Source organism: Lynx rufus, unplaced genomic scaffold (genome assembly GCF_022079265.1).
Source record: "Lynx rufus isolate CCGP_SWC_20201006 ecotype Redwood Valley unplaced genomic scaffold, mLynRuf1.p SCAF_16, whole genome shotgun sequence".
NCBI classification, from domain to species: domain Eukaryota; kingdom Metazoa; phylum Chordata; class Mammalia; order Carnivora; family Felidae; genus Lynx; species Lynx rufus.
In genome coordinates this window covers 1,041,203-1,113,291 of record NW_025814830.1, presented here as the reverse complement: position 1 = coordinate 1,113,291, position 72,089 = coordinate 1,041,203, and the positions used below count along the sequence as shown (strand labels likewise).

At 38.9% G+C, this 72,089-nt stretch overlaps 3 protein-coding genes across 3 annotated transcripts; all 3 read left to right on the top strand.

The window, feature by feature from the left end:
* Nucleotides 1–42,189: 42,189 nt before the first annotated feature.
* On the top strand, nucleotides 42,190–49,675 carry LOC124511664 (KRAB domain-containing protein 5-like). The gene is made up of 3 exons (XM_047079055.1): nucleotides 42,190–42,204; nucleotides 48,951–49,077; nucleotides 49,569–49,675. Exons 1-3 carry the CDS (start codon nucleotides 42,190–42,192, stop codon nucleotides 49,673–49,675), a joined length of 249 nt encoding a protein of 82 aa, XP_046935011.1.
* Nucleotides 49,676–49,689: 14 nt separating this feature from the next.
* On the top strand, nucleotides 49,690–57,737 carry LOC124511663 (zinc finger protein 239-like). Its single transcript, XM_047079054.1, is given in 5 exon segments — nucleotides 49,690–49,702; nucleotides 54,017–54,892; nucleotides 54,895–54,939; nucleotides 54,942–54,965; nucleotides 57,697–57,737. Coding segments are annotated over 5 exon segments (999 nt in total).
* Nucleotides 57,738–57,767: 30 nt separating this feature from the next.
* On the top strand, nucleotides 57,768–60,261 carry LOC124511662 (KRAB domain-containing protein 5-like). The gene is made up of 3 exons (XM_047079052.1): nucleotides 57,768–57,782; nucleotides 59,103–59,229; nucleotides 60,155–60,261. Exons 1-3 carry the CDS (start codon nucleotides 57,768–57,770, stop codon nucleotides 60,259–60,261), a joined length of 249 nt encoding a protein of 82 aa, XP_046935008.1.
* The last annotated feature ends 11,828 nt before the right edge of the window (nucleotides 60,262–72,089 follow it).

Below are 72,089 nucleotides of genomic sequence, written 5' to 3'. Positions count from 1 at the left end.
TTTCCATTCTACAAATTTCATTGCCAGACACATGAGTATAGTCAAGTCATAGGTCATGGGTCTCTAAAGGAGTCTTGCCAACAGTGACAGCTTTTGGTGAAAAGATTTTTGCCATGAGTTTTGATGTACACTTCTTTGGTATGTTTACAGAGTGGTAGGGTGTGTCTGTTGTGTTGCAGTGTATGTCTTGGGTATCTTCCAGTCCACTCACATTAGTCCTAATGGACAGTGGTTGGAAGAATTTTAAAATAAAACCTTCTGAGTACATTGAGATTTTAATTTTCTTCTGTATGTCCCTGCCCAATGAGAAGCCAAAACATCATGAAGAGAAATGTATTTTGGGTACTGTTGTGGATATCACAGCAAAATCATACATTTGTTATATACGGCATTGGTGTTATCACTTGAAATCATGTCATGAGCTCATAATCAAGTTCCTTCAGTTCGCATCCAGTACAGGCACAAGCAGTAGACCAAGTTAATTCATAGGAGCAGTGTTTCCTTCATATTTTCCCCTTAGTTCAGAGCCACCCAAAATATTTTTCTCCTTGTGACCACCTCTGTTTCACTTGACATAATCACCTCCATCTTTTATGCCTATGTTGCTCTTTTTAATATTCCCCTTGATGGCTTGTGACCACCTCTGCCCTAATTCTCTGCCCAACTGTCATTTGTTTCCAAATTTTCAGACTTTTTGTTGTAATGAGCCACAATTCCACCATATGGAGGACCTGCATTGTCTGGGAAAAGCGTACAAAATCCTCTCATCAGACACATGTAAATTGTCTGCTTTTGCAGAAATGTTTCTGTACCCATCTACCTTAGAAACCTCACTATAGAAATTTAAAGTATACCCTCATGGATATTGGGATTTCTTTACCTGGTTGAATGCAAGACCCATGGAGAAATTGCAGCAGTGGATATTACAGGTCACCTGATGCTACTCTACTATACCCTGATGATCATAGCCTTATAAAATGTTTCATGACCTAAATTGAACAGATTTTATCCCACATCCTGTGTCAGAGTAATGACTATTTGAAGAGGTGGTTTACACATGGAAAAATTAGTCAGGCGTCAAGCTGGGGCCAAACTGAGTGATGGATATTGTTGTGAGAAGACTCTCTGTGTTTCAGTTTCTCCATGTGTTATGGATAGAGACATAGAAAGTTTTTATTCTAATCGTGTTTCCATTAATATTTGTGTATAAAAACCTTTGGAATATTGTGATAGTATCTTGCTCCTGGTTAAAGAACAGATGTGTTTATTGGATAAGAAAACAGAGATGTCTCCACCAATGGCAAAGGTTTGGGAAGATATCCTGGATGTTCCTTTAAGATATCAGGTTTCCTATGCTCGGAGTCTCATAGATGTGATGTAAACCCACTGCATGTGCAGCATCTCTCTGTATGAATTATGGGTATGGAACTGGCAAGTGAAATTAGTGTGATCAAGATGTTTATGGTGTTTTCTGTGTCATGAGCCATAAGATCCTTGGACTTTGATCTGGGAGTCTCCTGTCTTCTGTCAGGATTGGAAAATTGTTACAGGTTAACTTGTTACATTATAAAACGTGTAATCTTGGAATTTTTATAGTTCTTGAGATTGTATTCAAAACAAAATAGGTATTTCTAGGTGTGTTTCTGCTTTTGCTCATTCATTTGTTTTGTTGTTCAGATTTTACATGTAAATGAATTCATATGGTATTTGTCTTTCTTTGACTGATTTCACACAGCATAATTTCCTTCTGCATCTATCCACGTTGCCCCAAATGGCAAGAAACAACATAAAAAACAAACAGGCCCATAAATTCAGTGAACAACCTGCTGTTTACCAGAAATAAATGAGGTGGGAGGATAGGCAAAATAGGTAAAGGGGAATGGGAAGTATAGGCATCCAGAAATGGAATTAATAAGTCTGGGGATAAAAGATACAGCATAGGCAATACACTCAATGATGTGATAGCACTGTATGGTGACAGATAGTAGCCACACTTGTGGTGAGCATGGTAGAACCTACAGAGTTGTTGATCACTATATTGTACACCCAAACTAATATAGCATTGTATGTCAAGTATACTTTAATAGAAAAGAGAGACTACAAAATAGATACAATATGCATATACATGTATAGGTTCAACTACTGTCTTAAGAAGTTGCCTGTAAAGAAAGCTAACCTACTCTCCAAATCAAGGTCATCCTAGGTATTTATAGTAGGATATAGATTGAGGAAAATAAATTTCTCTGTAACACAGTGGAATAAACTTGCTGGAGAAAGGAGAGAGTATGGGAGGAAGGAGAGTGTGCCCAGCAGGGTAGAGAAGTGAATAGGAGAACAGAGTCTGGAGCCCTCACAGGTTGAGCAGCCCAGAGGATACATGGAACAGCAGTAATTTCTGTGAGAACTTCTTAAATTGTTTTTCCTGCAGTGTGCTCCCATCACCATTAAAGTGTATGTAATAATGGCCACATGTCTCATGAAAGCTTTCTGTTGACGTGGATTCTTCTGGGAAAACCTGGAGATCAGAGTTCCCCAGTTCTTGTACATGAGTTAACCTCCCATGGCAGGGACACTGTACCAAGTCTTTGTGATCGGGCTGATGAAAATGCAAAGAGGAGCCCATGAAGCTTCTGATCACATGCAAAAGACAAAGACGGAATGCACTGATACAGCTTACAGGGCATGGGCACTTTATTTGAATAACACAGATATTTTCATGTTTACATGTAGATTATGATTTACTTACTCTGCTCTGGACATGTATTTCACAGCAGTTATTCTGTGTCCTTTGGAGAACATTAGGCACCTGACACCAATGTGCTTTATCTCCTCTGTGCTTTCTGTCACACCCTTCCACTAAATGGTAATATATTTTCTCATTCATCAAAAAGTACATTGGGAGGATTTATTGAAAGATGGCATCAATTACCTCATTTAATGTACTAAGTCCCTTCTTGGTTCATGTTGTTTGTAGTTTGCTTTGGAAAATAAAGGCTCTGTCCTGTGTTCGCTGGAGATACTGGTGTTTGAAGTGGAGATTGTAAGTCATTCAGGCCTTGGTCCTACAAGTTTCCATTTTATTCTGCACTCCTGTCACAGACATGCTCTTTCTTATCACCTCTCTGTTGCTGCAGAGAAAGAAAACATACACCATATATGTTCCACTGCCTTGCAATTGTAAAGTATAACTCAGTACAAAAGATGAACGAATGGGTGCCTGGGTGGCTCAGTCGGTTAAGCAGCCAACGTCAGCTCAGGTAATGATCTCATGGTTCGTGAGTTTGAGTCCCGTGTCGGGCCCTGTGCTGAAAGCTCAGAGCCTGGAACCTGCTTCAGATTCTGTGTCTCCCTCTCTCTCTGCCCCTCCCCAGCTGGCACTCTGTGTCTCTTTCTCTCAAAAATAAAAAAAAAAAAAAGGTGAATGATACAGAAACTTTCAGTGATAGAGGAGACTCCCAAACAAGAGCTATTTATTTATATCATTGTGTGTGTCTATGTGGTGTGCTGATAAGACAAAAACTTCATCCACAAGTAGATACAGAAATTTTATGCCACTGAAAACATTTATTTTCAATGATAACAAAAAGATTACCTTATCATATTTATACTTTTAAACTTAATTTCTAATATTTGTGTTTTGTGTTTTATCCTCAATTACATCTTTTAGTTGATCAGCTCTGTGGTTTAATCATGTTCTATTATGATTATCACTTTGAAACCTCCTCTGAAGCTTCTTTTAGGGTTGCCTGTGGATAGTCGTCTGTGTGTTCCTCTTAGACGAATTCAAAGACACTCTACGGGGGAAAATCACACTATACTATTACTGAAGTTTTTCAAACATATTGTTTGACTTTTTTTTATATATTTTTTAAAATTTAGTTTTGAGAGAGACACAGCATGAAAGGGAGAGGGGCAGAGAGAGAGGGAGACACAGAATCTGAAACAGGCTCCAGGCTCTGAGCTGTCAGCACAGAGCCCAACACTGGGCTCGAACTCACAGATCGTGAGATCATTACCTGAGCCGAAGTCGGACGCTCAACCGACTGAGCCACCCAGGTGCCCCTGTAGATTCATGTTTTTAAAGAATGACCTCAGGCCTCAAAATTATGGAAATCACCATTCCCACATCATTATATCAACAAATACTTTTTGACCTTTTTTTCTGTATTTTGAACAATGATAATAGAGTAGATTTCAAATGGATAACTTAGTCTATGTGTGAACTTAATACGTTTTAATTAAAAAAATTGTTTTTTAAAGTGTTAACACAGATGTATACAGAAGGATGTGTTATCCCACTACCAATGCGACCTATCTCATTTTATTAAAGGTTGTAGGAAAAGGATGGTATCCATCACCTGTTTTCTAAAGGAGTAGAACAATATACTTAGTGTATACCTTAAAGTTCAAATAATCTGTGATTATTTTTCCCCCAGTTTATTTATTGTATCATCCTTGGGAATAGTGGGATATTACAATGGATATATTACAGATTATATAGGGGTATTATTGACCCGTTAGCTCAAGGACTCCATGATGGTGATACGTGGCATCTATTTTTTGTAGCCAGTAGTTTTGAAAGGACCTTGAACTGACACCAGCCCTTCTCACTAGTGCATTCCCTAGACAGCACCATGCAGAGTCACAAGTTAATATAAATTATTATTTTTTAAATATCTTTTAATGTTTATTTTTGAGACAGCAAGAGAGCATGAGCAGGGGAGCGGCAGAGAGAGAGAGAGAGGGAGACACAGAATTCCAAGCAGTCTCCAGGCTCTCAGCTGTCAGCACAGAGCCCTGTGTGGGTGGGGCTCAAACTTCCTGTGAGACCATCACCTGAGCTGAAATCGTATGCTTAAACGACTGAGCCACCCAGTGCCCCGGTTAATACAACTTCTGAAATGACATACCCAATCCATCCTTGTAATCAACCTTCTTCCCTGGTTCCCATGACTTTCCCCTCATGCATCCCTTACAGAAGACTCGCACAGAACTTACCTAAACCAGTTTTAGTTTGAATGGCCCAATCTGGACTTAGCCCAGGGACTCTAAAGCACTCCACCATGGCCCCTAATAAAGGTATGTGCCCCCAGTAATCACTGGGGGTGTCCTTTAGATCTTTTCTATGGAGTGACCATGCACATGTGACAGTGCTGGTGGTGGAATAGATACCCCATCAATAGGAGAAACATTCCAGTAGGAGTGATATTGTAGCCCCTGGGAAGACCTAGAAACAGGATGAAGAATTGGCATGAATTCTGCATGTGGAGCAAGACATACTTGTCCCAGGTTATAGAACTGACTCTGTAGAGCTAGAAAAATAACTTCTACTTGTTTTAATTCCTAGTTCTCTCCAGATCTCCAGTTCTATTTTTCCTCATTTTTGATTCCAGCTACATAGGCATCACAGACCTCTTTGCCTGTGTTGTGGGATGGAAATATAAGTAAAACATGCTGATGGCAATGTCCTCAGAAAGATGAAAGATGAGACCTATTAAAGAAAATGTGAAGAGGTCTTCTGGCCCTGACTGAAGGAAGGAAGGTCCCTCACAGCAGTGCCTCATTCCCTGAAACGCCACTCATCTCCAATGGATCGAACCTATGGTGGGGTTATATTCCTGGGATACCAATGCCTAATGGAACCACAGCACATGCCTTGCTGATTCTGCCTATTACTGTGTCCAGAAGGTTTCTTCATCTCCAATATCTACCATAACATATGACATTTTGAAGCTGTGCCCACAATGATTGCATCATCCAATATGCCCTCCTCCATAACTGCCACTGATCAAGGCCTGGGCAATCACTGTAATCATCCAGTGACATCTTGTCCTCAGTAACACACAGGAATTCAATTAAATCATGAAGAAGAAATGGGACTTCCCTAATCCTTAGAAACCCCAAATATTTGCCAATTCCTTATCTCCATGGCACTTATTCATTATCTGATGCCACCAAGAGCTGCTTGTGATGGAGCTAGGAAAGGGAGGCACCTCGGGTCCCCTCCCTACATTCCAAAGAGTTCTTCACATTTTCTTCCTTTCCATCTCGTTCCTACAACCCAAAATAAAATGAGGTAGGTTATCACTGGTGGTAGGATAACACTTCATTCTGTACACATCCATGTTAACACATTAAGAACCATTATGGTTTATTAATTAAAATGCATTGTGTTCACACATAGATTAAGTTATGCATTTCAAATCACTCTATTATTGTTCAAAATACAGAATACAAGCCTTCCAAAATGATTTATTTGTCTGTTGATAGCATGATATGAGAATACGGATTTCCATAACTTTCAGGCCTGACATCATTCTTTAACAATGTGTACAGGGGCACCTGGGTGGCTCAGTCGGTTGAGCGTTCTGACTTCAGCTCAGGTCATGATCTCCTGGTTCATGAGTTTGAGCCTCTCATTGGGCTCTTTGCTGACAGCTCTGAGCCTGAAACCTGCTTCTGATTCTGTGGCTCCCTCTCTCTCTGCCCCTTCCCCACTTGCACTTTGTCTTTCTCTCTCTCTCAAAAATAAATAAACATTAAAAAAAATTTTTTAACGTGTATATACAATTTTACCCCATTTGGGGGAAGAGTTAGTTATCCTCTTTCTGATATCTGTGAGGATTTCTTCATTTCAACCACATCAACTGGCATTTTCTCCTTCTAACTATTGCTATAATGAAGACACACCAGTATGTTTTACTGCACTGCGACCTTTTTCCTTAAAGACCAGTTGGCAAATTATTTTATAAATAATATTCAAGAAGATTTTTAGTTTTGTTTTTTTTTTAACGTTTATTTATTTTGGGGACAGAGAGAGACAGAGCATGAACGGGGGAGGGGCAGAGAGAGAGGGAGACACAGAATCCGAAACAGGCTCCAGGCTCTGAGCCATCAGCCCAGAGCCTGACGCGGGGCTCGAACTCACGGACCGCGAGATCATGACCTGGCTGAAGTCGGACGCTTAACCGACTGCACCACCCAGGCGCCCCAAGAAGATTTTTAGTTTTAATACAGGGAGAAGAATGATGTTTGGAACACCTATTTCATGATAACTCACATCAATGTTATAACCACAAACAGCATCTGCATTTAGATTTTCTTTATATATTGTGCGTAGTGTTTTCCTTCATCTTCCACGGAAAATTACGCATGAGTCCCACCTAAAGAAGAAAGACATGTCATATCTTTAATGCAGCAACAATCAGCCACATGATTTTCCAAACCCACTAGAAATGAATGAATTTTGAAAGTAAACTGAGAGTAGAAATGCATCAATATTTGCTAGCCACAAGTGTCAGATAGTGTCGATGAGAGAAAAAGAAAAACACATATTGAAATTATATCCATGCAAAAATTGATTCACTTAATCTTCTGAAGCATGATCACATATACATTTTGTAAGTATTTAGCTTGGTATTATTCCTTACAATGAGTATTTGATGTAATGTCTGAATAGAGTGAATGACATACTGCTTTCTACTGTGAAATCTGTGACATTTATTGACATCTGATGTTCAATTAAATACTTTTATAAATATTTATAACTTTCAAGCTACTTTTTTTTTGTATGTCCTCTCTGGCATTTGCTAAAGTGTTCATTTAACATAAAGGACTTTCCTCATTCATTATGTTTGTAGGGTTTACATCTCTTGTGCACTTTGGGATATTTATTAAGGATCCAATTCCACTTAAAAGCATGACAACTTCTCTCCTGTAACACAGCTATGATATTGAGCAAGTTGTGAGTTCCAGCTACAGGCTTGCTACATTCTTTATGTTTGTAATGTTTCTCATCAGTATAACTCTGTGCTGTGCTGAGTAAGGTTGATTACTTCTAAAAGTTTTACCATATTCTTTCTTTTGTAAGTTTTTTTGTCCAGTATGAATTTTGTGATAGGGTGAATGAAGAGAAGAGTGACAGAGTAGAATGAAGCTTGACGTCTGAATTAAGGGCTTGCCAAATTCTTTATATTTGCAGAATCCTCCTGATTAAACCATCTCTGATCAGGAATCAGGGTTTAGCATTGCTTAAAGGCCTTGCCACAGTCTTTAGAATTCAATGATCATTCTCCAGTATAAATTTTCAGCTATGAAGTAAGGGGTGAGCAGTCCAAAAAGGTTTCTTACATTCCTTAAATATGTAATGTTTGCTCCAGTATGGATTCTATGATACTGAGTAAAAATTGAACAGTGATTAAACACCTTGTCACATTCTTTCCATTGGTAAGGTTTCTCTCCAGTATGAATTCTGTGATGTTGAGTAAGAGTTGAGTGCTGGGTAAATGCCATCCCACATTTTTTACATTTGTATTTTTTCTCTCCAGGATGAATTCACCTGTGTCCATATCATGATGAGCCATACTTAAAGATTTACCCCTTTCTTCACATTTGTAAGGTTTTCTTCTGGTATGCATTCACTGATGTTGAATTAGTCTTGAGTGACAGTTAAAGGATTTGACACTTTTCTGACAAATGTACCTTTTTCTCCAGTACCAGTGTTGTATTTATATTTAGTCTTGATGTCTGACTAAACATGTTCTCAGGTTCATTACATGTGAATGGGTTTTTTCCCACATGAATCCTCTGATAATTACCAACATTGGAGGATGGGTTAAGAATTGTCCCACATCCATTTATATTTATTAGGATTCTCTCCCATATGTATACTCTTCTGTATAACAAGGTTGGAGCTTTGATAAAAGACTTCCCTATATTTATTACATTCATAATGGTTCTCTGGAAAATGAGTCCTCAGATGTTTGTTAACATTTGAACCCTGGTTAATTTTTTTTTTTTTTTTTCAGATTCACTGCATTGAGCAATTGTGTTTTCATTGAAAATGCTGTGGTTATCTTGGAAGGTCAACTGCTCAGTGAAGGACCCCTCAAATGGATGGGGACCCCACTTACCACTATTTTCTTCATTTTTAAATCTCTGATTTTCAGAAATATTTCAAAGGTCAATGCAATCCTATTGTCCAAATGTTACAAGTAATTATTTTCAGCATGGACTAGGTCACTTTCCAGATTTTCCAAATTTTTGTTCTGCAAATGTGTATGTTGACCATTTGATTTGAGCCTTTCCTAATAAAAATACACTGTTTTGCAGAAGTTATGGACTTAAAAGGGGGGGGTGGTTCCAAAATGTTTTATATCCTTCACAATTATGGGCAGCGAGATTCTTATTATGGGTGGTTGTCTCTGTTTGGATATGTGATTTATGATATCTTTGATGCCCTCATTCTATCCCAACATTGTTCCAGTCTATCATTAAGTATAAGCTCTCAGGGGTACTATGTTTATATCTACCCACTGACATTCTTTGGAAAGAAGTTTCTATGCACATCTTTGGAAGGAGGCTCTGGATGCCATTTGAAGATAGAACTGAAAGATAACAAGAGAAAAGCAAACTAATTCCACTTTTTTACTGTCAGATAAATATTAAAATTTCTTTTTTTTTTTAAATTTTTTTTTTCAACGTTTATTTATTTTTGGGACAGAGAGAGACAGAGCATGAACGGGGGAGGGGCAGAGAGAGAGGGAGACACAGAATCGGAAACAGGCTCCAGGCTCTGAGCCATCAGCCCAGAGCCTGACGCGGGGCTCGAACTCACGGACCGCGAGATCGTGACCTGGCTGAAATCGGACGCTTAACCGACTGCGCCACCCAGGCGCCCCAATATTAAAATTTCTTATACACAAAACTGAAATCAGAGAACTTCAGCAATATGGCTGAGAAATAATCAAGAGGATATCATTCCTCCATGGACACATAAACTTGCACACAATGTACTGACCTCATGGCCCAATAGACAGCTTTGTAATGTTGTCATGCTCTAGCACACATGACTTTCCTGTACCTCACAAAATCAGGAAAAGTACCATGTGAGCCCAAAATTAGCAGAAGGAAAGAATAGTAACATAAAATAGAAATCCACAAAGTAGGATACAGCAGAAACAGGAGAATATCAACAATAGGAAGAGTTGGTTTTCAGAAAAGATCAACAAAACTTATGTTTAAATCAAGTAAGAATGAAAGAAGAGCAACTGAAAACAGAAGTGAAGAAGTGAACGCAGACACAGTATAACTAATACCCTAGAAAGAAAATAATTATAAGAGGTGACAATGGATAATTTTATGCCTACAAATAGTTATCAAAGGGAGTATATAAGTTTCCAAAAAGGTATAACCTACCTGACTCAATCATGGAGAAATTAGAGAAAAAAATTTCAAATGATCTACAACTACTAAGTAATTGTAGTAATAAAATTGTAGTAATTGTAGTGAAAAAGTAATAAATGAACTCCCAACACAGAAAGTCCTGTGCTAGATGAATTCACTGAATAATTCAAAAAACATTTAATGGGAAAGTATTTCACATCTCCTCAGACATTTCCAAGGAGTGAAGAGAAGAGAAATTATCAAACATTCTCCGGGACATCAGCATTACCCGGTTGGCAAAGCCAAAGGAAGACATTAAAAGCAAAGGTGAGTACAGACTACTACCTGTGACGAATAGTATACAAAGTTCACAGGAATATAAAGCAAACAATTAAAAGTACATTTTATTATTTTACAACATAATCAAGTGGGAATTTTTCCTGGAATTCAAGGGTGTTTCAACATATAGAAATCTATAAATTTAAGATGGCATATGAACAGAATGAAAAACGAACATGACATTATTGTATTAATAAGTGCGGAACAAGAATTGAGCATATTGGACATCGTTTCCTGATTAAAAACACTCAATAGGGGCACCTAGGTGCCTCAGTTTCTTAAGCTTCTGACTCTATGTCAGCTCAGGTCACAGTCTTGTGGTTTGTGAATTTGAGCCCTGCATCAGAGCCTGCTTGGGGTTCTCTCTCTCTCTCTCTCTCTGCCCCTTGTATTTCTTCTTCTTCTCTATAAATAAATAAACTGAAAACAATTATATATATATATATATATATATGTGTGTGTGTGTGTGTGTGTGTGTGTGTATATATATATATATATATATATATATATATATATATATTGAATAATAGGAAGAAAAGGAAACTACCTCAACCTAGTAAAGGCCATATATGTAGGAAAAGCTGAAATTAAACAAATTCAATAGCAAAAGACTGAAAGCTTCTCCTGTATGATCAGAAATAAAGTAATGAAAGGACTTCATCACTTCCATTCAAAATAATACTGGATATTCCACTCAGAACAGTTATGCAAGAAAAAATACATAAAAGGAATCCAATAGAAAATGTAAAACTATCTCTGTTCACAGATGATGTAGTTTATAGAAAACCATAAAGAATCATTATTTTTATTTTTATGCTGTTTTAATTTTTGGTCATCACTTGTATTGTTTATTTTTGCTATTTTTCCCTACTGGACTTTCCATTTTCCAGTTTTTTTATGCTCTAAAACCTTGAGTTAAGAAAAAGAAAGTTAAAATTATACCACAAGTCACTAGGAAATGAAGAATCATAGCAGAAATTTAGTAGAGGAGGAAAATAAAAAAGAAAAATCAGAAATAAATAATATAGAGATCAGAATAAACAATAACATAACATTGAAAGCAATACATCTCTATCAAATTCCCAATGCTGTGCTCGGTAGAAAGATCAAAACCCATTCTAACATTCATATGGATGTCACAGGATAACACATAACTAGAGTAATCTTGGAAATGAAGAGTATATTGGTGGTACCACACGTCCTGATTTAAAGCATACTATGAAGCCATATAACAAGATAATGTACTACAGACATAAAGACAGGCATAGGGTTATGGAAAAGAGATGTTGAGCTGGATGTGTACTTCTCCAGTTATGACAAAGAACTGAAGATTTTGTTAAAATTCATATTCTAATTTTAATAAGCAGAACAGTCTGAGTTTCTACATTTCTCCAAAGCTTGTACTAGATACCATTCTTTGGTTTAAGAGCCACACTTTTTTTTTTCAATATATGAAGTTTATTGTCAAATTGGTTTCCATACAACACCCAGTGCTCATCCCAAAAGGTGCCCTCCTCAATACCCATCACCCACCCTCCCCTCCCTCCCACCCCCCATCAACCCTCAGTTTGTTCTCAGTTTTTAACAGTCTCTTATGCTTTGGCTCTCTCCCACTCTAACCTCTTTTTTTTTTCTTCCCCTCCCCCATGGGTTTCTGTTAAGTTTCTCAGGATCCACATAAGAGTGAAACCATATGGTATCTGTCTTTCTCTGTATGGCTTATTTCACTTAGCATCACACTCTCCAGTTCCATCCACGTTGCTACAAAGGGCCATATTTTGTTCTTTCTCATTGCCACGTAGTACTCCATTGTGTATATAAACCACAATTTCTTTATCCATTCATCAGTTGATGGACATTTAGGCTCTTTCCATAATTTGGCTATTGTTGAGAGTGCTGCTATAAACATTGGGGCACAAGTGCCCCTATGCATCAGCACTCCTGTATCCCTTGGGTAGATTCCTAGCAGTGCTATTGCTGGGTCATAGGGTAGGTCTATTTTTAATTTTCTGAGGAACCTCCGCACTGCTTTCCAGAGTGGCTGCACCAGTTTGCATTCCCACCAACAGTGCAAGAGGGTTCCCCTTTCTCCACATCCTCATCACATCTATAGTCTCCTGATTTGTTCATTTTGGCCACTCTGGCGTGAGGTGATATCTGACTGTGGTTTTGATTTGTATTTCCCTGATAAGGAGCGACGTTGAGCATCTTTTCATGTGTCTGTTGGCCATCCAGATGTCTTCTTTAGAGAAGTGTCTATTCATGTTTTCTGCCCATTTCTTCACTGGGTTATTTGTTTTTCGGGGGTGGAGTTTGGTGAGCTCTTTATAGATTTTGGATACTAGCCCTTTGTCTGATATGTCATTTGCAAATATCTTTTCCCATTCCGTTGGTTGCCTTTTCGTTTTGTTGGTTGTTTCCTTTGCTGTGCAGAAGCTTTTTATCTTCATAAGGTCCCAGTAGTTCATTTTTGCTTTTAATTCCCTTGCCTTTGGGGATGTGTTGAGTAAGAGATTGCTACAGCTGAGGTCAGAGAGGTCTTTTCCTGCTTTCTCCTCTAGGGTTTTGATGGTTTCCTGTCTCACATTCAGGTTCTTTATCCATTTTGAGTTTATTTTTGTGAATGGTGTGAGAAAGTGGTCTAGTTTCAACCTTCTGCATGTTGCTGTCCAGTTCTCCCAGCACCATTTGTTAAAGAGACTGTCTTTTTTCCATTGGATGTTCTTTCCTGCTTTGTCAAAGATGAGTTGGCCATATGTTTGTGGGTCTAGTTCTGGGGTTTCTATTCTATTCCATTGGTCTATGTGTCTGTTTTTGTGCCAATACCATGCTGTCTTGATGATGACAGCTTTGTAGTAGAGGCTGAAGTCTGGGATTGTGATGCCTCCTGCTTTGGTCTTCTTCTTCAAAATTACTTTGGCTATTCAGGGCCTTTTGTGGTTCCATATGAATTTTAGGATTGCTTGTTCTAGTTTCGAGAAGAATGCTGGTGCAATTTTGATTGGGATTGCATTGAATGTGTAGATACCTTTGGGTAGTATTGACATTTTGACAATATTTATTCTTCCAATCCATGAGCAGGGAATGTCTTTCTATTTCTTTATATCTTCTTCAATTACCTTCATAAGCTTTCTATAGTTTTCAGCATATAGATCTTTTACATCTTTGGTTAGATTTATTCCTGGGTATTTTATGCTTCTTGGTGCAATTGTGAATGGGATCAGTTTCTTTATTTGTCTTTCTGTTGCTTCATTGTTAGTGTATAAGAATGCAACTGATTTCTGTACATTGATTTTGTATCCTGCAACTTTGCTGAATTCATGTATCAGTTCTAGCAGACTTTTGGTGGAGTCTATCGGATTTTCCATGTATAATGTCATGTCATCTGCAAAAAGCGAAAGCTTGACTTCATCTTTGCCAATTTTGATGCCTTTGATTTCCTTTTGTTGTCTGATTGCTGACGCTAGAACTTCCAACACTATGTTAAACAACAGCGGTGAGAGTGGGCATCCCTGTCATGTTCCTGATCTCAGGGATAAAGCTCTCAGTTTTCCCCCATTGAGAATGATGTTAGCTGTGGGCTTTTCATAAATGGCTTTTATGATCTTTAAGTATGTTCCTTCTATCCCGACTTTCTCAAGGGTTTTTATTAAGAAAGGGTGCTGAATTTTGTCAAAGGCCTTTTCTGCATCGATTGACAGGATCATATGGTTCTTATCTTTTCTTTTATTAATGTGATGTATCACGTTGATTGATTTGTGAATGTTGAACCAGCCCTGCATCCCAGGAATGAGTCCCACTTGATCATGGTGAATAATTCTTTTTATATGCTGTTGAATTCTATTTGCTAGTATCTTATTGAGAATTTTTGCATCCATATTCATCAGGGATATTGGCCTGTAGTTCTCTTTTTTTACTGGGTCTCTGTCTGGTTTAGGAATCAAAGTAATACTGGCTTCATAGAAGGAGTCTGGAAGTTTTCCTTCCCTTTCTATTTCTTGGAATAGCTTGAGAAGGATAGGTATTATCTCTGCTTTAAACGTCTGGTAGAACTCCCCTGGGAAGCCATCTGGTCCTGGACTCTTATTTGTTGGGAGATTTTTGATAACCGATTCAATTTCTTCGCTGGTTATGGGTCTGTTCAAGCTTTCTATTTCCTCCTGATTGAGTTCTGGAAGAGTATGGGTGTTTAGGAATTTGTCCATTTCTTCCAGGTTATCCAATTTATTGGCATATAATTTTTCATAGTATTCCCTGATAATTGTTTGTATCTCTGAGGGATTGGTTGTAATAATTTCATTTTCATTCATGATTTTATCTATTTGGGTCATCTCCCTTTTCTTTTTAAGAAGCCTGGTTAGAGGTTTGTCAATTATTTTATTTTTTCAAAAACCAACTCTTGGTTTCGTTGATCTGCTCTACAGTTTTTTTAGATTCTATATTGTTTATTTCTGCTCTGATCTTTATTATTTCTCTTCTTCTGCTGGGTTTAGGCTGCCTTTGCTGTTCTGCTTCTATTTCCTTTAGGTGTGCTGTTAGATTTTGTATTTGGGATTTTTCTTGTTTCTTGAGATAGGCCTGGATTGCAATGTATTTTCCTCTCAGGACTGCCTTTGCTGCGTCCCAAAGCGTTTGGATTATTGTATTTTCATTTTCGTTTGTTTCCATATATTTTTTAATTTCTTCTCTAATTGCCTGGTTGACCCACTCATTCTTTAGTAGGGTGTTCTTTAAAAAGCCACAATTTTAAGTTCCAAAAATAAAAAAAAAATGAAATGGCAGAAATCATGGATGACTATGAATTTAAAGAATATTGTGGAAATTATAACCTCTAACACCAAGAAAAGAAATAATTCTTCTTGAACATTTACTAACTACTATATACCATTCTAACTATTTTCAAATTCATCCATAAATGCCCAGTAACCTATGAGAACCATAGAACTGTTCTCTCTTTCAAAAATATCTTGGCAAAACTTCAGTAAGAGTATAGTGTGATTTTTTTTCCAGATTTCCAGACTTGGAATTCATCTAAGAGGAACACACAGAGTATAATCCTAAAAGAAGGCCCAGAGCAGGTTTTAAAGTGACAATGTTAATAGAACATGATTAAACCACAGAACTGATCAACTGAAAGATGTAAGTGAAGGTAAACACAAAACACAAAAGTTACACATTAAATTAGAAAAGAATAAAAATGAGACAGTAACTTTTTTTTTATCATTGAAAATAAGAAATGTGTTCAGTGGCATAAAATTTCTATATCTGCTTGCAGATAAAGGTTTTTTGTGTCTTGTAGCATACCACAGACACAAACACACTCAGTGATGTAACCAAAATAGCTATTGTTTGTGGTCTCCTCTACCACTCAATTTTTTTTTTGTCTCACTTAACTTTTGAGCTGAGTTATATTTTACAATTTTAAGGGAGTGGAACATATATATGCACGTTTTCTCTCTCTGCAGCAACAGAGAGCTGATAAGGAAGAGTATGCAGATTAAAATGGCAACTTGCAGGACTGAGCCCTGACTTACAATCTCCACTTCAAATACCAATATCTCTGGCAAACACAGGACAGAGCCTTTATTTTCCAAAGCAGACTATGAACAACATGGACCAGAGGAGGGACTTACCACATTCAATGAGATGATTAATGCACATCTTTCAGTAAATCCTCCTAAGGTACTTAATGATAAATGAGAAAGTATGTTAACGTTATAGTGGAAGGATGTGGAAGAGAGTACAGAGGAGATGAAGGAGGTGGACCTATAATGGTGCACATTGGGGTAAGGTGCCTAACGTTCTTCAAAGGACTCATAACAACTGCTGTGGAATTAATGTCCAGACCAGAGGAAGTAAATCAATATCTACATGTAAACAGGAACACATCCGTGTTATTCAAATACCAAGCCAAATAAAGCGCCATACTCTGTAATCAGAGTTTTACAGTAGGAACCACAAGTGGAAACAAGGTGAAATAATGACCCTTCAACATATTTTCTGTGCTTTGTCTCTCGTGGCACTTTAGCTGAGGGTAGTGGTACTGATCATTTATTCCTATTGGATCAGCTACCATCCTCTTAATGAGGAAAATGTTCACCTGTTATTGGCACAATCCACAGTGCACCTACCATCCAGATTCAAACAGATCCCCCCAAATCTGTGTCTAGACTTAATCACTATCCTAAAAAAAAAAAAAAAAAGGTTTCTAAACAAAGAAACTCTTCAGCGCACTTGCTTATAGTAGAGGATTACAAGGCTAAGTGCCTCCTTATGCTCTAACGCTTTCCCTGTAATGCCTGCATTTTAGCTGTGAGAAAACCTGATGTCTGAGGAGGGTGGTTTGTCCAGAAAGTCTGAGCAATAGATAACAGAGAGTTCCCAACCCTCATTCTCTAGCGAAATCCATTCCCACTGAAACCAAAGGTTTTGGTGAAATTAACCTATGCAATGCATTTCTAAGTATTCCGGTTGAGGAGGAAAGCCAGCATCATTTTGGTTTTACCTGGAAGGAATGGCAGTACACCTGGTCAGTAATCTTCAGGGTTACACAGAGTGTCCGTCCTATGTGTCACAAAACTTAAAGACTGATTTGAATGACATAAAGTTTTCTGTAGGTTCTTTGTTACAATGTGTAGATGATATTCTTCTCTGCTCCCTTCTCAAGCTTCTTCAGATGAAGACATCAGCTATCTGTTAAAACTTTTGCCATTGGGGCACCTGGCATCTGACTTTGAGCATCCGCCTTTGGCTCGGGTCATGATCTCACAGTTTGTGAGTTTCAGCCCCATATAGGGCTTTTTTCTGTCAGCACAGAGCCTGCTTCAGATCCTCTGTCCCCCTTTATCTCTGCCCTTCCTTCACTCAAGCTCCCTCTCTCAAATAAATAAATAAATAAATAAATAAATAAATAAATAAATAAAATAATTGCCCTTAAAGAGACAAAGTCTCAAAAAAATTTGCAATTTGTTCATGCTCAGGTTGGATATTTAGGGTACCTGCTTTCAAAGCAAGGACTAGATTTGCATCCATGTAGACATCAAGCCATCCTTAATGTCTCCAAACCTAAGCCTAGCACCCATGGTGAGGATTTCTTAGACTCTGCTGGTTATTGCCAAAATTGAATTCCAAACTTCTCTTTTAGGTCTCAGCCTGTATATGCTTTACTAAAATGGACAAACCTAACCCTATTATTTGGAAAGGAGAGGATGACATAGCCTTTGAGACTTCAAAGTAAAGTAAAAAAATGCTTCTACCCTTGGACATCCCAATTGTCAACTCCCCTTTATCCTCATTGTATATGATAGGGAAGGGAATGTCCTTGGAGTGCTCAACCAAAAACATGGGGCTGACATTGCCCCATAGGGCATTGTAGCCATCAACTGGACCCTGTGGCTTCTTGGGACCCCCTGGTCCAGAGCCATTCCTTCCACTGCCCTCTGGTTAAAGCTATTGAAGAAATAATCATGGGGTCTTGTTGAATAACCTTGTGCTCCCAAACTCCAGGGAATAGACTTGACGTGACACTTCTAAAGAAAACACCAAAGCCTAACTGGGCCTGCACACCATCTGGTGATCTGAAGGGGTGGATTTCCTGGAATTGTAACAGACAACATCTGGGAAGACAGCTTTCCCAAGATGTATGGACAGGGCCTGTATATCTTTTCTCCCAGTTGCCTCTTCTGTCCCTTGTGTGGAAAGAAAATGGCTTTGACCTGCACTTCCCAATCTCTTGCAAAAGTGGGAACCCTCTTTGGATTATGACCTTTTAAGAAAAAGTCTCATGATGATTTAGTATGCATTATTGAATGATTAGATGTCATAGAAATCAAACTGTTTTCTTTTACTGAAACTATTAACTAACTATAGATTTTTATCCCAATGCATGGTTTGTAAATGTAAAACTTTTCAGAGTATTATGGACAACACATGTGATTCAACACAGTTATTTTGAGATAACAATTCCATGTTAAAATGTCTTTGAACGTTTACCAATCCTGCAAAATTTTTTCTCTGTCAATACCAATGTTATTATTATAATAATTCTTATTCAATATTTTTTTTGTGCCAGGTACTATATAAATAATATCTATAAGTTAACAGCAATTCAGCACAATTTTTTTTCTTGATGCAGACTCTGAGACTAAAATGTTAAGTATCAAAGCAAAGCTATACCTCAAGCTGAGTTCCAATTGGCATAATGCCCAAAATTTCTATTTTACCCAATAACCAACAAACTTTCTTTCTTTCTTTCTTTCTTTCTTTCTTTCTTTCTTTCTTTCTTTCTTCCTTCCTTCCTTCCTTCCTTCCTTCCTTCCTTCCTTCCTTCCTTTTTCTTTCTTTCTTCCTTCCTTTTTCTTTCTTTCTTCCTTCCTTTTTCTTTCTTTCTTTCTTCCTTTCTTTTTCTTTCTTCCTTTCTTTCTTTCTTTCCTTCTTTCTTTCTTTCCTTCTTTCTTTCTTTCCTTCTTTCTTTCTTTTTTTAATTTTCTTTTTTTAATTTACATCCAAATTAGTTAGCATATAGTGCAACAATGATTTCAGGAGTAGATTTCTTAATGCCCCTTACCCATTTAGCCCATCCCTCCTCCCACAACCCCTCCAGTCACCCTTTGTTCCCCTATTTATGATGTACTTCTGTTTTGTCCCCCTCCCTGTTTTTATATTATTTTTGCTTCCCTTCCCTTACTTTCATCTGTTCTGTGTCTTAAAGTCCTCATACGAGTGAAGTCATATTTGTCTTTCTCTGACTAATTTCGCTTAGCACAATATCCTTTAGTTCCATCCATGTAGTTGCAAATGGCAAGATTTCATTATTTTTGATTGCTGAGTAATACACTGTTGTATACGTATACCACATCTTCTTTATCCATTCATCCATCAATGGACATTTGGGCTCTTTCCATACTTTGGCTACTGTTGGTATTGCTGCTATAAACATTAGGGTGCATGTATCCCTTCAAAACAGCACACCTGTATCCCTTGGATAAATATCTAGTAGTGCAATTTCTGGGTCTTAGGGTAGTCCTATTTTAGTTTTTTGAGGAACCTCCATACTGTTTTCCAGAGTGGCTGCACCAGCTTGCATTCCCACCAACAATGCAAAAGAGATCCTGTCTCTCCACATCCTTGCCAACATCTCTTGTTGCCCGAGTTGTTCATGTTAGCCATTCTCACAGGTGTGAGCTGGTATCTCATTGTGGTTTTGATTTGTATTTCTCTGATGATGAGTGATGTTGAGCATCTTTTCATGATGTTGGTTGGCCATCTGGATGTCTTCTATGGAGAAGTGTCTATTCATGTCTTTTGCCCATTTCTTCACTGGATTATTTGTTTTTTGGGTGTAGAGTTTGATAAGTTCTTTATAGATTTTGGATACTAACCCTTTATTTGATATGTCGTTTGCAAAAATCTTCTCCGCTTTTTGTTTTGATGAGGTCTCAGTAGTTCATTTTTGTTTTTGTTTCCCTTGCCTCCAAAGGCGTGTTGAGTAAGAAGTTGCTGCGGTCAAGATCAAAGCTTTTTTTGCCTGTTTTCTCCTCAAGGATTTTGATGGCTTCCTGTCTTACATTTAGGTTTTTCATCCATTTTGAGTTTATTTTTGTGTATGGTGTGAGAAAGTGGTCCAGGTTCATTCTTCTGCATGTCACTGTCCAGTTTTCCCAGCACCACTTGCTGAAGAGACTGTCTTTATTCCATTGGATGTTCTTTCCTGCTTTGTCAAAGATTAGTTGATCATACGTTTGTGGGTCCATTTCTGGGTTCTTTATTCTGTTCCATTGATCTGAATGTCTGTTCTTGTGCCAGTACCATACTGTCTTGATTACAGCTTTGTAGTATAGCTTGAAGTCTGGGATTGTGATGCCTCCTGCTTTGGTTTTCTTTTTCTAGATTGCTTTGGCTATTCAGCATCTTTTCTGATTCCATACAAATTTTAGGATTATTTGTTCTAGCTCTGAGAAGAATTCTGGTGTTATTTTGATAGGGATTACATTGAATATGTAAATTGCTTTGGGTAGTATCGACATTTTAACAATATTTGTTCTTCCAATCCAGGTGCATGGACTATTTTCCCATTTTTTTTGTGTGTCGTCTTCAATTTTTTCCATAAGCTTTCTATAGATTTAAGTGTATAGATTTTTTTTACCTCTTTGGTTAGATTTATTCCTAGGTATTTTATGGGTCTTGGTCCAATTGTAAATGGGATCAATTCCTTGATTTCTGTTTCTGTTGCTTCACCGTTGGTGTATAGGAATGCAACCAATTTCTGTGCATTGATTTTATATCCTGCAACTTTGCTGAATTCATGAATCAGTTTTGGCAGGTTTGTTTTTTTTTTTTTGTGGAATCTTTAGGGTTTTCCATATAGAGTATCATGTCATTTGCGAAGAGTGAAAGTTTGACCTCCTCCTGGCCAATTTGGATGCCTTTTACTTTTTTGTGTTGTCTGATTGCAGAGGCTAAGACTTCCAATACTATGTTGAGTAACAGTGGTGAGAGTGGACATCCCTGTGTTGTTCTTGGTCTTAAGGAGAAAGCTCTCAGTTTTTCCCCATTGAGGATGATATTAGCATTGGGTCTTTCATATGGCTTTTATGATCTTGAGGTATGATCTTTCTATCCCTACTTTCTTGAGGGGTTTTTATCAAGAAATGATGCTGTATTTTGTCAAATGCTTTTTCTGCAGTTATTGGGAGGATCATATTGTTCTTGTCCTTTCTTTTATTGATGTGATGAATCACATTGATTGTTTTGTGGATATTGAACCAGCCCTGCCTCCCAGGTATAAATCTCACTTGGTCGTGGTGAATAATTTTTTTTAATGTATTGTTGGATCTAAGTGGCTAATATCTTGTTAAGGATTTCTGCATCCATGTTCATCAGGGAAATTGGTCTGTAGTTCTCATTTTTAGTGGGGTCTCTGGTTTTGGAATCAAGGCAATGCTGGCTTCATAGGAAGAGTCTGGAAGTTTTCCTTCCATTTCTATTTTTTTGGAACAGCTTCGAGAGAATGGGTGTTAACTCTTTCTTAAATGTTTGGTAGAATTCCCCCTGGAAAGCCATCGGACCCTGGACTCTTGTTTTTTGGCAGATTTTTTATTACTAATTCGATTTCTTTACTGGCTATGGGTCTGTTCAAATTTTCTATTTCTTCCTGTTTCAGTTTTGGTAGTGTATGTTTCTGGGAATTTGTCCATTTCTTCCATATTGCCCATTTCATTGGCAAATAATTGCTCATAATATTCTCTTATTATTGTTTTTATTTTTGTTGTGTTGGTTGCTATCTCTCCTCTTTCATTCTTGATTTTATTTATCCGGGTCCTTTCCTTTTCTTTGTGGTCAAACTGGCTAGTGGTTTATCAGTTTTGTTAATTCTTTCAAAGAACCAGCTTCTGGTTTCATTGATCTGTTCTGGTTTTTTTTGTTTCAATAGCATTAATTTCTGCTCTAATCTTTATTATTTCCTGTCTTCTGCTGGTTTGGGGTTTTATTTGATGTTCTTTTCCCAGCTCTTTAAAGCTTAAGGTTAGGTTGTGTATCTGAGATCTTTCTTCCTTCTTTAGGAAAGCCTGGATTGCTATATACTTTCCTCTTATGACCACCTTTGCTGCATCCCAGAGGTTTTGGGTTGTGGTGTTATCATTTTCATTGGCTTCCATGAAGTTTTTTAATTTCCTTTTAACCTCTTGGTTAGCCCATTCATTCTTTAGTAGGATGTTCTTCAGTCTCCAAGTATTTGTTACCTTTCCAAATTTTTTCTTGTGGTTGATTTCGAGTTTCATAGTATTGTGGTCTGAAAATATGCACGGTGTGATCTCAGTCTTTTTGTACTTGTTGAGGACTGAGTCCCAGTATGTGGTCTACTCTGGAGAATGTTCCATGTGCAATCCTGCAAATTTTCATTAACTGGTGCTTCATGTTTATATATGTATTATATGTTCCCAAATATGCTAAATTGTTCAGTTCAGTGCTTCACATAATATTACACTATTTTGCCTCATAAGAAGTTTAAAAGGTTATTTTCAGGAGGCATACTATTCTTGCCTTCATAGAAAGAAATGTTTCTTCCCTAAGTCCAGATAAGTGCTAATAAATATTTTCAGATGGCTACTTTCAGACCCAAGGTCCTGGTTTATATCCAACATACAGTTGCAAATTGTCATTTGTTTTTGATCTGTAATTGCTGTTAATCAATCTTTTACAAGAAAGATGTGTTGCATTAGTTGATGCTGGTTAAATACTCAGTCTTGAGAAGATACAAACTTCAGACGGGAGCACTGGAGAGTTTTTCCCTTCTAACCCTCCCTATCACTCATGTGTGGCTTCAGTGGTTTCCAGCTGCTGAGTACTTTCCCTGTGACCTGAGACATGACAACCAGGAAAGGTCCTTCCTGGCCCTGAGGAACAAAACCATGAAACATAAAGAACCTGACTGTTGATAAGTGATCCTTTCAAGGAAAGATCTTGATCAAAAAGGGGAATGTGAAACTTAGTAATGGGAAACCTCACCAAAATCGATTTGGGTGGTTTTGGCAAGGGGATGTCTTAAGGCCTCCCACTCGGGGTTAATTGTATACCCAGAAATAAAAAATGGACTTGACCTGAAATGGACTAAACCTTGTGCCCAGATACTACTCTGCTTCTCCAGTCAGAAAGAGACTCTCTCCTCATCATCCTGGGCAATAGAACAAACAATGAAGCCACCACACGTCAAACTACCAGGTTACTCCAAAGGACTTTTAGTTCATTACAACCTTCACAACATACTCTGTTTATCCTTTCTTTTTCTTTTCTTTTCTTTTTTTTAAATTTTGTCTCTTCTTTGTTCCCCAGGCATAAGTAGGGTTTGCTGTAGCTTTTTTGTACAGGATCACAGTTCTGATTTATTCCTGAATAACCCCATATTTTGCTGATAAAATGACTGTCAGTGTCTATTTTTAAGGTTAACATCACCAACACTTGTCTCTCGAGTACTGTCTTTTTAACATGGAGCAACTGAACTCAGGTTTGAGTGACATTATTGCCTTCTTTACCATTTGGTAACTTTCAATCGACCAGCAAGGAATGTGATGTTTCAGGACTGGGAACCAAGAGTGCTTGTGTGGAGACAAGAATCTGAGTGCCTGGGCTCAGGTGTGCTGGGTCTTTTTTCTGTCACTTAGTGCTACTGATTCTGGGTCTATGTGGTGCGACACTAGGACTAGCATGGAACTTCTAGGATGCTACTTCTTGGCTCCCACCCCAAACTTGCAACATAATTTCCTAGTGGATTTCTGGAATACATAATTTCTATGCACACTAAAGCTCAAGGAGCCTTAGTTACTTGATTCGGAGCTCAGTCTTTCCATTAGAATAACATGGTGTTTTAAATATAATCATCACTGGTAACCTTGCCCACAGATTCTGCCAATAGGTCTCCATAGGAGCCTCAGGGTTCTTTTAATTAAGTGCTCCAGGTGATTCTAAGCGAGGCTATGGTAAAGCATGAGGGCCCCTCAGAAACTTATTAGAGTTGAGTGCTGGCTTTGCTCCTTAACACAGAGACAGGGACATAACACTGTCTTCTCTACATGAGTTTGGAGGGGTCAGGTCCACACAGCACAGATTTCCTATGCTGTAGTAGATTGTGTGGATGTCGGCTGGAGAGGAGGCTATATGAAGACAGGAAAGAGAAACTGGGAGAATTGATCTTGTTGTAGGAGCTCATAGTTTTTGAATAGCTCCTGACACAGAAAAGAGTAGGAAGCTGGGCCTTTTTAGTATTTCAATGTCCTGACGGTAGATGAGTAGTTAACAGGTGAAGAGACTTTACCTTAAAGGCAAATGCTCACGTTCCGGCCGTGACTTCCCCACAAGTATCTCCTGAGAAAGAAACCTAGGGCACAGGAGGAAGAAGATGAAATGGCTGGTTCTCCGGTAAGCCTTGCCTCCCAGGTTAGAGGCTATGTGTCATTTTTTCCTCCTGAAGTTCTATGCATTCAAAAATTGCAAAAATTTGTTTCTCTAGTTCTGATATTACTGTCTTATGAGTCTTTTCACCTACTTTTAAAACATGATATTGAATGTTATCTCTTTTGAGCATTTCTTTGCTTTATTCTAGAGCCTTCTCGCCATTCTTTCCAAACTGGCTTCCAATAGGACATGAAAACTGTCATTTTGAATTACTGTCCTGCAACTTTTAAAAATGTTCCTTTTGGGAGAGGTCTGTGGGGGAGGGCATTGAATCTGAGACTCCTACAGTAGATGGGCTTGTGTTTTGGTGTATCAGTTAAGGAGAACAGAACATATTTAAGTCACATTAGGATGCTTTATCAGCTCTTTGTGGACTAGGATTAGGCAAATGCACAAATAAACAAGATGGACATGTGGCCCAAAATAACCTTGAAAGTTCTGGAAATGAAACAGCTTTGCTCTCAGGATGCAAGGGGAAAAAGAAAAAAAAGATGCTGTATTTACAACACGCTCAACATTAAGGGGGCATTGGCGCTATTTGTGGCTTGCGAGTTTTATAAACCCACTGTTTTTTCTCAATTAGATTCCTATTCTGATTTACTTTTGGGTGGCCACAAGAACACGGGCGTGATAATGCGTCCTTCCATCTGCCTCAGGCACTGATAACAATTGGCTTCATTAAAGCGAATGTTAACTTCTTTTACTTGGCTTGGTGCTCTCTGCCACATTCCTCTTATATAACGTGAATATGTCTCTTAGTCATTCCTATGGATTGTATGGATTTACTAAGACATGTGCAGAAGCCATCACATTCAAACTGGAGACTCCTTTCTTCTGAGTTTCTCTTTGCTTGTAGTTTCCACTGGAAAGTGAAGGCTTCCTCTCTCTCTCTCTCTCTCTCTCTCTCTCTCTCTTGTGTACTGGAGATACTGACTTCTGGGAGAGGTGGTTCTGTGTAAGGGAGGTTCCAAATTGTAAGTTTTCATTGTATTTCTTACTCATGTGACAGACATTCTTTTCTTTACTTCTTTGTATTTTCAGGAAAAAAAAAACAAGGATCACATAGTTAACAGGGTAGAGTGTCAAAATCTTAAGATACAATATAGCACAAATGCTGATTGAAATGAAAAATTACAGAGAAATACAAGACTCAGGAATATTAGCTATTTTCTTTATATCACTCTGTGTGTGTGTCCATAGTGTGATTAAATGACAGAAACATAATCATCCACAAATAGAATTATAAGTTTTATGCCATTGAGGTATTGTTTTGGGAGAATGTTTCTTAACTTAAGTCACCAAGACAACATTTTGCTCTCTCACTTTCAATGTGTATATTGCCCGTTTGAAAAGTTTAGATATGTGCAGGGGTGCCTGGCTGGCTCAGTTAGTAGAGCATGAAACTTTTGATCTCAGGGTTGTAAGCTCAAGCCACACATGGGTGTATATTTTTCTTCAAAATTTTTGAAGATAAAATGAAAGTTTACATATGTGCATAAAATGTAAAAGGTAGATCAGTTTTGTGTGGATACCTTCTTGTTTTTATCACCATTCTCAGTTTTGAAACCTGCTATGAATGTAATTTTACATTGGTGTCTATTGATTAATGTTTTTTGTTAGATAAATTCTAGGTCAGAGAACCCAGGTTAAAATTCAGTTTCATGGGATACGTGGGTGGTTCAGTAGGTTGAGTGTCTGACTCTTGATTTTGGCTCAGGTCATCCCAGGGATGTAGGATGGAATTCCGCGTGAGGTTCTGTACTGAGTGTGGAGTCCGCTTAAGATTCTCAGCTTTTCTGTATGCCCTTCTCCTCACTTCCACTTTCTCTGACTCAAATAAATAAATAAATAAATAAATAAATAAATAAAATGGTTAATTTAAGAATATCTAGTTTTTTACATTTACTGGAAGTATGAACAAATATTCTGTAAAGGGAAAAAATAATGTTTCATCCCCTAGATTATTTGTGTGTGTGTGTGTGTGTGTGTGTGTGTTGATCTATGAAAACTTTTAGAATCTAGTAATTATTAATGCTTAGAATGTATTGGTGTTGCCTTTCTTGCTTTAACCTGTAGAATCTATAATTGCTATAGAACCCATTCATTTCGTGTACTCTGATAATTCTTTCCTGGTTCTTCTGCTCCTTTGTTATTCAAAAGTGAATACCTTCCCACATAGGCTAATTAATACCTTGTTAAGAGATGCAGACTCAGTTCCCATCCCAACTCCTGAATCAGAGCCTGCATTTTAATACCATCTCCAAATCACTGTTGTGAAATTCATTAGAATTCGATAACATTTCTGACCCACTAAAACTTTTCATCTAAGAAATGTATACATCTTATACTATATGATGTAAATGCAAGTCCTCAAATATGCATGTGCCTCTGTTGACGCCTTCAGTTTACAGTTGATCTTGGAGAAATAGAGTGTTTATAGTGGTTCTGTGAATATTATGCCATCTTCTTATCTCAAAGGTAGAGAATATATGAAAGTATATAGCTGTGTTAAAAATTATCTTACTGGGTAAGGCAAGAAACTCACTTAAGACAGGACCATTTGTCCCAGCTCTTTCCTTTCATCTTAGGTATCATAATGAACACTGCCAATGGCCAGTTGGCAATTGTAGCATTTATTGCAGAGTTGCTGATATTCAGGGATGTGGCCATAGAATTCCCTCAGGGGGAGTGGGAATGCCTGAGCTTCCCTCAGTGGGAATTGTACAGGGATGTGAGCTTACAAAAATATGGAAACCTCCTCTTCTTGGGTGGGGCTGACTTCCTGTATCTGAACTAATGCGAATTTCCTCCATGGTGAGTTACACGTTGAGACTACACTAGGTGGAATTGTCACTCAAAGGAAACTTTATTTTCAACAAATAAGGAGATGAGGGGAATAACTTTCAAAGTTGTATCTTGAAGAGCAGGGGTGAGTGGCTTCTTTTTATTTAGGGTTAGGATGAATATCTTAAAGGGGAGTTTTGTCATCCTATGTAAAGGTAGGAATAAGGCAGGCTCAAGCCCATGTGTACTTAGGAAACAAGCCTAAACGTGTGTCCTATGTTATATTAATGAAGGCTGTGCCCCTCTATGGGTGGAGATTTTAACATTATACTGAGGTACAGGGAAGTGCTGACACTTCATAGTCCATCTCCTACATGAAACTATACTGGAGCTCAAACTGGTCTATGCTGGCCAAAACCAGGGGTTTTGTTCCTTCCTTGGAGGAACGTCTGAAGATTACTTGTTGCATGACTGGAATTCAGATCCCTGCTGCAGGGGAAAGAAGTGGGAATTTGTAGATGTTGAGATAAAAGTCCTCCCGGTGTTTCATCTTGATATTTAGTGTCCCCGCTCTTAAGGTACCATCATCCTTTACTGATGATGAGTGACAACTCTAAATAGTGACATTAAATGGTATTGACTACTTCTTTTTTTTTTTTTTTTAATTTTTTTTCAACATTTTTATTTATTTTTGGGACACAGAGAGACAAAGCATGAACGGGGGAGGGGCAGAGAGAGAGGGAGACACAGAATTGGAAACAGGCTCCAGGCTCCGAGCCATCAGCCCAGAGCCCGACGCGGGGCTTGAACTCACGGACCGCGAGATGGTGACCTGGCTGAAGTCAGACGCTTAACCGACTGTGCCACCCAGGCGCCCCAACTATTTTGATGGCATATGTCAATTGCCAATAAAATTACTTCTGTATTTGTCTGTATAAATATTACCCATACATTCTTTGGTCATGACTTGCCTTGTTTCTTTTCTTGGTTAGTGGTCAGTGGTTTTTTCCTATCTTGGTGAGTTGTTACAACAAAATTAAGGTCATAATCTATTTATGGATGAATGTGTATGCCCTTTGTGAGAAAAATACCTCTTGAAGGTAATATTTTAATTTTGTTTTAATGTTGATTTATTCTTGAGAGAGACACAGAGACAAGAGTATGAGTGGGGGAGGGTCAGAGAGCGAGAGGGAGACACAGAATCTGAAGAAAGTTCTAGGCTCTGAGCTGTCAGCACAGAGCGTGATGAGTGGCTTGAACTCACAAACTGAGAGATCATGACCTGAGCTAAAGTTGGACACTTAATTGAGCCAACCAGGCGCCCCATTGAAGGTAATTTTTTTAAACTCATAATTTTGTATCAACCTTCAGTTTTATAGTTTACTCTTAATTGTGGTTGAAACATATGCCATGAAATTTACCATTTTGGCCATTTTAAACTGTAGTGTTAAGTATATTTATGTTGTTGCAAAACCAGTCTCTGGAATTTTCTCATCTTGCAAAACTGAAACTCAGTACCTGTTAAACAGCCACTTCCACATTTGTATGTATTCTAAGCCCCAAGTACATTTTCTTCCTTTCTCCTTCTGTCCTTTCCTTCCTTTCTCCTTCTGTCCTTTCCTTCCTTTATTTCTTCATGAGATTCACTACATTACATTAAGTGAAATCAGTGTATCTGTCTCTTTGACTCATTTATTTCACTTAGTGTAACATCATCACATTTTAGCCATGTTGTAGAATGTGACGACATGTGTTCTTTCAAAGCTGAATATTATTTCATTGTGTGTATATGCTACATTTTCTTTATTCATGCACCCATGGACGTTTCTGTTGCTTTCTCCTGTTACTGGCTTTTCTGAATAAGACCTCTCTTGGAGACCCAACTTTGAATTCTTCTGCTTATATTCCCACAAGTGGGATGCTGGATTTTATGATAATACTATTGAAATTTTTTTTCTCAAACTCTCATCTTGTTTTCCATTGTGGTTGCATCATTTGCATTTCCTCTAGCAGTGCATAAAGGTTCCAATTTCTCCACATCTTTTCCAACATGTGTTGTTTTTATTTGTTTAATAGTGGGATGTGAAGTGGTGTAATGTGATAACCCACTGTGGTCAGATTTGTATTTCTCTAAGGAATAATGGTTTTGAGTCTCTTTCATATGGTTGGCCACTTGTATATCATCACTGGATGGTGCTCATTCTATCCTCCCTCCAAATTTATTTATTATTATTTTTTTTTTATATATGAAGTTTATTGACAAATTGGTTTCCATACAACACCCAGTGCTCATCCCAAAAGGTGCCCTCCTCAATACCCATCACCCACCCGCCCCTCCCTCCCACCCCCCATCAACCCTCAGTTTGTTCTCAGTTTTTAACAGTCTCTTATGCTTTGGCTCTCTCCCACTCTAACGTCCTTTTTTTTTTTTTTTTTTTCCCTTCCCCTCCCCCATGGGTTCCTGTTAAGTTTCTCAGGATCCACATAAGAGTGAAACCATATGGTATCTGTCTTTCTCTGTATGGCTTATTTCACTTATCATCACACTCTCCAGTTCCATCCACGTTGCTACAAAAGGCCATATTTCATTTTTTCTCATTGCCACGTAGTATTCCATTGTGTATATAAACCACAATTTCTTTATCCATTCATCAGTTGATGGACATTTAGGCTCTTTCCATAATTTGGCTATTGTTGAGAGTGCTGCTATGAACATTGGGGTACAAGTGCCCCTATGCATCAGTACTCCTGTATCCCTTGGGTAGATTCCTAGCAGTGCTATTGCTGGGTCATAGGGTAGGTCTATTTTTAATTTTCTGAGGAACCTCCACACTGCTTTCCAGAGCGGCTGCACCAATTTGCATTCCCACCAACAGTGCAAGAGGGTTCCCGTTTCTCCACATCCTCTCCAGCATCTATAGTCTCCTGATTTGTTCATTTTGGCCACTCTGACTGGCGTGAGGTGATATCTGAGTGTGGTTTTGATTTGTATTTCCCTGATGAGGAGCGACGTTGAGCATCTTTTCATGTGCCTGTTGGCCATCCGGATGTCTTCTTTAGAGAAGTGTCTATTCATGTTTTCTGCCCATTTCTTCACTGGGTTATTTGTTTTTCGGGTGTGGAGTTTGGTGAGCTCTTTATAGATTTTAGATACTAGCCCCTTGTCTGATATGTCATTTGCAAATATCTTTTCCCATTCCGTTGGTTGCCTTTTCGTTTTGTTGGTTGTTTCCTTTGCTGTGCAGAAGCTTTTTATCTTCATAAGGTCCCAGTTCCTCCCTCCAAATTTAAATCGTGTTATTTGCTTTTTGGTTTTTGGTACACAAGTTCTTTCTATATTCTGGATATTAACTCCTTATGCTCTAAATGTTCTGTAAAAAATTTCCTTCCATTTCACAGGTTGCCTATTCACTCCACTATTTCCTTAGAATTACTTTCTTTCAATTCCATATGTTTGAGTATATTGTGTGTCATTTCACTTGGCTTAAGGCATTTTCTGGTCCTTCAATATCTTTTGACTCATTGATTGTTTAAGAGCATATTGTTCAGTTTCTAAATGTTTGTAGAATTTCCGATTTTCCATCTCTTCTTAAAACTTAGTTTCATTCCATGGTGGCCAAAAAACATGCTTGTATGATTTTAATCCTTCCAAATTTCTTTTTTTTTTTTTTTTCAACGTTTATTTTTGGGACAGAGAGAGACAGAGCATGAATGGGGGAGGGGCAGAGAGAGAGGGAGACACAGAATCGGAAACAGGCTCCAGGCTCTGAGCCATCAGCCCAGAGCCCGACGCGGGGCTCGAACTCCCGGACCGCGAGATCGTGACCTGGCTGAAGTCGGACGCTTAACCGACTGCGCCACCCAGGCGCCCCATTCCTTCCAAATTTCTTAACACTGGTTTTGTATACTATCATCTAAACAGGATGATCAATGTTCAATGGAGATTATTGTGTAATATATTCTTCCTTGGTGGAGCGATCTGTTTATGTTTGTTATATGAAATTGGTCTGTAATGTTGCTTCAGGGTGCTTCTTACTGAAGTTGAATGTGGTCCTTCTATCCAGTTAAACTGGAGTGTTGACCTCTGCTACTCTTATGATGCTGTTTATTTCTTGCTTCAATTCTGTCATTTGTACTTCACCTGTATGGGATCTTGATGTTAGGTGCCCACATAATTATAATTGTTACAGTGTCCTGTAATTTCAAGTCTTTTTTTTAAAAAAATTTTTTTTTCAACGTTTATTTATTTTTGGGACAGAGAGAGACAGAGCATGAACGGGGGAGGGGCAGAGAGAGAGGGAGACACAGAATCGGAAACAGGCTCCAGGCTCTGAGCCATCAGCCCAGAGCCCGATGCGGGGCTCGAACTCACGGACCGCGAGATCGTGACCTGGCTGAAGTCGGACGCTTAACCGACTGCGCCACCCAGGCGCCCCTCAAGTCTTTATATTATGTCCTTTTCTGTCATGATATTTAAAAAAATTTTTAAATACTTTTTAAAATATTTTTTTAAGTTTATTTATTTTGAGAGAAAAGGAAAGAGGAAGAGAGCGGGGGAGGGGCAGAGAGTGGAAGAGAGACAGAATCCTGAGCAGGTTCTACACTGTCAGTGTGGAACCCTAGGCAGGGCTCAAACCCACGAACCATGAGATCATGACCTGAACAGAAACCAAGAGATGGACACTTACCCAACTGTGCCACACAGGAGCCTCTGTCATGAAAATTTTTAACCTTTAATGTGTATTTGTTTGGCATTAGTCATTTGGTATTGGTATAGACACACCAATGCTGTCTTTTGGCTCCCATTTGCACGCAATGTCTTTTTACATACTTTTACTTGAATCCTGTGTATGATCTTAGATCTATGGTGAATCTCTTATAGACAAGAGATTGTAGGAGTTTGTTGTTACTCAGTCAGCCAATCTATATCTTTTCATTGGGAGACTTTCATGTATTTACAATCAAAGTATTACTGAAAGGGAACCACTACTATCGCCATTTTTTAAATAGTTTTCTGTACTTGTTGTAGCTATTTTATGACACTTTTCTTCTCTTCCTGTATCCCATTTTGTTTCTTTGATGTTTGTAATAATATGCTTTCATGACATTCTCATCTGCTTTCTGTATTCTATAGGAATTTTCTTTGTGGTTACCATGAGAAGGACTTAAAATTTCTCAGACATCTCATGTTCACCACTGCACCTACTTTGTCTTACCAATATCCTAAATTCTGCTTTTTATGTTGTATACTCTATGACATGGGTTTGTGATTTTTATGCTTTTATTATTTGTTTAAACTACTCTGTCACAGAAATAAAACTGATTTTTGGTTCCTCATTACGAACTCCAGGTTTCTATATTTGTTTAAATATATTGAGCAGAGTTTTATATGTTCATTACACTTCAGTTACTTTTAGAATTGTATTTTAACAAGACTCTCCCTTTAATGTTTCTTATACAGCCAGTTTACTGCTAAACTTCTAGTGGTTTTTCCTGAGAAAGTCTTCCTTTCTCCATTTCTTTCTTTTTTTTTTTAATGTTTATTTATTTTTGAGAGAGAGATAGAGACAGAGCATGAGTGGGGGAGGGGCAGAGAGGGGGGACACAGAATCTGAAGCAGGCTCCAGGCTCTGAGCTGTCAGCACAGAGTCTGACAATGGAGCTCAAACTTGAGAACCTTGATATAATGGCCTGAGCTGTAGCTGGACACTTACCTGACTGAGCCACCAAAGCACCCCTTGGTTGATATTTTTTTATATTTCAATACTTGAATATATTATCCTATGCACTGCTTCCTACAAGGTATGTGGGGAAACTGCTAGTATCTTACACTGGATCTGTTGGACAAGATGAGTTGCTTTCCTCATAGTGTTTCAAAGTTTTCTGTTCACCTCTGATTTATGATAAGTTATTTATAGTGTGTCACTATAATTTAAGATATAAATTTAAGACTTGGCATTTATCCTGCATAAAAATTCACTGAGCTTCTGGCTTGTTTCTTTCCACAAATATGGGAATTATGAGCCATTAGTTTTTCATGTAACCTCTCTGTTCCCTTTCACTCTCCTCTCATATGTGGTCCTCTTAATATGTATATTGGTTCACTTGTTAGTGTTCCAAAAGTTCATTGGACTCTGTCCTTTGTTAATTTTTGTGTGTTTGTTTTTGCTTTGGTCCTTCAGTGGACAATTTAAAACAAATGACCTTTAAGTTCTCTGATTTATTTTTTTCTGATTGATTAAGACTTTTGTTAACCCTTTACTATTTAAAAAAAATAATGTTTATTTATTTTTGAGACAGAGAGACACAGAGCATGAATGGGGGAGGGGCAGAGAGAGAGGGAGACACACAATCTGAAACAGGCTCCAGGCTCTGAGCTGTCAGCACAGGGCCTGATGTGGGACTCAAACTCACGGACCATGAGATCATGACCTGAGCAGAGGTCAGCCGCTTAACCGACTGAGCCACCCAGGTGCCCCTACTATTTTTTTTTTAATATATAATTTTTTAAAGTAATCTCTATACCCACCATGGGGCTCAAACCCAGAACCCTGAGATCAAACGTTGCATGCTGTACCAACTGAACCAGCCATGCACCCCCTTTTCACTGGTCTTTAAAATGTATTTACTGGACTCTTTAGCTCCTAATTTTTGTTTCATTGTTTTGCATACTTTCTGTTAGTTTGAATTTTATTTTGACCATACATAGTTTTTCTGATATCATTTAGTTCCCCATTTGTTCTCTCTTCATTCTCCATATGCATGGTTATGATGATTAATTTGAGTTCTTTGTCAGGTAATGAATAGTTATGTATAAATTTATGGTAAGTTTTGGAGCTTTACTTCATTCCTTCAATTGGAACACATTTTTCTGTTTCTTGTTATGCTTTATGATCTTTCACTGAGATTTGGGAATTTAAAACCCAGCCTCTGGTCCCAGGCTTTATGAACTGGCCTTGTAAAGGAGAACACAAATAAAAGCTTTGCTAGTAAATCCTGGGTCCTATGAAACATATTCTGAGGATGTATAAAGTCTGAGCTTTTTGTAATTTCCCAGTTAAGAAAGTGTGTGTTGGGTCTTATTTAGAGCACATGATTCACCTCTCTCTCCTGTTGTCTGGTGTTTGAAGAAATACTCAGCTTTTTTTCTGAGCAGCCAGCATAATGCTTTCATAATATGCTTCCATTCCTTGCGCCCTCAGTGTCCTGTATGACAGGATCCAGTCCCCTCAGGTAGCTACAAAAGAGCCAGATCTTTACACAGGTCACTCATGTCTTACTTCTTGCACAGAGTTGAGCATTTTCTCATAATCTTGCCATGGAGTACTAGGTAGAGTTAAGAGCTATTGGGGGAAAGTGTCACTAACTTTTCTTTCCTCTTTGATGTGAGTCTTTTTCAGTTTGTCCTTACCTGGAAGTGCTTTGTTCTCCCAACCAGATTCTGGGGCACTTGAAAAGGCAGTTTGGTCAGTCTGTTTCTCCTTGGAGGAGCAAAGTCTCTGTGCCTCCTATTTCTCAAGTCTGCTGTCTGGTGATGGGTATTAAGTTTTTGCATTAGCACCTTACCATATATTGATGCAAGTGCAGTTGTGGGATCATTTATTTGGTATCTTTCAGTTATGCCTTGGGCTTGTTGACAAAGACAGGCAAAGGAGATTCTTTCCATGAGGTGCTATTGGGAAGATATGTGACTTTTGAGAATTCACAGTTAGTGAAAGATTGGGAAGGTGGAGGGGAGAAGGAAGAGCAGAAGGAGTATTATGATGGATAGAACCAAACTGGGCAGTTACCCACAATGAAACCCTTACTGCCTAAAGAGATTGATGAGGGGCACCTGGTGGGATCAGTCAGTTAAGTATCACTCTTGGTTTTGACTCAGGTCATGATCTCATGGTTTATGATTCGAACCCTGTGTTAAGCTGTGCACTGAAAGTGTGGAGCCTCCTTGGGATTCTCTCTCTCCCTCTCTTTATGCCTTCCCTTCCTAAATACATACATACATACATACATACATACATACATACATACACAAACAAACACACACATTAAAAAAAATTTGAAGATATAAAACATTTGGGGGAATTCCACTTTAAGACACCTATCTTTGTGGAACAATGTCTTTATGAATACAAAGACCCAAGTCCATTTTCTAAACATGTATATGCTCTGACAGGAAATTTGAAAAATCTAGAAAGTCACCAAGTGCATGCCAAAAGTAACCATTGCAACCATTTCAAATATAGGATTGGATCAATTATTCCGACATTTCTGATTTCTTGAAAATTAAAAGTTAAGATAAAATTTCTAAATATCAGTTTGAGGTATTCTTTTTGAGGGTTTTTTATTGTTTCACCAATAAAGAATACCTCTTTGTTCCAAAGTCTCTAATTTTGATAATTATGAGAAGGTCTTTATCCAAGCATTGCTGTTCAATAAGATCACATAATACTGAATTTGGAACAACTTTTCACATGTTGTGAATTAGGGAAGATCTTTAGTGAGGACTCTGTCTTCAATAACTACCAAGGTGTTTACCATGGAGACAACTTAATGAAATGAATCTGGGAAAAAGGTTAACTGTGCATCAAATCCTAATAAACAGCAGAGCATTCAGTTTCTAGAGAATGAGTATAAAATAAATAAATCTGGGGAAGTCTTCCATCAAAGCTCAAACTTTATTAAATGTCATTGTTTCCTGACTGGAGAGAACACTTAGAAATGTAGTAAATGTGGCAAAGTTTTTAAGCAGCCTTCACAACTTGCTCAAGAGTTTTCAACCTGAGGGGCACCTGGGTGGCTCAGTCAGTTAAGAGTCCGTCTTCTGCTCAGGTCATGATCTCCCAGTTTGTGAGCTGGAGCCCCACTTAGGGCTCTGTGCTGACAGCTCAGAGCCTGGGGCCTGCTTCAGATTCTGTGTCTCTCTCTGCCCCTCCCCCACTCACACTCTGTCTCTCACTCCTTCAAAAATAAATAAACATTAAAAAAAAAAGTTTCCAACCTGAGAAAAAACCTTACATATGTAAAGAATGTGGCAAAGCCCTTCACCAGTACTTATATTTTTTTCACATCATAGAGTTTATACTGGAAAAAAACCTTATAAATGTAAAGAATGTGGCAAAGTCTATACCTGGAGTTGATGCCTTCATGGGTATCAGATAATTCATACTGGGAAGAAACCTTGGAAACATAAAGAATTTGCTGAAGCCTTTAACCATTGCTCAGACTTTTCTTCACATCAGAGTGTATATCCTTGGGTTGAAACCCAACAAGTGCAGAGACTATGACAAAGCCTTTAAGCCCAGGGTGGGCTCTGTTTCTTGAACTGTGAAATCATGAAGTGAGCTGAAAAAGAGAGTCGGGGGCTTAATAGACTGGGCAGTCCAGGGGCCCCTATAAAGTTATAATTTTAATGTGAATTTTTTTATGTAATAAATTAATATTGCAGAAGTGTGGCAGAGAGAACACAGTTCTCATATACTCCTCATCCTGTTCCCTGTTCTTGACGTCGGACATTGCTCTGGTACTTTTGACAAAACATACAACTAACAAGGCACCTTAATATTATAGAATTACAGAATTATTATTTCACTATTTCAATTATTTTTTTTTCCTCCACAAGGATGTTATCCAAAATAGCAATTTATAGTCATTATCTCCCTGCAATATCCTTTGCTCTGTATCAGTTTTTCAGTCTTTCCCAAGTTTCTATACAATTCAGGTTTGAGAAACCCTGGTTTGGTGGGGTTTTTTTGTTTGTTTGTTTTGTTTTATTTTGTTTTTTTAATCTGTAATACGGAATTTGATGTTTTTGTCAGGATTAAAATGTGTTTATAGGTACCATGACAAACTCTGAGGAGGCTTGGAGATGCAAACTGATAGAGAAAGTGATGGTTTATATTTAATATGGTTATTAGAAAAACAGAGATGAAGTGCCATGACCTCTATAATTGAGAGACTTCCAGTCTCACAGAGCAAATGTTTAAATGGTTGAATTTAAGGTTTTGGGGTAACTGCAAGGAAGGGATGATTTATGGGGGATTATGACTTCATTCCTCTGTGGTTTTGTGAGTACAAAGGTGGCCCCTGAAGGCCATCCACAAAGAAACTAGTTGTTAGTAGTAGTAATACTTGTATTTGTTTACCTTGTAAAGAATAAAATGTAGTTGACCCTTAAACGATGTAGTGGTTAGGGGCACCAACACCGCTATGCAGGTGAAAAATCCCTGTATCACTTATGACACTTTGAAAACATAATTCTTAACCGACAACTGTTGACTGGAAACCTTACGGATAACATAGTCAATTACACATTTTGTATTTTATACACACACACACACACACACACACACACACAGACACACACACACACACGGTCTTGCAATAAAAGTAAGGTAGAGAAATATTAATGAAATCATAAGGAAATACATTTACAGTATTCTGTGTTTATGTGAACAAAAACTGTATGCAGAAAGAGCCATGCACTTCAAACCTGTGTTTCAAGGGCCAACTATAGTATTGTCCCAGAAACCTCTAAGTGTTTGTTAAATCACTTATCATTTTATGTCATAAAATAGGGGATTGACTTGAGTAGAATTGTACAAAGTTTTTGTTAGACAAATTTAGAGAGACAAAACTGACAATATCCCACAGGCAGGGAGATTAGTAGCCTACAGCCCTCTGCCTCCACAGCTCATCCAGAACCCTCTGTTGTTAAGCTTTTCCAGGTCTGGCCCTACCCTGGGCTCTCCCCTCACTGAACAGATTAGAGGAGGTCAGAGGTTTGGCTCACTGCTCCTCCCATGCCTCAATGGTAGGCACTAATATTTTGCTGAAACCCCAAGTCAGATACATTGAAGGAAATGCTGTATGTTTTGGTGCCTTAATCTCATAATTTCTCATTACATAATATGCTTTGAAAGGGGTTGGGACAGGCCCCACCAGAATGTACCACTTTGGCATATTAGGATTATTTGGAGCTGGAGGCAGTCAAGACCCTGTGGGCTCCAGAGAAACTTTGGTACCTTCCTTAACTACATGCAGGATTCCAAATTGTGTGCCCTTTCCAAAACAAGCATTATTACCCAGGATAAATTTTATCTGAGTGATCCATGTGTATGGCAGAGCAAACATCTAATTACCTATGTCACATGGCAAGAATTTATGTCCCCTTCAAGGGTCTAATTGACTGAAGACAGATTAACATGAGAAAATCAAGTGTAATGGCATGTGTACAAGGAATCCACCTAGACATGGACATTTTAAGACAGGCAAAATGAGGTATACAGGTATTCTGAACTGAGGAGAAGGGGGTACGTGCCTGGGATTTCAAGAAAAGGAATGTACTTCACAGGGTGATAGGAAGAGTAGAAGTTTAGTGATGAGACATTTGCCCTACCATAGAGATGAGTCGCTCAGAGAAAATGTATTCATTAATAACCTTTATTCTGGAAAGGACCTTCAATTTAGATTCTTCTGTATGGTGAAGGGAAGAGCAAACCTTTCCCCTGAGACCATGGGGACTTTCAAGTACTTTCAGCTCAGAATAATCCACATGCCAAAGTGGGACATTCTGGGTGGGGATGGGAGTGACTGTCCTGAACCTCTTCACCAAACACCTTTTCCTCTCCTATTCAGCCTGTCAATGCATTTCTTTATTTTGAAATCCCAGACTCCTACTCCCTTCTCCTTAGTTCAGGATGAGAGCTATACCTCATTTTGCCTGCCTGACTTTGGAATGTCCATGTGTGTGTGGACTCTCCAAATTTATGCCATGGTAGCTTCAAGAGCCAACCCACTGAGCCCCCTGTTTTCCATTTCTGAACATCTAATGTCACTCAAGTTTTAAAAAATAAATATACATAGACGTTGTGAAATGGAAAGAGGACCCAGCAGTGCCTTCAACTGTCTCCACTTTGACCTTCATCTATATTTCCTGATTCACTCCTTTCCAGCTCATCTTTTAGCTCCTGTAGAAGCCCCAGCAGGCAAAGCATCCCAGGATGGGAAAGGAAACTCCACCCCCCCCAGCAATAGGGACTGCCCTGAAAGAGCAAGACCCCACATCCCTGACAACAATGCAGTGATCAGCCTGACCTTCACCATCTGCAGGTACCACCACCCTTTGTCCTACATTTTCTTTATATGAACCTGGAAGAATGTTCAGCAGTTTGGAGACCGTGTTTGAGACATTAGTCCACTGCCTTCTCAGTACTGACCTTGCTGACAAAAATCCCATTCTGGTTTTGCCACCGCTCATCTCTCTTCTGCTACCTGGTGTGCAGGAAAGGGTGCAAGAGCGCCTGTCTCTGGGGTCCCAAACAGATCAAGTTCAGCCACTTGAGATACATAAAATCCAAAGGCAGAGAGATGAGAAGTGGTGAGATAAGAAAGGAAGTTATTTCAGAGAGATCAACACTGGGAAGATGGCTGACTAATGTCTCACAGATTGTCTCCAATGTGCTGGAGACACAGGTTTATATAAGGGAAATGGGGGCAAAAGTGAGTGGGTACCTGCAGGTAGACAGTGCAGATTAAATATGTAATTGTCTAGGATTCAATCAGGGGTGGGGTCTTTCTGGTTCAGGGCAGTCCTTGTGGCTTGAGGGGGTAGTTCCTGTTCCCCTCAGGTTTGCTTTCTCCTCAGGGTCTCCCTCCTGAGCCAAGAGACAAGCTGGAAGGAACCCAGTGTGAAAACAGAATTTTCTCTAGTATTATTCTGCTGCACAAAGGGAGATATCTTCCATTTCTGAGCCTGCTATACCAAATATAAATTAGATGAGGGACCTCTTTCGAGAAAAGAGCTAATACCAGAGAGGAACTTTTTATAAAGAGCTACTGGCCTGGCATGGCAAATACTTGTTTGGCAAAATTTACTCTTTCCTTTTTCTTGTGAATGTACTTGACCTTTTTTGAAATTCTGAATCCCTACCCCCTTCTCCTTAAGTCACAATGGCACATAAACATCAATCCCCTGTCTTTGAGCCTCAAATAATTGATGTTCCTATAATTAAGAATACTTTTTCTCTTGTGCAACTGTCTTGTCAGTTGAATTATTAAACTAGCCAAAGAGTAGAAAACAAATAAAGAAAAAAATATGTTCCTCTCTTACACATTCATTCCATTGAAAACTGACCTTGGTGCTTCAGAGTCAAAATAAAACATGAAGACAGAGTTTGGGATAAAGAGAAAGAGTAGCTTTCTTGCTTTGGGGGGCTTAGAAGGCTGAGGCAGGTTAGGGCCTTCAGAACTGCAAGCCCACCTCCAGGAAGGGGCCAGTGGGGTGTAGGGAAATAAAGGATCCATCCGGTTTTGACAGGAATTGTGTATGCCTTACCAGCCTTGTTCATCATGTTTTCAGTGTGGTCCTCGATTTCTCATTTAAAAAAAAAAAAAAGGCTAAGAGGGGCACCTGGGTGGCTCAGTTAAGTATCCTACTTTGGTTTAGGTCATGATCTCACAGTGAGTTCGAGCCCTACATCAGTCTCTCTGCTGTCTGTTTTGGAGCCATGTCTCCCTCTCTGCTCTTTCCCAGCTCACTCTCTCTCTCTCTCTTTCTCTCTCTCACACACACAAATAAATAAACATTAAAAAACATTTTTTTTTAAAGGCTAAGAAGACATAAGGGGGGGGGTTCCAAAAGGGAAAAAGAAGTTATACGTTTAATAACAAGCCTCGCTGATGGTTTAATGCTGCCATTTTGATTTTTGTTCGACTTTGTACTTACAAAGGAAACTTATAAAAGTATAGTTTCCTTTGTAAGAGACATTTGCATGTATAAGGGAAAGCCGGAAAGTGCCATTTAGAAGGGTCTCTCCCTCTGTGAAGCAGAAAGAGGGAGAATGCATAAATCCCCAGAAACGGATCAGTGAAGAGGGAAAGGATTTAAATCTGGATAACAACCACAGACTTGGTGACCGTTTTTTGCGTGGTCACTTCCCCAAATGCTTCCCAATAGGACCACGTGTGAAGTTTCAAGAAGGATCATTGCTGCTGCCCTCCCCCTCCCCCCCCCCCAAGATTCCCTCAACTAAGTGGGTGGAAACCACAGTGTTGTTCTATTGAAGTGCTCCAGGGGATTCTGTTGCAGGATTTTTTCCCTCACTACCCGGGATTCCTGGTCTTCCCGCTTCAAAGAATGAAGAGGTGGACACAAAATGAGCAACAGGCAAAAATTTATTAGAGTATAAGAAAGTAAGTGTAGTAGAAAATCTCTGTTTAGAGAGAGGGGACATTTAATTGGTGTGTTTCCATTGTATGAGGGGTGGTCTATGGCCATAGTGTTTCTTGGGGGTTCTAAGTCTTGGGTCTATTACTTATTTTTAGTTAGGTCTTTTAGTCAAACTCTTGAGGGAAACCTGGGGGTGAGTAGGTAGTGTTTGTTACAGTCTTAAAAGGAACCTTATGCCTGAGGGGGTTTGCTGTGTTTGGACACTCCCAGCCTTGTTCTAAAATGTGTTTTTCCCCACCCAGGGACCTCATGTCCTAATCTTTCCCTTTCTGCTTCCAGAATCCTATCTTTTCCTATCATAATTCTTAAGCCCAGAGTTAAGCAGGAAGTCTTCCCATTAATTTATGAGAGTTGAGTGCAGACTTTTGCTCAAGGGGAGGTAACAAGGTCTCCTCCATAGGAGTTGGGGAGGGTCAGGTCCATGTAGCACACTGTTCCTATGCTCAAGCAGAATTTGTGGGCATCTGCGGGAGGGGAGGCCCCCTGAAAGAAGGTAAGGGAACCTCAGAAATTTGTCGCCAAGTAGAAGCTCATAGTTTCTGAATAGCTCAGGACACAAAGGAGTGGAAGTTGGGCCTTCTTTTGCATTTCAAAGTGCTGCCTACAGGTGAGCAGTTTATAGGTGCAGAGGCTGTGTTGGTGGCTTTAAAGACATCTCATTCAGCTGCAATTTCTCCACAAAGATCTTCTGAGAAAGAAATTTAATGGAGGAGGTGAAAGAAGAAATGGCCTGTTCTCAGGTAAGCCTTGCTTCCCAGGCTAGAGGCCCAGTTGTCTTTTTCTCAGGAAATTCCATGCATGTAGAAATTGCAAAGCACCTTTGTGGCTCAGTTCAGAGAGCATCAGACTCTTCATTACAGCTCAGGTCCTGATCCCAGGATCCTGCCATCCATCCCTGCATCAGGGTTAGTGCTGAGCATGGAGCCTGCTTAAGATTCCATTCTCTCTCTCTGTTTCTCTCCTCTGTTTGCATGCGCATACACTCTCTCTCTGAAAGAAAATTTAAAAAAAGCCAATGATTGATTTCTTTCTCTTTCTTTCTTTCTTTCTTTCTTTCTTTCTTTCATTCTTTCATTCTTTCATTCTTTCATTCTTTCTAGTTCTGATGGGTCTGCTTTATGTTTTCACCTAATACTTAACCTTTCAGAAATGATAATCTAGGTTATGTCTTTAGAACACTCCTCCCCCATATCCCATAGACTTCTCTCCCTTCTCTCCAACATGGCTTCCAGTAGGGCAACAACAGTTGTCACTTAGAATTAAATTCCTGCAAGTATTGAAAATATTCCCTTTGTGACAGATCCAGAGGGGAAGGTGTTGAATCCAAGTGTCCTTTTGCTGGTTCTGGGATAGCACTCAAGGAAAACAGTTCCCATTTAGGTCTAATCTGAATGCTTTCTCTGCTCTGGGTAGAGTAGGATTATGAAAACACACAAATACGCAAGATGGATATGAGGCACAGAATAACTTGGAATGTTCTATAAAAAGAAATTCTTGCTTTTTAGTATGTGGAAAACATACTCTATTTAAGATACACTAGATATTACAGGAAATGGAAAGTATATGTGATTGAAGTCTATATAAATCCACTGTATCCTCAAAGTTGTTTATATTCTGATTTACTGTTTGTGGGTCTCAAGAACATACCAGTGATCCCATGTCCAGAGCTATAGGCACTGATATCAATTTGTTTCCTTACAGTTGATGTTACCTTCTGTTTTTACTTGGCTTTGGCTTTCTGCCAGATTACCCCCCCACACACACCCGCCCGTAACGTTCCTATTTTCCTTCTTATCTGTTGTAATGACTTTAGGCAGATTCCCTGAGCGATTTCCAGACACCATCACATTTAAATTGGAACCTTCTTTCTCCTAGTTTCTCTTTCCTTGTATTTTTTTTTTAAGTTTGTTTATTTTGAGAAAGAGCGGGAGCAGGGGAGTTGCAAAGAGAGTGTGCAAATCACAAGCAGACTTTACAGAGTCAGTGCAGATCCAGACTCAAGGCTGAAACTCATGAAACCATGAGACCTTGACCTGAGCTGAAATCGAGTCAGGCCCTTAACTGCCTGAGCCACCCAGGAACCACTTCTTTGTAGTTTCTGATGAGGAAAACAAAGGTAAAAGAAATGCAGATAAAAATAAGTTTTCTTACAACTTGCAACCCATTGACAAATACTTGAGGCTGACAGAGGAAGATATTCCTCAAGGAATTCACAACTGCTTTAATGTTAATGCTTTTATAGAGGCAAAAGCAACCTTAGCTTGACAATAGCCAGACTTCCAGTATCCTGTAAGTCCTTAACATATAAAAATCCTTTAGAAACATCTATTATTTCCACCCCTTCCCCCTCCCACCCCCCAACTGCTGGAGTCCAGCTCCAGCAACCAACCAGGGGTTCCTGAAGGATGAATGGCGTTGGGGAGAAAGTGAAGATAAAACAAAACTAAAATAAAAACAAAAAATAAAAATGGACACGGACAACAGCAGTGTGTTGAACTGACCGATTTATTGTAGCAAACGTGGCATTATATTTGCTAGTGATTTCCTTGTAGCATACATCATCTATGTTTTTCTAACATTACCTAATTTTGAAAATGTTCCTATGTGTCATCAACCTTTAAGAAATAACATGGCGATTTTCTCATAATGTTCCCTCATACCCACCCTTTGATTATTGTTTAATTTCTTACATTATTCCATTATGCATCTATGTTTATTCTATAATCTATAAAGCATTTGCTTTGCTGTTTTCATGAAAGGTCATCTATCTCTCAACACCTCAAGTGGAACAGTTACAGGGACATGACCTCCTAGTTGTTCTTCCTGAACCACTGGAAGCCAGAAGAACAATGTGTTTGCCTCCATCTGAGGTGCCAGGAAGGGGCCGAAAAAGCCTTAGAAACCCATGCCTCATAGATTCTCAGAGAGACAATGAACCTAGGAAATAATGAACCATCCTGTACCTTAACCGACTAGGTTCAATCATTATCATCATCTGGAATGCCTCCTGGAGGCCAAGTGGGACTAGGGTTAGAGTGACTTGTGCCTGTAGATACAATCCTTAATTGCCAGAGTGAGGCTTTCAAATCCATATGTTTCTCCCTTATTGGCCTCCTTTGCTGGCAAATGTATGAGGCTATCCTTCCTGTACGTAGAGGAGTCTCCATAGGGGATGGCAAGGGCTAAATGTAGGGCTGCACAATTTCTTGCAGAACCTTATTTTATTTCCTAATGGTTCTTTTCCCAGGGGGCCTGGCGAGGGCAGTTCCCCAACAGACAATACCCCAGGTACTTTTAGTAAGGCCAAGTTACCTAAAACCTGGAGTACAAGAAGCTTCACTGTCGGTGCGCCGCCTTGCAGTCACCAGTCTGTCCACAGCCTGGGCCTTGCCATCAGACTGGGATAGCTCGGCTTCCCCACAGCTTCCTCCCCCTTCCCCTTAGAAGTATATAATCAGTGGTTCCTCCCAATCACATTGCAATTCTTCCCCTGGATCCTATCCCTGTCTTTAATAAAAAGTCTCTTTCAGCAAAAACACCTCAAGATACTTTGAGCATTTACTCTTGGCCCATGTCACATCAGTTTCCACTGGGCAACAAAGCCCTTCACCTTTATGTAGTAGAGCTATTGACTTCTGGGAGTAGAGGTTCTAAATCAAACAGACCTTCATCCCATAGGTTTTTTTTTTTTAATGTTTATTTATTATTTGAGAGAGAGACAGCATGAGCAGGGGAGAAGCAGAGAAGGAGACACAGAATCTGAATCAGGCTTCAGGCTCTGAGCTGTCAGCACAGAGCCCGATGTGAGGCTTGAACTCACAAACCATGAAATCATGACCTGAGAGGAAGTCAGATGCTCAACCGACTAAGCCACCCAGGAGCTCCTTCATCCCATAGGTTTTTATTTCACTCCATAGTCATGACACAGACATATTCCTGTATTTACTTTTTGGATATTCAGAAAAAGACAAATCACATAATAAGCATGTTTGAGTGTCTTAAAATCCTGAAATACAATAGAGCACAAATGATTGAAACAAAAGCTTTCAATGAGGGGCCCCTGGGTGGCTTGCTCAGTTAAGCCTTAACTCTTGATGTCGGTACAAATCATGATCTCATGGTTCATGAGATAGTGGCCCATGTCAGGCTGTATGCTTTTCGCTTGGAACATGCTTGGGAATTATCTCTCTCTGCTCATTCATTCTCAAAATAAGTAAATGTCTAAAGGAAAAAAAAAAAAAGAATTCAGGGCACCTAGGTGGCTCACTCCCTTAAGCATCTGACTTTGGCTAAGGTCAGGATCTCATGGTTTGTTGATTTGAGTCCCATTTGGTGTGACCTCAAGACCTACTTCAGTTGAGCGCATGCCCCACTTCAGGTGAACATGTGCCCTGCTCCCTCCCTCCCTCCTTCTCTCCCTCCCTCCCCTTCTCTCCCTCCCCACACCTTCAGTCACTTGTGCCCTCTGTCTTTCTCTCTCAATAAAAAATAAAGTAAGAATTTTCAAAAATAATTTAAAAAAAGCTTTCCAAGAACTAGTATGTTATGGGATCATTGAGTACTATGGTCAAGATGCTATTCTTGAGTTACTGTATGGCACAAGACAGGGAATTTACTGAAATAGCACAGGGACAGGACCCGTGGGCAGAACGAACTGTACTTTGGCTGCTTGGAGCTTATATGTATGTTCAAGGGGAAGGGTAGGTGTACTGAGAGTTCAATTACAAATGTTTCTTTAGCTTTCTACTTGTAAAACTATTTCTGCAAGATTTCTTTGGTGCTTATGATTCAGCTCATTAACTATTAGTGAGATATAAGGGCAGTCAGGAGACCCTTTAAAATGTATCATCCATGGGCCCCTGGGTAGCTCAGACACAGACTGGAGACTGCTTGGGATTCTCTCCCTCTCTGCCCCTCCACCTTTCACACCCTGATAGCCCATGCATCTCTCACAATATAAATAAACACTTGAAAAACAGAATGGAGGAACCAGCCTTTATTTGATGTTTATCAAAACTATCTAGGGGTGCCTGGGTGGTTCAGTCAGTTAGGTATCTGACTTCATCCCAGGTCATGATCTCATGGTTCATGAGTTCAAGCCCTGCATTGGGCTCTGTGCTGACAGCTCAGAGCCTGGAGCCTGCTCCAGATTCTGTGTCTCCCTCTCTCTTTCTGCCCCTCCCCTGCTCATGTTCTGTCTCTCTCTCTCAAAAATAAACAAACATTTAAAAAATAAAAAACATGCAGTCTTTGTGCTGAAGGTGAACATTTTTCTTCTTGCATCCCTAATCCAACTAGACTCACAAATACTGTGTTATTTATATAATTCTATGTGTTTGTGTTGATAGTTGAGTGAAAGACCTAAGCATGATCATCTACAACTAGATTTATGAGTTTCATGGCATTGAAAATGTTTCTTTTTCTCTTTCTTTCCTTCCTTCCTTCCTTCCTTCCTTCCTTCCTTCCTTCCTTCCTTCCTTCCTTCCTTCCTTCCTTCTCTTGAGAGAGAGAAGGAGGGGCAGAGTGAGAGGAAAGAGAGAAAATCCCAAGCAGGCTCCACACACTCAGCACAGAGCCTGAGATGGGACTCAAACTCAGGAAACATGAGATCATGACCTGAGCCAAAATCAAGAGTTGGACACCTAACAGACTGAGTCATCTGGCGAACCCCTCATTAAATATATTTCTTAGTCATCCTGATAATTTTCTCTTCTATCACTTTTAATGTGTATATAACTACTTTCAGAATGGATGTGTGCATGGAATGTATAAAGATCAATTTTGTGTGGATACCTTCTTCTCAGGCTTGACACCTGCTATGAACGTTGCTTTAGGGTCCCCTCTGTTTATTGACCTATGTGTCATTTTAGATCAACTTTAGGTCAGTTAACCTGGGTTAAAACCTGATCTGTACCATGTACTGGATATTTGACAAAATATTCCGTAAAAATGGAAGAATAATGTGTTTGTTCTCTTAGATCATTATTATTTATTTTCCATGAGTTTATGAGAACCTGTTAGATGCTATCTACTAACCAGGAAATGATTGGAAAGGCTTGTCACCTTCCTTGCTATCCTAGAAGAACTTGTAATTGCTATAAAACCCATTCAGTTCCAAGTCCTCCAAGAGTTCTTGTCTTTGAGTTCTACTTCTTTGTTATTGAAATATGTATCCTTTGACCCATAGACTAATGCCTTGTTAGAAATGCAGACACCCACCCAATCCCAGAACTCCTGAACATAATCTGCATTTTAACAGGATCCCCAGTGCACTGTTTTAAACTCTAATTCACATTAGAATATGCTAAGTACATTTGTAACTCACCAAAATTTTCCATTTAGGAAATAGACACATGTACTGTATGATGTAAATAAAGGATTAAAAAATGTGTATGGCTGTGTTGATGTCTTCATTTTAAAATTCACTTGAATAAACACAATATTTATAAATGTTCTTATCTCAATGTTAGGGAATATATTAGAGCATGATACTGTGTTGCAAATTCTCTTACTGCAGAAAGCAGAAAACTCACCTAAGCTAGAACCAGTGCTCCTAATATAACTGAGCTAACAGGAGTTTAGTCCTTGGTGAACCACAAAACCACTACACCACGTGGGGATGTCAGACAAAGAAAAATTGATTTACAGGAAATAAGGAGGTCACAGGGAATAACTTCTAAAGCAGAGACTCAGAGGCAGGAGAAATCGTTTACTTTTATTTAGGGTTAGGGTGGATATTCAGAAAGGGTGTCATCATTTTATGTCCAGCTTGTGATAAGGTTACACATGAACCTTAAGAAAACAGTTCCGTACATACTCTGTATATTACATAGTAAAATATTTGTGATCCTTCTTGGGTGGAGATTTGGGTATTATATTGAGTTAAAAGGGAGCTCCTGAGTGGCTCAGTCAGTTGAGCATCTGACTCTTGATTTAGGCTCAGGTCATGATCTCATAGTCCTGAGATCATGCCCCAAGTCAAGCTTCACACTGAGCATATAGCCTGGTTGGAATTTTCTCTCTGTCTCTTTGTCTCTGTCTTTGTCTCTCTCCCTCCCTCCCTGCTGCACCCTCACTTGTGTTCTCTCTCTAAAGGAAATAAAAATTTAATTTTTTTAGCATAATGATATAAAGTTAACTGACCTCATTCCATGGTTTACTCTATTGTTCATTTTCATAGGTGTGAGTCAGGGGTTAAGCTCAAATTGAGTTAATCCAAGCTCTTCCTCAGAGTACTCACTAGCTTTTATTGGATACTTTGTTTCCACCACAGGACACTATGCCCATGGGGTGTTTTGCCTGAAGTAAAAGATAAGGTAGAAAAAAGGGTTAAGTAAAATGTGGGACTGAGGTCAGTGGGTACAAGCAGGTAAGCAGTGAAGGTCAGGTCTGGGGTTCTACCTAGTGACATTAACTCCCTCTTGCATCTTAGGTACGATTATGACCTCTGCTTATGGCCATTCAGTAACTATGGTATTTATTGCAGGGGTTGCTGACATTCAGGGATGTGGCCATAGAATTCTCTCAGGAGGAGTGGGGCTGCCTGAGCCACAGTCAGCAGGAACTGTACAGGGATGTGATGTTAGAGAACTATGGACACCTTCTCTTCTTGGGTGAGGATAACTCCTTCCAGACTTCCCAAACCACACTCAGAATTTTGTTCCTTCCTTTGAAGACTGTCTCTTGGAACTTCCTCTGTGCATGAGTGGGATTCAGATGCCTGCAGTCAGGGAAAGAAGGGGTTTCTAGATGTAGAGAAATATCTTCATGATGTTTCCTTTCAGGTTAGTTTTCCCTTCTGTAGAGTAACATCGTCATTTCTATAGATTTATGTCAATTCTAAATATTGAGTGGCATAAAATGGGAATTCCCACGTCTTAAATACCAATTTCAACTCATTATTGTAGTGGTATTATTTGGAAGTAGAGGTCAAGATCTGAACACTGGAAACCCTCCCATGTGTTCTAAAGGGGTTGTTGGGCAACATCATCTGGGAAATAATTTTCTAGAATTCTACAATGTTCTCTCTTGTCTACTGAGTCCAATACTGGGTTGAAAGATAGAATCTCCAGCCACACTCATATTCCTTTTGTCTGATAAACAGGTCTTGTTTTGTCAAAGCCAGACCTGGTCATCTTTTTGGAACAAAAGGAGCTCTGGGATGTGAAGAGAAATCACACAGTAGCCTCACACCCAGGTAGGTGGGAATGAAACAGATGACAGAGATGAAATCCAAATGTAAAGGAGGAAGATGGACCTTAAATGTGGTTTGAGCAGCTCTCCTCAAATGGAAATAAGTTTGAGAAGCCTAGTTTTATGTCTCTCCCTCTCAGCAGATACCTGCCTTCCAACACATCATGATCTTGCCTTCTCTTAAGATTCTCCTTCAGTTCCACTGTGAGGGCCTCCATAACGTGATTGGCTCTTCATTGCTTTGAGGGTCTTGGGGAAATCTCTATTTCTGAGGAACTTTATGCTAATCCATTACTGAGTTCTGTTTTGCCTCATGTGAGAAGTGTGTCAGGGTAGTGGTGGGCATATTGGGGTTTGGTGCAGAAATCTCAGGAACACTGGAGACAGAGATTACATGTTATCTGGTTTATGCTTTCCAGTATTATGGAAGCTTTAATCTTAGTTGCACAAATATGAAATCCAGTAATCTCATCAGATAGCAAAGCGCCTCTCTCAAATGAGAAAATCTAATCCTTTATTTCACTTCAAAAGTTCATTTCTCGGTGCACATGAGTGGATCTGCTGGTTAAGTGTCTGACGTTGGCTGAAGCCATGATCTCACGGTTCGTGAGTTCCAGCAGTACAGAGAGCTTTTTGCTGACAACACAGAGTCAGCTTGGGATTCTGTCTGCTTTTCTCCCGCTCCACCTCCCCCCCCCCATTTGCTCTTTGTCTCTCTCTCAAAATAAATACAAACTTAAAAATTTTTTTTAAAGTTCATTTTCTTTGTATTAACTAAAATAAGAAATTTCCACTCTATGAATTTCATTATTCAATGGTAAAATAATTTAAAACATCTGTTATTTCCTAGAATTCCTATATAAATTAAAGGCATGGGGAAGCTAGAACATTTAGAATTTAAAATTTGCAGCCTATAATAAAGTCTCAAATGTAACCTTATGTCCTAATAGTTGAATTATTTTATACTTTTGTCCTTATAATATGAAGTTCTTGTGACTTTGTCATATGTGTTTTCACTTTCTGAGTGAGATTCCTTTATGATTTATTAGATCGAACGCTCTGATGTGACACAGGCATGTGCTTTATAAAAAGTAAAGTAGGTAATTAGTAAACTTCCCATGTAAAAAAAAAAAGGAGTTTTAATTGTAAGTGTAATTTCACTTCAAGAAAAATGAAATAGTTTTTCTACTTTCCTCTGAATGTATGTGAATTTAATCCCAAAGATTTTTTAAAGCAGTTGTTGCCATATTTTATAACTTTGGTGGTGTTTGTTTATTTAGAAATTAAAGGTTTTGGGGCATCTTGGTGGCTCAGAGGGTTGAGCATCTGACTTTTCATTTCAGCTCAGGTCGTGATCTCAAGGTTTGTGACTTTGAGCCCCACGTCCTGCACTTCACTGACTGTGGACTCTGCTTGGAATTCTCTCCCCCTCTCTCTGCACTCCCCCTCTCTCTGCACTCCCCTTCTCAAAATACACTTAAAAAAAAGAAATGAAAGGTTTTGTTTGCTTGATTTTAAAGAATGGATTATACACTTAAATTCATTGTAATAAGAGGGATCTATGTCTTTTAAGTGCTTAATTCATAAAAGTTTTCATCACAGGTTTCGATGGTTGATTTTAATGAATATACTTGACAGTTTTAGTGTCCATGAAGACATGCCAATAATTCAAAATGTTCATTTTTTCATGGGCACACAGTCACAGTTTAAAATTATAGCTACATAGGGGCACCTGGGTGGCTCAGTTGGTTAAGTGTCCCTCTCTTGATTTCAGGTCAAGTCATGGTCTCATAGTTTGTGAGTTCAAATCCTGTGTTGAGCTCTGTGCTAGCAGCACTATGATGGTTCGTTATACCTTTAAGATGTTGTAAGGAATCTTTAAGGTAACCACCAATGAAAATACAGACAATATATTCACCAATAAATAGATGATGAAATTAATTCCATTATTATGACAATTCACATAGACCTGATACAACATTCACTGACCACTAACCAAGGAGAAAAATACACAAGATGAGTCACAAAATATGCATAGGTAATATTTCTACAAATACATGGATGATTTTTTTGGCACAGGGCATAAAACTGATTCATATTTGAGTTACATTCACATCATCCAAAAACATAATGAGTTGAAAATTGTCACTATAACAACATACACAGGTAAAAACAAAATCACACCTAAATAATGCTGTGGAAAGTCCCATAAAAAATGAAGCACATTAGTATGGAATTGCAAAACCAGAATAAGACAAAATATAACCCAAAAAATTCTATATAAAAAATGAATTAAAGGAAACCTACAATAATATTACTTTATTTATTTTTTTTTTAAAGTTTTTTTTTTTTTTTTTTAATTTTTTTTTCAACGTTTATTTATTTTTGGGACAGAGAGAGACAGAGCATGAACGGGGAGGGGCAGAGAGAGAGGGAGACACAGAATTGGAAACAGGCTCCAGGCTCTGAGCCATCAGCCCAGAGCCTGACGCGGGGCTCGAACTCCCGGACCGCGAGATCGTGACCTGGCTGAAGTCGGACGCTTAACCGACTGCGCCACCCAGGCGCCCCACAATAATATTACTTTAAAGTTTATTTACTTTGTCAGATAGAGAGCACAAACAGGTGAGGGAGAGAGAGAGAGAATCCCAAGCAGCGTTGCACTGTCAGCACAGACCCTGAAGCAGGGCTCCAACTCTGGAAGAGTGAGATCATAACCTGAGTCAAAATAGACAGACTCTTAACCGACTGAGCCACCCAGGTGCTCTTCTGTGTGTGTGTGTTTGTGTGTGTAATATATATAATTTTAATTTTTTTAAATGTTTATTTTTGAGACAGACAGTGACAGAGCACAAGTGGGGACAGTTACAGAGAGAGACACACACAGAATCGGGGGCAGCCTCCAGGCTCTGAGCTGTCAGAGAGCTTGAGTCACAAAGCACAGAGCCCTCCAACTCAGGAACCCTGATATCATGACCTGAGCTGAAGTCGACGCTTAACCAACTGAGCCACCCAAGCACCCTGTAGCTGTAATTGTAAACTGTGATAGTGTACCCATGAAAAAAGGAACATTTTGAATTATTGGCATGTCTTCATGGGCATAAAATTATAAAGAATATTCATAAAATCAACCATGGGAAGCTCTAATGAAAACTTTTATGGATGACTAAATGTATTATGTTAATAGATTCCTCCTATTACACAGAATTTAAGGGTATAACCCATTCTTTAATATTAAGGAAACAAAAACTTTTCATTTCTTTCTTTCTTTTTTTTTAATTTTTTTTTAAGTTTATTTTGAGAGAGAGAGAGAGAGAGAGAGAGTGTGGAGGAGGGTAAGAGAGAGAGAGGGAGAGAATTCCAAGCTAGCTCAGTGCTCTCAGTGCAGAGTAGGATGCGGGGCTGGAACTCACAAACCACAAGGTGACGATGTGAGCTGAAGTGAAGACTTTGATACTCAACACTCTGAGCCACTGAGATGCCCCCAAACCTTTCATTTCTAAATAAACAAACACCACCAAAGTTGTAAAATAGGCCAACAATCACTTTATCGAAAGAATCCTTGGGTTAAATTCAGATACATCTTGAAAAATAGAAACACTAATGATTTATTTTTCCAAAAGTCGAAGTTGTCCAATTTTAGTTTTGTGTACAAGAAATTTTAACTGTATTCATCTGATAGTAGAAAGTGGAATGATTTTACTTTCATTTGTTACCTTCCAGCTGTATCTTCACACGATACCCAGAGCCTCTTTCCAAAGATGTGCATAGGAACTATTTTCGAAAGAGTGTCAGTGGATAAATATAAACATAGTGCCCTTGAGAATGGACACTTAGTGATAGAGTGGAACAGTGTTGGGGAGAGACAAGGGCATCAAAGATCTCATGAAACACATATGCAAATAGAGACAACTGCCCATTATAAGAATCTCACTGCCCAAAACAGTGAAGGATATAAAACATTTTGGAAACCCCCCCTCTCTAACACTGTTACTTCTGCAGGGCAGTGTGTTTCTATAATCAAAGGCTCAAATCAAGTGGTCAAACAGACATATTTGCAGGACAAAAATTTGGAGAATCTGGAAAGTGACCTAGTCCATGCTGAAAATACTTCTTTGCACCATTTTGACAATAGGATTGCATTACCCTTTCAGTCAAATATTTCTGAAAGTCAGAGATTGAAAAAGGAAGAAAAAAATGGTAAGTGGTATCCATTTGAGGGGTCCTTCCCTGAGCAGTCGACCTTACAACAAAACCACAGCATTTTCAATGAAAACAGAATTGCTCATTGCAGTGAATCTGAGAAAATATTGAACCAGGATTCAAATGTTAATAAATATCTATGGACTCCTTTGCCAGGGAACCATTGTGACTGTACTAAATGTAGGGAAGTCTTTTATCAAAGCTCAAACCTTATTAGACAGAAGAGAGTACATTTGGGAGAGAATCCTTCTGAATATACTGAGTGTGGGAAAATTCTTAACCAGTCCTCCAATGTTGGTGGTCATCAGAGGAGTCCTCTGGGAAAAAACCCCTACACATGCAATGAACTTGGGAACGTGTTTAGTCAGTCATCAAGACTTAATATCAATAAGACAATCCATATTGGGAAGAAAGTTTACATTTGTAAGGAATGTGGCAAAGCCTTCAACTGGCACTCAACACTAATTCTACATCAGCAAAAGCATACTGGAGAGAGACCTTACAAATGTGAAGAATGTGGTAAAACTTATAAGTACAGCTCATCACTAAATAAACATAGGATAATCCATACTGGAGAGAAAATTTACAAATGTCAAGAATGTGGCAAGGTCTTTAACTGGCAGTCAGGCCTTATTGGACATCGGAAACTGCATGCTGAGGAGAAACCTTACCAATGTAAAGAATGTGGCAAGGCCTTTAAAAGGTACTCAAGCCTTACTGTACATCACAGAATTCACACTGGAGAGAAACCTTACCAATGTAAAGAATGTGGCAAGGTCTTTACCCACCAGACAAGCATTATCAGACATCACAGAATCCATACTGGAGAGAAACCTTACCATTGTAAAGAATGTGGCAAGGCCTTTATCCAGAAATCAACCCTCTTTGTACATCAGAGAATTCATACAGGAGAGAAACCTTACCAATGTGAAAAGTGTGGCAAGGCCTTTACCCAGACCTCAAACCTTATGGCACACCACAGAATTCACACTGAAGAGAAACATTACCCATGTAAAGAATGTGGCAAGGCCTTTATTTGAGGTTAAGCTTCATTATACATCAAAGAATTCATACTGGAAAATAAACTTAAAATGTATAGAATGTGGTAAAATTTTTAGGACTGCTCAACTCTTACTCAGCGTCACAGAGTTTAGACTCAGGAGAAACATACAAAGGGAAAGAATGTGTCAAGCGTGTAGCTGGAACTCACAACTTGATCAATATCATTATTTTCTTACAGAATAGAAACCATAAAATATAGAGAAAGTTGCAGTCCCTTTAACTGGAATTCGTTCCTTAGTATTTCAATGTGCATACTAGATGTAAACCCTACAAACATAATGAGGAAAGGTCTTCATATTAAATGTACACATTAGGATACACCAGAGAGTACATAAAAGTAACTTGAAAGCTATAAATATTTATAAAAGTATTTAATTGAACATCAAATGTCAATTTCCCAGAATTTACAGAGAAAGCAGTTGTTACTATTAATATATTACATCAAAATATTCATTATAAGGAATAATACAAAGTTAAACATGTTCAAAATGTATGTGCTGTTATGCTCCAAAAGGTTATTTGGATGAATTGTTGCATAAATATGGCTAATTTCATTCTGAGTTTTTTGGGGGCACCTGGGTGGCTCAGTCAGTTGGTTAAGTATCCGAATTTGGCTCAGGTCATGATCTCCCAGTTTGTGAGTTCAATCCCCTCATTAGGTTCTGTGCTGGCAGCTTATAACCTGGAGCCTGCTTCAGATTGTCTCCTTCTCTCCCTGCCCCTCCCCACTAGCGCTCAAAAATAAACATTTGTAAAAAAAATAAAAAATGAGTTTTCCCCCCTCAAATCTATCCTGACATTTATGACTACCAAGTATCAATGCATTTCTACTCTCAGTTTCCTTCTGAAATTCATTCATTTCTTGGAAACTTACGTGGCTCATTGTTGCAGCAAAGGTATGACATGTTCTTTTTTTTTTTTAATTTTTTTTAACGTTTATTTTTGAGACAGAGAGAGACAGAGCATGAACGGGGGAGGGGCAGAGAGAGAGGGAGACACAGAACCGGAAGCAGGCTCCAGACTCTGAGCCATCATCCCAGAGCCCGACGCGGGGCTCGAACCCACAAACCGCGAGATCGTGACCTGATCTGAAGTCGGACGCTTAACCCACTGAGCCACCCAGGCGCCCCTACATGTTCTTCTTAGGTGGGACTCATGCATAATTTTCCATGGAAGACGAAGGACGTTACACACAATATTTAAGAAAATCTAATTCAGATGCTGTTTGTGGTTATAACATTGATGTAAGTTACCATGATGTAAGTGTTCCGAACATCATTCTTCTCCCTGTATTAAAACAAAATCTTCTTGAATGTTACCAATAAAATAATTTGCCAACCGGTCTTTAGGGAAAAAGGTTGCAGTGCAGTAAAACATACTGGTGTGTCTTCATCATAGCAATAGTTAGAAGGAGAAAATGCCAGTTGATGTGGTTGAAATGAAGAAGTCCTCACAGATATCAGAAAGAGGATAGCCAACTCTTCCCCCAAATGGGGTAAAATTGTACATATGCATTTTTAAAGAATGATGTCAGGCCTGGAAATTATGGAAATCTGTATTCTCACATCATACTATCAACAAATAATTTTGGAAGGCTTGTAGTCTGCATTTTGAACAATGACAATTGGGTGGATTGGAAATGCATGACTTGGTCTGTGTGTGAACTTAACACATTTTAAGAAGACATAGTGGTTTTTGACATGTTGACATGGCTGTGTACAGAATGAAATGTTATCCCACCACCAGTGATAACCTATCTCATTTTATTAAAGGTGGGAAAAGTATGGAAAGGGAAAAGATGTGAAGAGCTCTTTGCAGTGGAGGGAGGGAACCCAAAGTGGCTCCCTTTTCTAACTTCAAAGTCACAGGCAGCTCTTTGGTGGCATCATCTGATAAATGTCACAGAATTAAGAAATTGGCAAACGTGGTGGGTTCCTGAAGATTAAAAGATTAAGTCATGAAGACCACCTTCATGACTGAATTGAATTCCTGTATCCTACTGAGGACCAGATGCCATTGGATGACGATGATTCCAGTGATTGTCCAGACCTTGATCACTGGTAGTTCAGGAGGGCATGTTGGACAATGCAATCACAGTGTTCTAAAATGTGTTTTTCCTCAGCCAAGGTTTTCAGGTCTTAATCTTTTCCTCTCTGCATACAGAATCCTATCGTTTCCTACCATAATTCTCAGTGAGACCCAAAGTTAAGCAGGAAATCTTCCTATTAATTTATGAGTTGGGTGCAGGCTTTGGCTCAAGGAGAGGTAACAAGGGTCTCCTCCATAGGAGTTGGGGAGGGTCAGGTCCTTGTAGCACACTGTTGCTATGATCAAGCAGAATTTGTGGGCTTCTGTGGGGGTGGGGCAAGGCCCCCTGAAAGCAGGGAAGGGAAATTCAGAGATTGGTTTCCAGGTGGGAGCTCATAGTTTCTGAATAGCTCCTGACACAAAGGACTAGGAAGTTGGGCCTTTTCTGCATTAAAAAAAATTTTTTTTAATGTTCATTTATTATTGAAAGCGCATAAGCAGGGTAGAAGCAAAGGGTGAGGGAGGCACAGAATCCGAAGCAGGCTCCAGGCTCTGAGCTGTCAGCACAGAGCCCGACCTGGGACTCAAACCCACAAACTGCGAGATCATGACCTGAGCCGAAGTTGGATGCCTAACCAACTGAGCCACCCAGGTGTCCCTGCATTTTAAAGTCCTGCCTGCAAGTGATCAGTTTACAGGTGAAGAGGTTGTGTTGGTGGCTTTATAGGCATTTTCTTCTAATTCAGCTGTGATTTCTCCACAAAGATCTTCTGAGAAAGAAATCTAGAGGATAAGGTGAAAGGTGAAAGAAGAAGAAATGCCCAGTTCTCAGGTAAGCCTTGCACCCAAGGCCAGAGGCTCTGTTGTCTGTTTCTTGGGAAATTTCATGCCTGTAGAAATTGCAGGGCACATGGGTAGCTCAACTCACCTCAAATTTAGAGAATATACTAGAGCCTAATACTGTGTTACCAATTCTTTTACTGCAGAAAGCAGGAAATTCACCTAAGCCAGAAACAGTTCTCCTAATATAACTGAAGTAACATGAGTTCACTCCTTGGTGAATCACAAAAAAACTACATGGAGCAGGGGGGTGGGGGGGAGGAATGTCAGACCAAGGAAAATTGATTTACAAGAAATAAGAAGATGGGTGCCTGGGTGGCTCAGTTGGTTAAGCATTTGACTTCAGCTCAGATCATGATCTCATGCCTTGTGGGTTCGAGCCCTGGGGGTCGGGCTCTGTGCTGACAGCTCAGAGCCTGGAGCCTACTTTGGGTTCTGTCTCCTTCTCTCTCTCTGCTCCTCCCCCACTCACACTCTGTGTCTCTTTTTGTCAAAAATAGGCATTAAAAAAAAACAATAAGATCACAGGGAATAACATCCAAAGCAGAGACTCAGAGGAAGTGGGAATGGTTTCCTTTTATTTAGGGTTAGGGTGGATATTTAAAAAGGAGAGGTCATCATCTATATAGAGGTCAGGATAAGGTTGCACATGAGCCTTAAAAAAACAGTTCTATACATACTTTGTATGTTACATAGTAAATGGATTTGTGCTCCCCTTGGGTGGAGATTTTAGTATTATAATGAGGTAAAAGGGGGCATCTGGGTGGCTGAGGCGGCTGAGCATATGACTTTTGATTTATGCTCAGGTCAGTATCTCACTCCTGAGTTCAAGCCCCAAGTCCAGCTCCACGTTGAGGATGGAGCCTGGTTGGAATTGTTTCTCTGTCTCCCTGCCCCACCCCCACTTGTGTTCTCTCTCTCAAGGAAATAAACATTATTTTTTTAATATGAGATAAAGGTAACTGTCCTCACTCCATGGTTTACTCTCTTGTTCAGCTGCTTAGAAGTACGTCAGGGATTAAGCTCAAATTGGGCCAATCCAAGCTCTTCCTCAGGGTAGTCATGTCCTTTTGTGGGATACTTTTTGTTTCCACCACAGGACACAATGGCATGGAGTGTTTTGTCTTAAGTAAAAGATAAGATAGAAAAAAGAGGTTAGGGAAAATGTGGGTTTAAGGTCAGTGGGTATAAGCAGGCAAGCAGTGAAGGTCAGGTCTGGGGTTCTAGCTAGTGACATTAACTCCCTCTTGCATCTTAGGTACCATTATGACCTCAGCCTATGGCCACTAGGTAACTACGGTATTTATTGCAGGGATTGCTGACCTTCAGGGATGTGGCCATAGAATTCTCTCAGGAGGAATGGGGATGCCTGAACCATAGTCAGCAGGAACTGTACAGGGATGTGATGTTAAAGAACTATGGACACCTCCTCTTCTTGGGTGAGGATAACTCCTTCCAGACTTCCCAAACAACACTCGGAGTTTTGTTCCTTCCTTTGAAGACTGTCTCTTGGAAGCTTCCTCTTTGCATGAGTGGGATTCAGATGCCTGCAGTCAGGGAAAGAAGTAAGGGTTTGTAGATGTAGAGAAAAATCTTCAAGTTTCCTTTTCAGCTTTAGCTTCTCCTTCCTTAGGGTAACATCATCATTTCTGTAGACTTATGGCAATTCTAAAAAAAAAATGCTTTAAGTTTATTTTGAGAGAGAGCAGAGGAAGAGCAGAGAGAGGGGCAGAGGGAATCCTAGGCAGGCTCCATGCTGTAAGCGTAGAGCCCCATGCAGGGCTCAAACTCAGGAACCATGAGATCATGACTTGAACAGAAACCATGTGTCAGATGCATAACCGACCAAACAACCCAGGTGCTGCACTTAGTGGCAATCTAAACACTGAGTAGAATCAAGTGGTATTTCCCACATTTTAAATACCAATTTCTACTCCTTGATGTAGTGGTAGTACTAGGAAGTGGAGGTCAAGATCTGAACATCAGAAATCCCTCCTGCATGTTCTAAAGGGGTTGTTGGGCAACAGCATTTGGGAAATCACTGTCTAGAATTATACAATGTTCTTTATTTTCTCCTGAACACAATAATGGATTGAAAGTTAGAATCTCCATCAATACTCATATTCCTTTATTAAAAACAAAATATTTATTTCTTTTGAGAGAGAGCACAAGCAGGAAAGGAGCAGAGAGAAGAGAGAATCCCAAACAGGCTCCTCACTGTCAGCAAAGAGCCCAACTTGGTCTTGATGAGATCCTGAGATCCTGAGACCAGGAGACCATGACCCAAGCTTAGATCAAGGGTCAGATGCTAAACCAACTGAGCCATTCATTTGTCTCAAATGTTCCTTTTTTTCTAATAAACAGGTCATATTGTGTCAAAACTAGACCTGGTCATCATTTTGGAACAAAAGAAGGAGTCTTGGAATGTGAAGCAAAAAGAGAGAGTAGCCACTCATCTGGGTAGGTGGTAATGAATGAAGCAGATGACAGGTGAGATCCAAATGTAAAGTAGGAAGATGGAACTTAAAATGTCATTTGAGTAGTTCTCCTTGAATGGAAATTAGTAACATAATACTGACATAACACATAATACAAATTTGTAACATACATTTTTAATGTATTTTCAGTGTTTATTCATAAAATTTTTTAAATTTTTTTAACGTTTATTTTTTTAATATATGAAATTTATTGTCAAATTGGTTTCCATACAACACCCAGTGCTCATCCCAAAAGGTGCCCTCCTCAATACCCATCACCCACCCGCCCCTCCCTCCCACCCCCCATCAACCCTCAGTTTGTTCTCAGTTTTTAACAGTCTCTTATGTTTTGGCTCTCTCCCACTCTAACCTCTTTTTTTTTTTTTCCTTCCCTTCCCCCATGGGTTTCTGTTAAGTTTCTTAGGATCCACATAAGAGTGAAACCATATGGTATCTGTCTTTCTCTGTATGGCTTATTTCACTTAGCATCACATTCTCCAGTTCCATCCACGATGCTACAAAAGGCCGTATTTCATTCTTTCTCATTGCCATGTAGTATTCCATTGTTTATTTATTTTTGAGACAGAGAGAGACAGAGCATGAACAAGGGAGGGGCAGAGAGAGAGGGAGACACAGAACCCAAAACAGGCTCCAGGCTCTGAGCCGTCAGCACAGAGCCCGACGTGGGGCTTGAACTCACGGACGGTGAGATCATGACCTGAGCCGAAGTCGGATGCTTAACCGACCGAGCCACCCAGGCGCCCCTATTCATAAAATTTTTAATTAGAGCATTTTATAGTTGATTTTACTGAATATTCTTTACTTTTATTGTCAATGGAAGCATGGCAAGAAATCAAAATGCTTGCTTTTCATGGTTACACAGTTTAAAATTACAGTAATATAGAAGGTTTCCTTTTAAAAATTCATCTTATGTAGTATTTTGGGGTTAAATGTTATTCTGATTTTATAATCCCATAATAATGTGGTTCCTTTTGGTGGGAACTTTCACAACATTATGTAGTTGTAATTAAATTTTTGCCTGTGAATTTTGTTATAGGCTGACAATTTTCATCTCACTACATTTTAAGACAGTATGAGTTTAACTCAAATGTAAATCAACTTTATGCCCTTCACCCATAAAATTATGCATTTGCCTGAATAAATACCACCCATGCATAATTTTAGACACATGTTTTTCATTTCTTTCCTGGTTAGTGTTCAGTTTACATCATATGTCTAGATGAGTTGTCATAATAATAAAATTAATTTCATCATCTAGTTATTGGTGAATTTATGTTCTCTCTGCATGAGAGAAACCCTTTTTGTGAATTGAAAGTAATATTTAAACATTTTATATCACTGTATCAAGTTTAGATATTATATTTTATCCTTAATTCTGGTATTATACCCATGGCATGCTTTGATACCATTCTCATTAGCTTTTGTGTCCTCTGTATATATTTTCATTGTGGTTACCTGAGAGACTACTTAAAACATCTTAAACTAACAAACCATTGTGAACTGATAGCGTCCATTACATGCAAAATTCTTCTACTTATCATCTCCACCCGTGTATCCACTTGACAAATATGACTAATTCTATTCTTTATGTTGTATACTTTATTACCTAGATTAATGATTTTTATGCTTTTATTAAAAAAATGCTAGCAGAAATGAAAGTGACATGTGCTACCCAATTACAACACTAAAGATATCTGTAATTGTGTAACTCTATATTTAGCAGAGAGCATATGTTGTCATATGGTTTCATTTACCATTTAGAATCCTTTGATTTCAACTAAAAGGACTTCCTTGAACATTTCTATAGGAGAGGTCTACTGGTAAACCTGGGTGGGGGGCATGGTTTCACTTGGAAAAGACTTCATTTCTACATCCACGGAAAACAGTTTTGCCAGGTAGAGTATTCTTGGTGGATATTTTTGATCTTTCAGTACTTGAATACATTGTCCCATGTACTTCCTCCTATCAGGTCTACTGAGAATCCCACTCATAATCTTAAAAGAGCTCTCTTGTAGAAGATGAGCTGCTTTTGTCATGGTGTTTAACAATTCATCATTTATCATCATGACTTTTGATAGGTTAAAGTGTGTCACTGTGTTCATATCTTGACACGTATCCTTTGAATTTACTGAGCTTGTTGGTCTCTTCTTTCCACATACACGGGAACCATAAGCCTTTAGTTCTTCATATGATTTCTTTCTCCTCTCCTCTCCTCATGGGGAATGAGACTTGTTGGTGACCCATGAGTCCCTAGACTCTGTTCTTTTCCACATATTTCGTTGGTTCTCTTAGTAGTTAATTTAAAACAAGGGGTCTTAAGGTTGATTCTTTCTTCTGCTTGATCAAGTCTGTTGCTGTCCGTTAGTGTATTTGTAAATTAGTGTAATTGTATTCCTCAGCTCCTAATTTTGGGTTGTTGTTTTGTCTCTTTGGATTTTCATTTTGGTCATGCATAGTTTTCTGATATTATTTCGTTACCTACCTCTTTCTTCTTCTTCCTACATGAGCATCTTTAGGATACATGTTTTTTTTTGTTTAAGATTTTATTTTTAACTCATCTCTACATGCAATGTGGGGATATAACTCAGAACCCTGAGATCAAGAATCACACCCTGCACTGACTTAACCAGACAGGTGCCTCATTTATGATTATTTTTTTGACATCTTTGTCAGACAATTAATAGTTCCTTATTAATTTAGGGTCAGTTTTGAAGATGCACTTTATTACTCTGATTGCAATGCATTTTACATTTTCTTTGTATACTCTGTGACCTCTCGATTTGGGAATTAAAAAAAATCCTATGGGCATGGGCTTATGAAGTTGCTTTGTAGAGGAAAACACAAATAATAGTAAGTCTGGCATCTGTCACACATTTTGGCCATTTGTAATGTCTGAGTTTTTTAAATTTCCCAGTATGAGAAAATGTAGTTACTTGAGAATGTATGACACCTTCCTTTTTCTGATCGTGTTCACCTCTGTATCTTCTCTTGTTTGAACAGATAGTCACATTTTATCTGAGCAGCTGCCATGGTGCATCCAGTGGGTCCTCTCATTCCTTCAGCTTTGTATGTCCTGCCATGATAAACAAGTTCTTCATGCAGCTGCAAACAAGCCAGATCATTATTCAGGTCACTTATGGTTTCTCTCCTTAGAGGAGGTAAGAGTTTTCTCACAGTCTTTCCACGGAGTGCCAGAGAGGGTGAACAGCAGTTGTGGGCAAGTTTCACCAATGTTCATTGTCTCTTTGATGTGGCTCTTCTCCATTTTTACTTTTCTGGGTATGCTGTGTTCTCCTAACCAGCTTCTGGAGCATTCCAAAGGTAATTTGGTCCACTTTGATTTCATGGAAGAGCAAAGTGCTGGTATTTCCTATTTCTCCATTCTGCTGATGTCCTGTGATGGGAACTAATTTTTTACATTAGCATTTTAATGTACGTTTGTGTGAGTTTAGTGAGTGGGAAAACTTCTTTTATATTTTGTAGTTGTGTCTCTCCATAACACCCTATGCTTGTTGGCAATGATTGGCAAAACAAGATTCATTCCTTACACCTAATTTGGGTAGATCTGGAGGCTGTGGCTCTGAGTATTTACACTTAGACAGTGGTAAGGGTAGAAAGGATGTTATGTTGGTTATAACAAAAGTGGCCAAATCACCACAATGAAATCCTTACTGTCAGGAGAGATCAATAATATAAAAACTTGGCGTGGGGGGGGGGCAACATTAAGTCAGTTATATTTTCACAACACTGTCTTTGAATGAAAGGATCCAAATCCATTTTTGAAATATCTATATTCTCTGAAAGGACATTGAGAAGTTCTGAAAAGTCACCTAGTCCATGCTAAAAGTAATCATTCAAACCACTTCATATAGAACATTGATTTAATCATTCACTGAAACATTTCTGAAGGTTAGATATTTAACAATGAAGATAATTCTGAATGGGATGGATTTAACAAGTCTTTTTTGAAGGGTTCTTGATTCCTTCCACCAAGACATCATCCCTTTTTGTTCCAAAGTCTTTTAATTTTGACAAACATGGTTGGGTATTTATTTTAAACATGAGTATTATGTGATACTCTTGAACAATTGGAAACAAGTTTTCATGTGCTGTGATCTTAGGAAAATCTTCAGTGAGTACTCTATCTTCCATAATTACCAAGGATTTTATAATGGAAACAGAGTTTACCAATTCAATGAATCTGGGAAAAATGTTAATCCTAACACCAGAGAATCAGCTTTAAAGTAATAAGGATGGGAAAGGCTTTTATGAAAGTTCAAATATTAGTATACATCATTGTATCCTTGTTGGAAAGAAAACCTAAAAATGTAGTAACTGTGGCAAAACTTTTAACTTGTTTTCAAAATTTGCTCAACAGCAGAGATTTTAAATTTTTTTTCAATGTTTATTTATTTTTGGGACAGAGAGAGACAGAGCATGAACGGGGGAGGGGCAGAGAGAGAGGGAGACACAGAATCGGAAGCAGGCTCCAGGCTCTGAGCCATCAGCCCAGAGCCCGACGCGGGGCTCGAACTCACGGACCGCGAGATCGTGACCTGGCTGAAGTCGGACGCTTAACCGACTGCGCCACCCAGGCGCCCCAACAGCAGAGATTTTATAATGGGAAGAATGCTCTTACAAATAAAATGTGGCAAAGATGCTAACTACCACACAAAACTTACCAGCGTAAGTTTATAAATAGTTGGGAGAAGGCTACAAATGTAAAATAAAATGTGACAAAGCCTTTAAGCAGAATTATAAAGTTTGTGAACATGAGAGAGTACTGGAGAAAACCTTAAAATGTAAGGACTGTGTGCACCTGGGTGGCTCACTTGGTTGAACTTTTCACATAAGCTCAGGTCACAGTCTCACAATTTGTGAGCTCAAGTCCCACATCAGGCTTTGTGCTGTCAGTGCAGAGCCTACTTCAGATCTTCTGTCTCCCTCCTACCCACCTCTGTCTGTCCATCTCCTGCTCTTGCTCTCACTCTCAAAAATAAACATTTAAAAAAATATAAAGAAATGTAATGAATGTGGCATACCATTTAAATCAAAACTATTCAACAGAAGATAGCAAATCCTGGGGTGGTACCTTACAAAAGTGAAGAATATTGGCAAAGTCTTTATGGAAAGCATACTGGATAGAAACCCTAGAAATGTTAAAAAAAAAATGATGGCAGACCTTTGTTTTTAAAATACACTTGAGTACAAAATACAGTCTTACCTTTTCTTGTAGAGAGAGGGAGAGGGGCAGAGGGAGAAAAAGAGAAAATCCTAAGCAGGCTCCATGCTCAATGCAGAGGTCCATGTGGGGTTCATTCCCATGGCCATAGGATCATGACCAAGCCAAAATCAAAAGTCAGACACTCGACTAACTGAGCACCTCAGGCACCCCCTAAAATGGAGTCTTTATAAAGGATAAAAACAGAAAGATGTAAACAATCAGCAACTATGTAGTAGAAAGCTATATCTAGATAAAATCTGAATTCACAGCAGAAAGCATAAGTAAATACTAGTTTTCAGACATGATTCAAAATCAGAGTATTTATTACATAGAAGAATGAAAACTTAAAACACTCAGAGCAATTATACGTTAGCCTTGGACAATGCAATTGTTAGGGGCACTAACCCCTTCACAATTGAAAATCTGTGTGTAATGTCTGAGTCTGCAAAACTTAAAACCATACCTACTTTTATATGGAAATAGTATATTGTTGACTAGAAGACTTACCTAGAATATTAACAGTCAATCATCACATTCTTTGTATGCTATCTGTATTATATATGGTATTTTTATAATAAGCTTGAGAATAGAAAATACTAAGGAAATCAAACCAAAGAGGAAACATGTTTTCAGTACTGTATTAAAATATATATATATGTGCATAAGTGGACCCACAGTGTTCAAACCCATGTTATTCAATGGTCAGCTGTATTTTTTTTAATGTTTATTTATTTTGAGAGGAAGGGTTGGGCAGAGAATCCCAAGACTTCTCTGCACTGTCAGCACAGAGCCTGAAGCATAGCTCAATTTCACAACCTAAGATCATGACCTAAGCTGAAACTGAGAGTCAGACCCTTAACTCACTGAGCCACCCAGGGGCCCTGGCAACTGTATTTGTTAATATGCATGAAAGTATTCGGGAGGGGATGGATGTCTGGAGAGGGATAGTTATTATCAGTGTGTCTCTTGTTTTTTTTTTGTTTTTGTTTTTGTTTTGTTTTGTTTTTTTACTATAAGAGTATTTGCAATAGGCATATTAATAATTTTACTCTTAAATCATCTCATGCTATGGCTTTATTTGTGTGCATGCAAAGTGATTTGATTGTTGCTGTCTCACACATAGGCTCTTATATGATGTGGCATTCATACCTACTTTTTGATGGAAGATTCAAGAGGCTGTCATGTACAATGTATGAAGAAAGTCTACCTGAAGATGCTGTTTGTTGTTGATGTACAAAAGTGATGTAAGTCAGCATGAAGTAAGTGTTCAGGGCATCATTCTTCGTATTAAAGTAAGACAGAGATATGGTCTAATTTTAAATAGTTTTGCCACTTGCTGTTTGAGAAGACACTAGCAATTCATTAAAATCTGGATGTATTTTCATAATAGCCATTCATAGAAGAACGTTTGTTACAGGGTTGACATAAAGAAATTTTCATAGATACTTGAGGAAAGTATAGCTAACTTTCCCATAAGAGCACAAGATATTGTAAATCCACATTTACTCAAGAATTAGCCTCAGTGTGAAAAACATGGGAAGTACAAGTCACAGATCATTATATCAGGAATAAGAATGGTTCTTGAATGCTTGTGATGGGTATTTTGACCAAGGATCCTACAGTGATCTTGCAGTGGTTTGTTTAGTGAGTTTTTGAACTTATTATTTTAATAAATAACAGTGAATGGATTTTACTGTGTGATCAGTGATCTGTAATAGATGAACTATTGTCCTACACCAACCTTAGCTGGCCCCACCTTCATCAAGGCTGCAGGTAAACAGATAGTAACACAAAACACACTTGACTCTTGAATCTCATGGCCTTGAACTGTGTGTCCACTTACAGTCAGATGTATTTACAGTATAGTATTATATTTTATCTTCCTTCTGATGTTCTTAGCATCTTCTTTTGTTGAGCTTATTTTATTGCAGGAATACCATATTTAACACCTATAAAATAAAATATATATTAATTGACTCTTTGATAAGGTTTCTTGTCAACAATAGACTATTAAAATGAATTGTTAGGGAGTCAAAGTTATACATGGATTTCAACAGCATGGGAGGTGGGTACACCTGGGTACACAGGTGGGTACACAGGGTCACCTGTACTTGTTAAATCAGTGGAATGAAGCATTAAATGAACTTTGCCTGTTCCTCTTCTACTTACTAGATCAATAATGTTTTTATAGAAAGATACTGTGCTATAGGCACTATGAGAAAGCGGAACATCATCTTTGAGAGAAAAAAAAATGGGACAGGATATCAGTCAGCACGAGGACTAGGGCTTCTATTAAAACTCCCAGTCCATCTGTTTTGCAGTGGAGAAATCCCACAATGTTTCAGGAACGCTGGAGAATATCATTAAATTAGGAAAGGACACCAAAAGGAGATCATAGTTTTCCAAGCATTGTACATCAGGTAATCTCTCATGTCAGGATCTCTGGCCCAAGCTTTTGTGATTGAGCTGATAAGAATTCAAAGAGGAGATTCTGAAAGTCTCTAATCACTCATGAAAGACAAAGCTCAAATACATTATTATAGTTAAAAGATATGGGTGCTATATTGGGCTCAGTAATTGAATAAAACAGATGCTATCCATTTATTTTATCTTATTTTATTATTTTATTTTACATTTTATTTTGAGAGAGAGAGAAGACAAGTGTGAGTGGGAGAGGGCCAGAAAGAGGAAGAGAGAGAATCCCAAGCAGATTCCATGCTGTCAGTGCAGAGCCTGATGCAGGGCTCGAACACATGAACCGTGAGATCCGGACGTGAGCAGAAAGCAAGAGTTGGACACGTAAGTGACTGATTCACCCAGATGCCCCTACGTTTATATTTAGATTATGATTTACATACTTAATCTGGACATTTATTTCAATGAAGTTATTATGTCCTTTGAAAATCATTAGGCACTTGACACCAATGTGATCCATTATAGTAGGTTCAAGAACTTCATTTTCTCTCTGCCACATCCCTCTACCATAAGGTTAATAGTTTTTTTCTCATTTAATATTAAGCACCTTAGGAGGATTTACTGCAAGAGGATATTCATTCTAGAAACTCCCTTCCATGTTTTCACTTTGTTTTGAGTCTGCCTTGGAAAATGAGGGCTCTCTCCTGTTTTTGTTGAAGATACTGGTGTTTGAAGTGGAGATTGTATTTCAGTCAGGGCTCAGTCCTACAAGTTTCCATTTTATTTCACACTCCTATCACAGACACAATCTGCATTATCACTGCTCTGTTTCAGAGAAAGAAAACATGTGCCATATATGTTCCACTGCCTTCAAATTGTAAAATATAATTCAGTACAAAAGATATGAGACAAAAACTTTAAGTGTTATAGGAGACTCACAAAAAATAGCTATTTTGGTTAAATAGGGTATGTGCTTGTCTCTGTGGTGTGTTTGCAAGACACTATAGCTTTCTTTTACAAATAGATTTCTAAATTTTATGCCCCTGAAAACATTTCTTGGTTTCCATGCCAATGAAAAAATTTTTACTCTATTACCTCTATTCTTTTTTATTCAATATGTAATTTTCATATTTTATACTGTATATTCACTTCTTTTAGTTGATCAGTTGTGTGGTGTAAATGTGTTTGCATTACCATGTCAGTTTGAAGCCTGCTGTGAACCTTCTTTTAGGGTTGCCTTTGTCTGTGTGTTCCTCTTAGATGAATTCAAAGTCAGACTTGCTGGGGTAAAACTTAAGCTCTACTATTTCTCAAGTTTTGCCAAGATATTTTTAAAAGATGAAGAACAATTCTGTTCTCATAGGTTAGTGTAGACTCATGGGTGAATTTATGAAAAACTGTTAGAATGGAATGGTCTGTAGTGTGTAGTAAATGTTCAGTAAGAATTGTTGTTTCTGTTCTTCATGTTAGAAGTTGTAATTTTTTAATGTTTATTCATTTGTGAGAGAGAGAGAGAGACAGAGAGCATGAGAAGGGAAGGGGGGAAGAGAAAGAGACACAGAATCTGAAGCAGTCTCCAGACTCTGAGCTGTTAGCACAGAGCCTGATATGTGGCTCAAAACCACGAACCCTAGGATCATGACCTGAGCTGAAGTTGGACCCTTAACCAACTGAGCCACCAGGCACTCCTCTATTTTATCACCCATTTTTTTAAAGTATTAATCCTTTTTAATGTTTATTTAGTTTGCAAGTGGCTGAGGGTAGACAGGGAGAAAGAGAATGTAAGCAGGCTTCATGCTCAGCCCAGAACCTGATTTGGGACTTAATCTCATGACCATGAGATCATGACCTGAGCTGAGATCAAGAGAGGGACACTTAACTGAGTCACACAGGCTCCCCAAAAGTATGGCTTCTGAACTGAAGATGTTGACATCCATTGAAGCTAATGAGAAATGTGAAAAACTCAGACCTCGCCCAGAAATCCCAATCAAAATATGAATTTCAACAAGATTTTCAGTTCATTGCCATACACATTAGCATTAGAGACATACATGTGTAGCTTTCAATGGAAAGAACACTTTCCATTGTTCTATGCCTGTCTTTACGTCTGTAATACATTATTTGATAACTGTGGCTTCCTAGTATGTTTTAAATCAGGAAGTGTGGTGCTACCAATGTACTCTTTTTTTTTCATGAATATTCTCATTATGTGATATCCCGTTAATCAACATGAATGTTAGGATGGGTATTGATCTTTCTGCCTAAGATGCCGTTGGGATTTTGATAGATTGCATGAAATATATGACATTGAGTAGTATTGACAGCTCAGTAGTGAGTTTTTTGGGGGGGTAGGTGGGGGGAGAGACACAGAGTCTGAAGCAGGGTCCAGGCTCTGACGTGTCAACACAGAGCCTCAACAAAGAACCTGAACAGAACTTGAACGCGCAAACCATGAGATCATGACCTGAGGCAAAGCCAGACACTTAACCAAGTAAACCACCAGGCGCTCCAATAGCTCAGTAGTGTTAAGTGTTCCTATGCAGGAACATGGATATCGTTCCACTTATTTTTCTTTCAATGCTGCACAATATTTTATAGTTTTGATCACAGTAGCTGTGACCTCTATCAAGGTGATAAACCCTATACACTTTATTCTTTGTAATGCTATTGTAAATCTAATTATCTTTATTTTGGGATTGTTGTTTGTTGCATAGACACTGTTAATTTTTAAGTCTTGGGTTTGTATTTCCAACTTTGTAAAATTTGTGTGAGTTTTAACAGGTTTTTTAAAGCAAGGATTCTTCAGAAAAGAGGATGATGGAGGTGATATGGGAGGACCCTAGGCTTATCACATCCCAAAACACAACTAGTTGACTGTCAAATCATCATTAATATCCCAAAAAGAAACCTGAAGATTGACAGAGGAACTACCCAACTAATGAGAGAGAAGTAGCACATCAAAGACTGTAGGCAGTTCAGAGACATGGCTTAGAGAGAAACAGATTGTACTGCTATGGAGGGCAGGGAACTGAGGTTGCAGAGAAAGAGAAGCACAAGGAGGCTATTTCCCCCAAAGCCAGTGGCTTGGGAAACAAGAGGAGTTGAACTTTGTGAGTTCTTTGAACCAGCATGGCTTAATGCCTAGAGTTTTAAAGGTGAGCTGTAGATAGGAGGGCACTGCACTGCTCCTGGAGAGAAGGCAGGCATACAATCTGTGTGTGTGGGGGGGGGGGCAGATAGGTTAGAAACAGTGATCTGAAGATCACTGGGGGACACACAGGGGTGAGATTATTCACTATTCTATGAGCACTTCCCTCAATGGCAACATTCACTGAGATGTCTGAGAACAAAGGAGCTGAATGGCACCATTTTCTTCCCCCACCCCTCATCATGAACACAGAGCTACCTGAGTGAAGGAGCTCAATGGGGAGACTGGTTCTCTAAGTTGCTTACACCAAGTCCTACCACCCTGTGCTGTGGTTGCAGTGTCCTTCTCAGTGAAGCTTGCCTCAGGCCCAGCAAGGTCAGCCCCTCTCCAGGAGACTTGCATAAGCCCCTGACCATACCATGTCTCCTGACCAGACAGTTCTGCAGGGCCTCAGTGCTGGTGGAGTTGGTGTCAGGTCTGATTTCACAAAGAGACCTCAGCACACTTAGTGAACACTAATCACATTCAGGCCAGGCACAAAACACTGTCCACAGCAGGCAAGGAGAGCATCTGCAGATCAGTGGTCTGCAGTGAGGAGAAAAATGCAATAAACAAGATTAGAAATTGACTTGATGCAATGAACAGGCTGGAGGAAGCAGAAGAATAAATTAGTTGACCTAGAAGACAAAATAGAAAAATGTTGTACCATGAAAATTGACTTAGGAACTCAATGACTCCATCAAAATTAATGACATTCTTATTATAGGAGCTCCAGAGTAAGAAAAGGAACAGAAATTCAAGAAATAATAGAAAACATCCTTATTCCGGGGAAGGAAACAGACATCCACATACAGGAGGCACAGAGTATTTGCATCAAAATAAGCAAAAAGCAGGCTGCCACGGAGACATATTTGAATTAAATTTGCAAAATATGGTGACATAGAAAAAAATCTTAAAAGAAAAGCAGTCTTTACTTGCAAGAGAAGACAAGAACCATATGGCTAGCTAGAGATT

What these genes read in the sequence shown, in the direction of transcription:
- LOC124511664 (XM_047079055.1), top strand. An exon ending in TGGACACCTTCTCTTCTTGG is followed by an intron (nt 49,078 to 49,568) that starts GTGAGGATAACT and finishes TCTGATAAACAG; the next exon opens with GTCTTGTTTTGTCAAAGCCA.
- LOC124511662 (XM_047079052.1), top strand. An exon ending in TGGACACCTCCTCTTCTTGG is followed by an intron (nt 59,230 to 60,154) that starts GTGAGGATAACT and finishes TCTAATAAACAG; the next exon opens with GTCATATTGTGTCAAAACTA.